Source organism: Gopherus flavomarginatus, chromosome 22, assembly GCF_025201925.1.
Source record: "Gopherus flavomarginatus isolate rGopFla2 chromosome 22, rGopFla2.mat.asm, whole genome shotgun sequence".
Taxonomy (NCBI): Eukaryota; Metazoa; Chordata; order Testudines; family Testudinidae; genus Gopherus; species Gopherus flavomarginatus.
The window spans coordinates 17,852,612-17,924,700 of NC_066638.1; positions in this window are offsets into that span (position 1 = coordinate 17,852,612).

The window sequence follows — 72,089 nt, forward strand, 5'->3', positions numbered from 1 at the left end:
CCAGATTGCATCAAGGGAACAAAAGGCTTTCGAGCATCTGCTGGAAATGGCCATGAATAGCTGCCAAAGAAAAGTAGCAGGTTTCAAAGGCAGTGCTAGTACTGAAGAGGAGCACTGGGAGAAGCTGGGCGGTGTGGAGGGAAACAAGGCAGGGATCAGAGCAGGCTGGAAAATAGAATTACATTCTGGGGGAAATGCCAATATTTTAAATTTTATTTTTATTATGAATCAGAGGAAAATGAGAATTCCCTGCAGAACTGAATTTCCAAAAAATTAAATTTGGAAACATTTCATTTTGAAAATGTTGAGATATAATATCGTGTCATATTTTGATGTACTTTCCTATACTAATCTATAGTAATATAATATAAAACAAATTGAATCAATAATATAAAAATTAAACTTTTTTTATCTTATCAAAACAAAATCTTTTGACACCAAAAGGGGGGAAGGCAGGGGCAGCTCGGTGGTTTGAGCATTGGCCCACTAAATCCAGGATTGTGAGTTCAATCCTTAAGGGGGCCATTTAGACATCTGGGGAAAAAAATCTGTTTGGAAATGGTTCTGCTTTGATCAGGGGATTGGACTAGATGACCTGAGGTCCCTTCTAACCCTGGTATTCTATGAAACAAGAAAGCCAAAATAATTTATTTTGACATTTTTCCATCCACTGTTTTATCAAAATCAACATCTTTCTGAAAAACTGCTTTTCCTGACTGGACAATGGTCAGATGATTTTTTTTTTTGGCCATTTCTAGAAGTTAGACTATGTGAGTTAGTAATGAGATGAGCCACAAACTTCATATCCAGAACCAAAGATCACAGTACAGAGGCATTTTGAGCTAGGATTTGTGGTCGAACTCATATTCTCTAGTATTGACTAAACGTAACATAGACGTTGGTGTTGTCTCACGGTCATGGAGACTTGAAGCTCTAGATAGCCAGTTCAAATGCAGCATAAGATTGGTAATGAATAGTTTTCTGGTTGTCTCTTCAATTGTCATCTCTTCAGGGCAAGGGCTGTTTTCACTCTTCTCTTATGTTCCTACAGCACATATCACAATGGGGCCTTGTTCTGAGAAAAGCAGACTTTGAGTCCCTCAGGGAACTGATGGGCAGGATCCCCTTGGGAGGCTAATATGAGGGCGAAAGGACTTAGGAGACATGTATTTTCAAGAATCTTTATTGAGGGCACAGGAACAATCCATCCCGATGTGCAGAAAGAATAGCAAATGTGGCAGGGGACCAGCTTAGCTTAACAGAGAAATCCTCAGTGAGCTTAAACAGAAAAAGGAATCTTACAAGAAGTGGAAACTTGGACAGATGACTACAGAGGAGTATAAAAATATTGCTCAGGGATGTAATTAGGAAAGCCAAAGCACAACTGGAGTTGCAGCTAGCAAGAGATGTTGAGAATAACAAGAAGGGTTTCTTCAGGTATGTTAGCAAGAAGAAGAAGGTCAGGGAAAGTTTGGGCCCCTTACTGAATGGCAACTTAGTGACAGATGATGTGGAAAAAGCTGAAATACTCTATGCTTTTTTCGCCTTCGTCTTCAAAGACAAGACAACTCCCAGACTGCTGCACTGTGCAAGACAATATGGGGAGGAGGTGAGCAGCCGTCAGTGGTGAAAGAACAGGTTAAGGACTATTTAGAAAAGCTAAACATGCAGATGTCAATGGAGGCTGTATGCACTGCATCTGAGAGTGCTGAGGGAGTTGGCTGATGTGATTGCCATTGGCCATTGAAACTTTGAAACTTTGAAAACTCATGGCGACTGGAAAAGGTGCCAGATTATTGGAAAAAGGTAAGAATAGTGCACGTATTTTATAAAGGGGGAAAGGAGAATCCGGGGAACTACAGCCTCACACTAGTCCCTGGAAAAATCATGGGGCCGGTCCTCAAGGAATCCATTTTGAAGCATTCGGAGGAGGAAAGTGATCAGGAACAGTCAACATGGAGTCACCAAGGGCAAGTTCTGCCTGACTAACGTGATTGCCTTGTATAATGAGATAACTGGCTCTGTGGATGAGGAGAAAGCTGTGGACATGATTTACCTTGACGTTAGCAAAGTTTTTGATACAGTCTCCCACAGTATTCTTGCCGGCAAGTTAATGAAGTATGGCCTGGATGAATGGACTATAAGGTGGATAGAAAGCTGGCTAGATTGTCAAATTCAATGGGTAGTGATCAATGGCTCAAAGTTTAGTTGGGCAGCAGGAATCAAGTGCCACAGGGTTCAGTACTAGAGTCAGTTATGTTCAATATCTTCTTTAATAATCTGGATGATGTGATGGATCACAGCCTCAGCATGTTCGCTGATGACACTAAAGTGGGAGAAGACATAGATATGCTGGAGGGTAGGGACTGGGTCCAGAGTGACCTAGTCAAATTGGAGGATTGGGCCAAAAGAAATCTGATGAAGTTCAACACGGACAAGTGCAGAGTCTTGCATTTAGGATGGAAGAATCCCAGGCACAGCTACAGACTGTTCTGCAGAAAAAGACCAGGGGATTACAGTGGATAAGAAGCTGGATATGAGTCAGCAGTGTCCCCTTGTTGCCAAGAAGGCCAATGGAATATTGGGCTGCATTAGTAGGAGCACTGCCAGCAGATTGAGGGGAGTGATTATTCCTCTCTATTCGGCACTGCTGAGGCCACATCTGGATTATTGCATCTAGTTTTGGGCCCTCCATGACAGAAAGGATATGGACAAATTGGAAAGAGTCCAACAGAGGGCAACAAAAAATGATCAAAGGACTGGGTCACATGACTTACGAGGAGAGGCTGAGGGAACGGGGCTTATTTAGTATGCAGAAGAGAAGAAGGGGGGGTCCAAAGCAGATGGAGGTCTGCTGTTCTCAGTGGCGGCAGATGACAAAACTAGGATCAGTGGTCTCACATTGCAGTGGGGAAGGTCTAGACTGGATATTAGAAAATCTGTTTCACTAGCAGGGTGGCGAAGCACTGGAATGGGTTCCCTAGGGAGGTGGTGGAATCTCCTTCCTTAGAGGTTTTTAGGGTCAGGCTTGACAAAGCCCTGGCTGGGATGATTTAATTGGGATTGGTCCTACTTTGCGCAGCGGGTTGGACTAGATGTTCTCCTGAGGTCTCTTCCTACTGTAATAGTCTATGATTCTATGATTCAGATGGAGAATCTGGATGCTAATCTAATGTAAATGTTGAATAAAAAAAATAGTTATATGTAATGGGTTAGAGGTTTATGTAATTAGCACAAAGTAACAGCCCATGATTGTAGTAGAAGACTTCCTTAGTGGTGACAATGTTACTTTTCTTGGTACATGATAAAATGCTTCATAACAATGGAAAGCCTGAATTAAAAGAACATGGTGCTCACAAGGAGAGCCTGGTGCCCCTTTGAAAGTGAACTTCACAGAAGATGTTGCTGTTGAATAATGGAAGGAGTTCAGAAAATGATCTCCAATTTATCTGGAGAATCCGAGGGAAAACCACACAAGCTTATCTTCACTGTTCCCGCATGTGTAGAGATGCAGCACATCAGACCACATTGAGCTTTGGAGGAAGCCTTCAAAAGGAATCATCTGGATGTGGATTTAAAGATATCCAGTGACTCCGAAATTCCAAGGCAGAACAGAACCAGTTCTTTGTTGTGTCCAATGGCCAGGTGAAAAAAACAGACCGCTATGTAACAGAGTTTGAAATAAAAAGTACAATTTGCTTGTGATTTTAGCAAGCCCAGAGTTCAAAGGAGACATTGCTAAGAGATTCAGGCCTGGCTTCCCCGGGGTCTATTTAAAGGGTCAGGGGCTCCAGTTGCTTCTGCAGCCCCGGTCCTTTAAATAGCCACTGAAGACCCGCCTCTTCCCTAGGGCTCCCTCGGTTATTTAAACGGACGGGGTGATAGAAGCAGGGGAGCCTTGGGCCCTTTAAATAGCCCCCGAGCCCCGGGCGGCTGCTGCTACATGAGTGTGGGAGGGAGGAGAGGGCAATCACCGTACAGAGAGGGCTGTATCCTCTGTACCCACACCCCCTACCTTGTCACCAGCCAGCCCATGTCACACCCCACTGCCCTGTCTGCACCAGCCCTGCACACCCTGCCCTGCCCGCCCTGCCCACACCCAGCTCCACAGCTCCTACCCTGTCTCCAGCCAGCCCCATGTCCACTGGTGGCCTGCTGTTCCCAGGGCTGTAACCCTGCACATCTGCTTTAATGAGGGGGGCAGGGAGCAGCAGGGACCCACACATGTGCACACCCTGGGGTGACCAGATAGCAAGTGTGAAAAATCAGGATAGGAGGTGGACGTAATAGAATCCTATATAAGAAAAAGACACCAAAATTGGGACTGTCCCTATAAAATCAGGACATCTGGTCACCCAAGCACATCCCCAAGGAGTGGCAGGAGACCCACAAGTGAAACGGAGCTCATTTCTAGTTTAGGCCCATCTTTTTAAAAAAGAACTTTAGGTAGGATTAACATATATCCGTATTTTCCCAGACATGTCAGACTTTTTGGTTCTTAAATTGCCATACGGGGGGAAATTTTAAAATTTAAAAATACCTCCTGGGAAAGTATGTACATATGGTAAACCTATTGATACAAAAAGTGCATGCTGTGGCACATCCCTTAAATCAGTACTTTTTATAGGGAACTGGTTGCTAAGAAATGAGAGTTTTCTTTTCACGTGTTTTTTTTTTAGTCATCCTCGCCAGGGCCTCACCGAAAATGTTCGAATTGAGCCCTGCACTTCCTAAAGCCGGCCCTGCTAACAAACCTGGTGATTGAGTTACAGAGAATGTCTGTTGTACCTGATGACTCAGTAAATGGCATGATGGTTCCAGAATTCCATGAAGCTTTTGAGAGCACATCTAGATCCAGAGAAATTTACTGAGGATATTAAAAGAGCTCCCTGTTTGGAAGCGGTCGCCGATAAGCACTTCATGTACCTTTCCTCTGGTAGGTGATTTCTCACCTTATCATGAGGTTTAACTGCCAGAAAAGTGTTTCCTGGTGTTCAGCCTATATTTGCGCTTTTTAAATTGCATCCACTCACTTTGAGTTATACCATATGTATCCCCATAATGGATTCCTCACCATTCTCGGTGCATCCTTCAAAAGCTTGCAGTGCTGCCTCTTAAGAACATACAAAAGGACATACTGGGTCAGACCAATGGGCAATCTAGCCCCAGTAGCCTGTCTTCCTACAGTGGCCAATGCCAGGTGCTTCAGAGGAAATGAATAGAACAGGGAATCATTGAATGATCCATCCTCTTGTCCTACACTCCCAGCTTCTGGCAAATAGAAGCTGGGGACACACACACTTGGGGTTGCATTCCTGTCCATTCTGGCTAATAGCCATGTATGTACCTATCCTCTGGGAACTTCTAGTTCTTCCCTGAACCCTGTTATAATTTGGGTTTCACAACATCCCCTAGCAAGGAGTTCCACAGCTTACCCTCTGTCCTGGTGTTATGTGAGGGGGTAAATAACATTTCCTTGTTCACTTTCTCCACACCAGTCATGATTTTATAGATGTATTTCATATCCCTCTTGCTCTCAGTTTTTGTCTTTTGCTAGTTACTCTTCAAATTATTTCTTCAGCTAGGCTTTCCACCTGCCTTTCCAGAGTTTATGCTCCTTCCTATTTTCCCCACTAGGATTTGGCTTCTAGTTTTAAAAGATGTCTTTTTGCCTCTGACCACCTTCTTTTCTCTCCTGTTCAGTCAGGATAGTTGAAATCCTCCCCCCTTATTATTACATTTTCTGCCTTTGCAGCCTCTCTATTCAAGATGAGCATTTCACAGTCACAGTCACTATCCTGGTCAGATGGTCGGTAATAGATCCCTATTGCTGGGTTCTTATTGTTCAAGAATGGAATTTCTATCCATAGAGATTCTATGGTACAGTTTGAATCATTTAAGATTTTTACTTTATTTAAATCGATGCTTTCTTTCACACATAGTGCCACACCGTCATCAGTGTAACCTACTTTGTCATTCCTATATAATTTGTACCCAGAGGTCACCATTTTCCATTGATTATCCTCAGTCCACCAAGTTTCTGTGGTGCCTAGTATGTCAATATCCTCATTTAATGCCAAACATTCTAGTTTTCCCATCTTTATAATTAGACTTCCAGCATTTGTGACATAGGCACCTGTATATTTTGTCACTATTCAGTTGCTTGGCTTATGCATTATGTTTAAATAATGTTTAATGCAAAAAGTGACTACCAGATCATTTAGTCTGACCTCCTGTATATTACAGTTTACCAGCTCCACCCAGCACCTGCACACTAAACCCAATTGACCTGAGGCCAAAGTATTGCAGCCCACAGGAGCATAGACAGGCAGCGAATAACAGGGACTGAGGTGCACCAATGCCCCAGGTCTGTGCAGTGAGGGGGAAATGATAAATGACCCATGTCAACACACTGCAGAGAAAGGTGAAAAACCCCAGAAGTCATTGCCAATATAGCCTAGGGGGAAATTCCTTCTTGACCCCCCAATATGGTGATCAGTTAGACCTTGAGTATATGAGCAAGAACCAGCCAGACAAGCACTTGAGAAAGAGCCCTGGCCCTCCTCACCCAATGTCAGACCTCCAGCCATGGCAATCTATGATGTTTCAGAGGAAAGCGATTAAAAACCAAACCAAAACTGAATACAGTGGAGGTTGGGGGGAGAAGCGGGAGAGGGGAGAGGGAGAATCTGTTCCTGACCCTTGTGGACAGGGGGCTGCAGACGGGAGTTTGAGAGGGAGAGCAAGAGATTCTTCTGCCGGAAAGGCTACCAGGTGAGAGTGAGAGCACTACTTGTTGGCATGAGTGAGTTTGCTCGACTGTTTGAATTTTAATTTTGATTCTGATTTCAGGTGACTTCAGCTTCAGTTACAGCTGCTGTGGCAGTTGAGACTGAGTGCCTGACCTTGTTCCCTTGATTGTACTCTGACTGATTTGAGCCTCTATTATCTTTGGAAAATCATGGGAGACGAGAGAGATTCCAGAAGACTGGAAAAGGGCAAATATAGTGCCCATCTATAAAAAGGGAAATAAAAACAACCCAGGAAACCACAGACCGGTTAGATTAATTTCTGTGCCAGGGAAGATAATGGAGCAAGTAATTAAGGAAATCATCTGCAAACACTTGGAAAGTGGTAAAGTGATAGGGAATAGCCAGCATGGATTTGTAAAGAATAAATCGTGTCAAACCAATCTGAAAGCTTTCTTTGATAGGATAATGAATCCTGTGGATAAGGGAGAAGTGGTGGATGTGCCTTTAGTAAGGCATTTGATATGGTCTCGCATTATATTCTGATCGATAAAATAGGCAAATGCAACTTAGATGGGGCTACTATAAGGTGTTGCGTAACTGGCTGGATAACAGTACTCAGAGAGTAATTATTAATGGTTCCCAATCCTGCTGAAAAGGTATAAGACGGGTTCTGCAGGGATCTGTTTTGGGACCGGCTCTGTTCAATATCTTCATCAACGACTTAAATATTGGCAAAGAAAGTACGCTTATTAAGTTTGCGGAACGTACCAAACTGGGAGGGATTGCAACTGCTTTGGAGGACAGGGTCATAATTCAAAATGATCTGGACAAATTGGAGAAATGATCTGAGGTAAACCGGATTAAGTTTAAATAAAGACAAATGCAAAGTGCTCCACTTGGGAAGGAACAATCAGTTTCACACATACAGAATGGGAAGAGACTGTCTAGGAAGGAGTACGGCAGAAAGAGATCTAGGGGTTATAGTGGACCACAAGCTAAATATGAGTCAACAGTGTGATACTGTTGCAAAAGAAGCAAAAGTGATTCTGGGATGCATTAACAGGTGTGTTGTGACCAAGACACGAGAAGTCATTCTTCCACTCTAGTCTGCGCTGGTTAGGCCTCAACTGGGGTATTGTGTTCAGTTCCGGGCACTGCATTTCAAGAAAGATGTGGAGAAATTGGAGCGAGTCCAGAGAAGAGCATCAAGAATGATTAAATGTCTTGAGAACATGACCTACGAAGGAAGGCTGAAAGAATTGGATTTGTTTAGTTTGGAAAAGAGAAGACTGAGAGGGGACATGATAGCAGTTTTCAGGTATCTAAAAGGGTGTCATCAGGAGGAAGGAGAAAACTTGTTCACTTTAGCCTCTAATGATAGAAGAAGAAGCAATGGGCTTAAATTGCAGCAAGGGAGATTTAGGTTGGACATTAGGAAAAAGTTCCTAACTGTCAGGGTGGTTAAACACAGGAATAAATTGCCTAGGGAGGTTGTGGAATCTCCATCTCTGGAGATATTTAAGAGTAGGTTAGATAAATGTCTATTAGGGATGGTCTAGACAGTATTTGGCCCTGCCATGAGGGCAGGGGACTGGACTCGATGACTTCTTGAGGTCCTTTCCAGTCCTAGAATCTATGAATGAATCTATGAATCTCTGCTGCCTCTGGCCATTTGCAGCTGCCATTGTCTGTTGCTGCCTGTCACTCACTGCTACCTCTGCCAGGCCACATTCTGAGGTTCCCCCACTTAGCCGAGCTCTTAGTGATTTCACTGAGTAGCCGGGAACCTTTATGCTGCTGCCTCTTCATTGTCTTTCACTGAAACACTGGCCCCTTGCTAAGCCTAAAATCCTCCACTGAGCCCAATTAGTTCAGTCTTTAAACACCAGAAAAGCAAGGGCCAAAGAATGCCTAGGACTCCCCATGCCATCAGGTAAAAACACCTGATCCCTGCCTCCTCTCATCTTCAGTCCGAGAAGGCATCCCTGCTCCTTGTTTAGCAAAAGAGGTTCAGTTTAGGGATTTCAGTACTGGGAAAATTGGTTGAAACTATAGTAAAGAACAGAATTATCACACACATAGATGAATATAATTTGTTGGGGGAAGAGTCAACATGGTTTCTGTAAAGGGAAATCACGTCTCATCAATCTACTAGCATTCTTTGAGTTCGTCAACAAGCATGGGGACAAGGGGAATCCAGTGGGTATAGTGTATTTAGATTTTTCAGAAAGCCTTTGACAAGGCCCTTCACTAAAGGCTCTTAGGCAAAGTGAGCTGTCATGGATAAGACAGAAGGTGCACTCATGGATTGGTAACTGGTCAAATGATAGGAAATAAATTGTCAGTTTTCAGACTAGAGAGAGGAAAAAATTGTCAGTTTTCAGACTGGAGAGAGGTAAAAAGTGGTGTTCCCAGAGGTCTGTACTGGAACCAATCCTGTTCAACATATTCATAAATGATCTGGAAAAAAGGGGTAAATAGTGAGGTGGCAAAATTTGCAGATCACACAAAACCACTCAAGATAGTTAAGTTCAAAGCAGACTGTGAAGATTTACAAGAGATCTCTCAAAACTGGGTGACTGGGCAACAAAACATCAGATAAAATTCAAAGTAATGCACATTGGAAAACATAATCCCAACAGAAGTGGTTTCACTCCACCGCCAGTGGAATTGGTATGGCAGCTTGCCAAATGAGGATCTGCTGAGTGTGTAAATCTAAATCGACTGGAATGTGCCAGGCTCATTACTGAAATTAAATTCACCTCCACTTAAAGAGAAAGCCAAGAGCTTTCACCATGCAAAGGTGCCCGAGGCTGTTTCTCCCACTGGCTTTCCAAAAACAACTCCAGACCTGCTGCACACCAGAGTTTGCTAAGTGCTGTAGGATCTCAAGAGAGTGAATTGAATCCTCTCTCTCTCCTCAAGGGCTGCTTGAGAAGTGTGCTGATTTTACTTATACCCCCAATAAGACACCTTGCAATGAATGAAAACCTTTAACAACAGCATTTTCAAGGAGCACAAGTCCTTAAAAGCCGATGGGAGAGACAGTCACCTAAGTGGTATTTGTGGTTTGTGCAGCAGCAATCAAAAAACCAAACAGGATGTTGGTACTCATTAAGCAAAGGATAGCTAATAACAAAGAAAATATTATATTGCCTCTATGTAAGTCCATGGTATGGCCACATCTTGAAGACTGTGTGAAGATGTGGTCTCCTCATTTCAAAAAAGATATATTGGAATTGGAAAAGGTTCAGGAAATGGCAACAAAAATGATTAGGGGTATGGAACAGCTTCCGTATGAGGAGAGATTAATAAGATTGGCACTTTTCACTTGGAAAAGAGAAGACTAAGGGCGGGTATGATAGAGGTCTATAAAGTCATCGCTGGTGTGGAGAAAGTGAATGAGGAAATGTTATTTACTCCTTTTCATAACACAAGAACTAGGATCCACCTAATGAAATTGATAGGCAGCACGTTTAAAACAAACAAAAGGAAGTATTTCTTCACATGATGCATAGTCAATCTGTGGAACTCTTTGTCAGAGGATATTGTAAAGGCCAAGACTATAACAGAGTTCAAAGAAGAACTAGTTCATGGAGAATAGGTGTATCAATGGCTATTAGCCAGTATGGGCAGGGATGGTGTCTATAGCCTCTGTTTGCTAGAAACTGGGACTGGGCAACAAGGAATGGATCATTTGATGATGTTCATTCCCTCTGGGGCACCTGGCATTGGCCACTGTCATAAGACAGGATACTGGATTAGATGGCCATTTAGTCTGCCCAAGTATGGCCATTTTTATGTTCTTATGAACCCCTCTACCAGAGCAGGCTAAGTACCATTCTGCTGCCCTCTACTCGTACATTAAGGAGACCAACACGTCATTACCCCTGCACTCAATACTAGAAATGTTATTAAATTAATATAAAAAATTATACAATACGCAAGTTGAGAAAAGAGTTTTTTGTACATCTGGGTATAGTGATTAGTGAATTAGTGAATATAGTGTATTAAAACAAATACAAAGTTTGTTTTAAAAGTCATAAGATACTTATAGTGCACAATCAACAGTAAACCAAATTTAGATGAATAAATTTAATAATACAATTTTAGCCATTAGCATCCAAGTATTTGGTTACATCACTCATGAAAGGTTGTACAGTGAGTTGGTTGTAGAAAGCAAATATAGGAATGAGTTTAGATTGTCCCTCAGTAATTGGGCATTTAGGGTAGGTTGTCCATTTACAAAATACAATCCATCAGTGAAGTATTTCAGTTACTTTCCCGACTGCGCTTCTCATCGGCACTCCAGCTCATCCCTCCTAGTATTGTGGCTGTCCGAGTGTTTTTTGTAGATGTCCCTTGACCACCCGATGGCGTCCGACACCATGCGTTGCCACATCAGCTGAGCATAGTGCTGACTGATTCCGCATTCTCCTAAAACCCATTCATTACTGGAGTCTCATGAATCCAGGACTCCTACAATCAGCCCCTGTGTCTGAAACAGGTAACCCTTAGATCTCAGGGCTTTGTCCATAGGGAGATATTTCTTTACTTTTCGAGCTCAGGCGTTATGCAAGGCCAGAATCTTGTTCTCAAAGGGCACTGTGACATCCACTATCATGACCTTCTGGTCCTCATTGGTGATTACAACACCCAGTTGCAGATGATGAATCTCCAGTCAGAAAATCGGTTGAAGCTGCCCCGGGAGGAAGTGGTTGCTGGCGTCCCAGTTGCACATCACCTTAAATGCCTTCCTCTGATCCGGCTTCTGTTTCAGGTTTTCCACATATTGGCAGCGGATGGCATTGTTCAGATTCCGCTCCACCATGGTTCTGTTCTCAGAGTGACGATTTCTGCTCTATATTCATCACCTGTGACACCAGGACTCCCAGCACCTGCTGTTCCTCACACCATGTCCAGCAGCAGCTGATATGCTTCTTCAGTCACCAGGTAGCATTGCGGCCACAAGTCCAGAGTGAAGCAAAGTCTCTCCTATTTCTTCCAAATTCACCTTCCAGTGAGCCGCTCAGGTAGGTGGCTACATCTTGGTTGGAGGGGGTCCTGCTGCTTCTTGAGGACAACCCTCATGACACTGTCTGCAATGTTCCTCACCGTGGTGTCCAGGCACATCAGCAGGTGGAAGTGTGATCACTGCAACGTTGCACAGCTCACCCATACGAGACACGCTGGGGCCGCTCTGCCCATGTAAGATGTAAACAAGTTCACTGCTGGCTCTTTGGGGAAGAAACATCCACTTCTTTGCTAGCTGCACGATGGTGTTGTCTGCCTTGTTCAGCAGTACCTTAGCCAGGGCAGATCCCTTCAGGACTGAAATATGGGGGATCCGGAGGGTGAGCAGGTGTTGATCTTCTGCCAGGGTGCCCGTAGGAAGGAGTCAATCCTGGCCACATCTGGTAGGATCTCCACGATGGTATTCTCATGAATAGATGCAGAAACCTGTGGGCGTGCCGAGATGTTAGTATGCTTGCCCATCCTCAGGGACTCTCATACGTTCACTTTGGATCTGAAAAGACATCCCCTGGACTGAGTCTCTTCTACTGCCATCAATATGCAGGGATGCACATTTCCTAGCATTGAAGCGTAGTCCTGTCCAGTCGGAAGCCTGGCTGGTGATGTCTAGCATTTGTTGCAGACTCTTGGGGTTGTCTGTGATTAGGACCAGCTCGTCTGCGTAGGCTAGGATATTCAGGCTGTTGCCCTACAGTTTAACTGCCTACACTACTGGAGATAGCTCAAATGAGTGGTTCCATGGCTAAGTTGAAAACGATGGGGCTGAGGGAACAACTTTGCTTCACACTGCTACAGATAGGCATTTCAGGCTTCTCTCCTTCCATGGAGCTGATGGTGGTGGTACAGCCATCATAATGTTCCCAGATCAGTTGGAGAAAGTTATCAAGCATCCCAAAGTCTCACAGCGTGGCAAAAATGTGCTGATGGGGCATCGATCCAAAAGCATTAGCTAGGTTAAACCACGCTTTGGCACACTGCCTACATGCCCTCCTGGCCCTGTGAATGGCAGACTGAAGGACAAAGTTGTGTTCATAGCAGCCTTTGCATGACACAAAGCCTTTCTGGATAGAGTTGATGGCTCGTCTGTTCACCAATCACTCTCTGATCCTAGCTGTGAGGCAGCTGGCATACAGTTTGTACATGCTGGAACAGAGAGAGATGGATCTCAAGTTGCTTGGGTCATCTCACTGGCCTTCCTTGTAGACCACCACCATCATAGACTTCTTCCAGGAGCTGGGGGTATGGCAGAATTGTTTACATTTGTTGAAAATGGCAGTTAATACAAGGCAGCTGGGGGTCCTCATTTTTTCAGGAAGTTATAGCAAACGCATCTGTTCCTGGGGCTGTGGTTTTGGTCCTGGCTGTAAACCAACATCAGCCAATATTGATCATTTTGGAAAAGCAGTTCTGTCATCTGAATACCTATGCAGAGCAGGTGTATTTATGTCAATACGATCTGCTCCTGAAGTCTTTTCCCTCAGTTCATCACCACTTGTCAGCGGAGAGCTTGTTCAGACTCTGCTTACACTTCAGTTCCTGTTTTTCATGCACAAGTGTTATTCCACCATGTTTCTGTAGCCTCAGCAATATCTGGTTTGACCTGCACTAGTACTTCTAGTTCCTCCATTTTATTGCCCAGGCTCCTTGCATTTGTGTACAAGCATTTCAGTTGTTTCCCTCAGTTTTCATCCAGTTTTCTAGCTGGATTAGATATAGTTCTTTCACTAACTGTATCACCTACTTGACTACTAGTTCAGTCAATATTTGTACTTTCTTCTTGCTGTCCATACTTTTACCATGTGGAGGTCCAATATCTCTTACTAGGTCTTTAGTAAGCTATTTTCCTGCTCTTCTATATTGAAGCCCGGTGTGGAGATTTCTCAAGTCTCTCCCACCTTTCTCCCCTCATTTCCTAGTTTAAAACCTGTTCTTACCAATGGTGTTAGCCATTCATCAAGCCTTACCTTAAAAATCTCTAAGGAAGGAGATTCCACCATGTCTCTAGGGAACCCATGTCAGCGCTTCACCACCATCCTAGTGAAACAGTATTTCCTAATATTCAACCTAAACCTCCCCCACCGCAACTTGAGACCATTGCTTCTTGTTCTGTCATCTGCCACCACTGAGAACAGCCTAGCTCCATCCTCTTTGGACCCCCCCCCCCCTTCAGGCAGTTGAAGGCTGCTATCAAATCCCCCCTCACTCTTCCCTTCTGCAGAGTACATAACCCCAATTCCCTCAGCCTCTCCTGGTAAGTAATGTGCCCCAGCCCCCTCATAATTTTTGTTGCCCTCTGATGGACTCTCTCAAATTTTTCCACATACCTTCTGTAGTGGGGGGACCAAAACTGGACACAATACTCTGGGTGTGGCCTCACCAGTGCCATATAGAGGGGAATAATCACTTCCCTCAATCTGTTGGCAATGCTTCTACTAATGCAGGCCAATATACTGTTGACCTCCTTGGCAACCGGGGCACACTGCTGACTCATATCCAGCTTCTCATTCACTGTAATCCACAGATCCTTTTCTGCAGAACTGCTGCCTAGCCATTCGATCTCTAGTCTGTAGCAATGGATGGCATTATTCTGTCCTAAGTGCATATCCATAGAGACAGTTATCTCATCATAGAAGGCAATAAGGTTAGTCACGCATAACTTGTCCTTAGTGAATCCATGTTGACTGTTCCTGATCACTTTCCTCTCCTTCAAGTGCTTCAAAATGGATTCCTTAAGGATCTACTCCATGGTTTTGATAGGGACTGACCTAAGGTCTGTAGTTCCCTGGGTTTGCTTTCTTCCCTTTTCAAAATATGGGCACTATATTTACCTTTTTCCAATTGTCCGGGACCTCCCACAATCACCACGAATGGGTAATACCTAAGGTACTCAAGTGGAGTCCATCAATAAAGAAGAGTTGTCTTTCTGTGATGCCTCCCAATGATATCCCTAAACCTTCCTCATACCATCTGTTTTCGAGCTCTCTGTTGATCTTTGGTACCTTGTCATGCCTTCAACCTCATTCTCTAGGGACCAGAAATATTCCACTGAAAATTACCTGACCTTCCACTTCCTTAAGTGTATTATCCAGCCACGTGTAGTCTCCTGTGATCCATTTCAATGGGAATCTAGCAGTGTCATTTGTCCCAGTGGATTTTACCAGCTCCCATCAGGATCCTTTTCAGCCTCACATTCACATCTCTTATCCTTGTTCCCGGCAGATGGCACATTCCACTCTTCCCTGAATCTTGGCTGGTGACAGGCATGTTGATTCTTCTGAGAATAGAGACCCAGATCACACAGAACTGTCTCTTAATGTTGGTACGAAGCTGTTTTATGCTCTCTCTAGATATTCCCTGTACACCACCCTCATCTTTCCTTAGGCTTTGGTCCCTGGCTCTCTCAATTTTCTCATCCCCTCTTCTGCTGGCACAGGCTTCCCTTCTTTTCTTTCTTGCCACCCCATCTTCTGCCTGTTTCTTTTCCTCATTCTCCAGTGCAGAAAGCCCATTACTCCACCCAATTTCACCACCACTAGCTGGTCTCTTCCTTTCCCTTAGTTCTATGCCTCTGCCAGCATGGTTTTTTGGATCAGTCTACTGCTAGTTTATAATTAAATGGGACTTAAAATACCTCTCTCTGCCCACCAAGGAAATGTCAGTCCATAGTTTATGAGAGGATTTGCAATAGCAGTGCAGTCCTGCATCTGACAACTGCTGTTCTCCACAATCAGCTCCTGCTCATGGGACAGGGGGACATCTCATGTTTTGCAGGTGATCTAGTAGAAATTAAATCACTGCCCAGTGAGTAGGTGGTAGCTGATCAGTGTAAAGGCCTGATCTAGCTCCCGGGGAGTCTTTCCACTGACTGGATGCTTTGGTGAGCGGCAGTAGTATAAAAGTCGTGAGATAGATTGACTTTAATGGGATTGGCTCAGGTCCTACACCAGGAAGTGCACAGTCTGGTTTTCATTCATATGTGATGCTCTCCCATCAGATTGATTTCTGACTGCAAGCAAACCCATGGATTCCTCCGTCTTCAGCTGAGAACAGGAAATGGCCTTGTGTAAATCACAGAGTTAAGGCTCGTCAGCCGAGATTCTCCAAACCAGGAGCCAAAAGCAAAATCCATATACAGGCGCCTAAACAGCGACCGAGGAACCTAACTGTAGATCTTCCTTTTAAAAACCTTGGTCACAGCCCATGAGACAGTGCTAGGGAGAAGTCTGCATGACCCTGGAGTATCTCCACTGCAAGGGGTTTCTGGTGCTATATACTAGACTAGAGTGCTTTGCATTCCTGGCTTTGTCACAGTAGGAAGGAACATTATCATTTCTGGCAACAGAGCAGGTTAGCACATGATGCTGTGCATTGCCTATGCACCCAAAATTAATAGTTTAATTGTTTTCTCTGGCTTGAGATACACAAGTTCTTGATGCAAAGCCTGCATGCCACACCTTCTATATGACGCTTTTCCAGATGGGCATGCTCTGATTGGAACAGATCAAAGATCAGAACGAGAGTTAATCTGCCACAGTCAGCCCATGCTGACTTGAACGGACAAACCCGGAGAGCGGATAGTACCAGGAGCAGGCTAAAGCTAAGACTCGCTATCTGAGTGAAAAAAGCGAGGCAAAGCCTCCTCCCTTATGCCCCACACAAGAGGTGAACACAAGCCCAATCCCCAGGACTGCCCAAGGCTAGCATGCAAAGGAGATTAGCCACTCCAAATAGGTCTGGAGAAGGCAGTGTTGTGTCCCTTCCTTCACACTGGCCATGGAGGGGCGTATATGCTGCAGCTTACTCAGGGGACGGTCATCCATGGACCTGTGGGAGGCATCATGGAGCCTCTGCTGGAGTGATGCAGTTCCACCTCCATGCCCCGGACACTCCCTATGGTTACCTGTACATTGCCCACAGCAGCGAGTCTCAGAGCGCGGCTAGACACACTCGAGTTCATGGGGCTTGTGCTACCACACTGACTAGCTGCGTAGGCACTGCGGTTTAGGCTGGAGCACAGGCTCCAGGGATCCTAGGGAGGGAGATGAGCCTCGTTGCCCAAGCAGCAATGCCTACAGGACTGCTTTAGCGTGATGTGTGAGCCCTGCCAACCCAAGTCCCATGCTCAGATCCTCACTGCATGGGCTGCTGATGACACAATACAGCCCTGAAAGAGTTATTGGCACCAGATAAATGGCAAGACCCCTGAGTGTTGGTGGAGAATATCCCTTGCCAGGGGGATGGAAAAGGAAGATCCTCCCAAGGAGATTGGTTGTTGTCTGTTTGCTCCCCCTCCCACAGTTACCCAGGGGCCATCTCTGTTTGCTGTCTGGCCCCTGCATGGATGTGGTCAACAGCCTCTCAGAGTTTCCTATTTCCATTCCGGTATATGCAATGCTAACATGCGGCATTCTCAGGATCCCAGTCCTGACGCACCAGGAAGAGGGTCCCAAGGGCAGATCCATGGGAATCCTGGCGCCCTCCATGCCCTTTCCTGAGTTAGGCCTGGTCTACACAACACGTTTAAATCGATTTTAGCAGCATTAAACCGATTTAACTCTGTACCTATCCACACAAAGAAGCCCTTTATATCAATATAAAGAGCTCTTTAAATCGGTTCCTGTACTCCTCCCCAATGAGAGGAGTAGGGCTAAAATCGGTATTACCATATCGGATTAGGGTTAGTGTGGCCGCAAATTGACGGTATTGGCCTCCGGGAGGTATCCCACAGTGCTCTACAGTGATCGCTCTGCACAGCAATCTGAACTCGGATGCAGTGGCCAGGTAGACAGGAAAAGCCCCGTGAACTTTTGAATTTCATTTCCTGTTTGTCCAGTGTGGAGCTCTGATCAGCACGAGTGGTGATGCAGTCCCAAATCCAAAAAGCGCTCCACCATTGTCTGTACAGGAGATACTGGATCTGATTGCTGTATGGGGAGACAAATCTGTTCTATCAGAGCTCCGTTACAGAAGACGAAATGCCAAAGCATTTGAAAAAAATCTCCAGGCTATGATAGACAGAGTCCACAGCACAGTGCTGTGTGACAAGCGTAATGGAAAGCCAAAGAATCAAATGGATGCTCATGGAGGGAGGGAGGGGGGACTGAGGACTCCAGCTATCCCACAGTCCCTGCAGTCTCCTAAAAGTATTTGCATTCTTGGCTGAGCTCCCAATGCCTGTAGGGTCAAACACATTGTCCGGGATGGTTCAGGGGCTATCTCATCAATTTATCACCCCTCCCCCTCCGTGACAGAAAAGAGGGGAAAAAATCCTTTCTTGGCTTTTTTCTATGTCACCCTATGTATACTGCATGCTGCTGGTAGACACGGTGGTGCAGCAGTAAACAGTAGCATCCTCTCTTCTCCCCTCCCCGGTGGCAGACGGTACAGTGCAGTAGGACTGATAACCATCCTGGTCATGAGCCCATAAGTGCTCCTGGTTGGCCTCAGTGAGGTTGTCCGGGGGCACCTGGATAAAAACAGGAATGGTTCCCAGTCATTCCCAGTAGATGGTATAGAATGACTGGTAACCGTCCTCATCATAGCAACTGGGGGCTGAGCTCCATCAGCCCCCTCCCTTTCACGTGTAAAGAAAAGATTCTGTACTGCTTGGACTATCATAGCAGCAGGATGCTGGGCTCCTCTCTCCCACACCACTTAATGTCCTGCATGGGCTATCATACCAGGAGGAGGCTGCCTCTCCCTCATTTTATCTCACTAAAAAGTCAGTGTTTCTTATTCCTGTATTCTTTATTACTTCATCACACAAATGGGCGGGGGGACACTGCCACAGTAGCCCAGGAAGGTTTGGGGAGAAGGGAAGCAACGAGTGGGGTTGTTGCAGGAGCACCCCTTAGTATGGCATGCAGTTCATCATTTCTGCGGGATCTGACATGGAGCAGCTGTGCTCTCTGATACACTGGTTCTCTGGTACACTTGCCCCATATTCTAGGCAGGACTGACTCTATTTTTAGATACCATAAAGGAGAGATTGACTTGGGGAGTCATTCCCATTTTTGTCTTTGCACCCCCGGCCGACCTCAGCCAGGAACACCCACGACAGCAACAGACAGTACAGAATTACAGATAACCATCATCTCATTGCCAATTTACAATGGCGCAGTAGATGGTATAGAACAACTGGTAACCATCTCTGCTGTCATGCAAAGGCAAATGAATGCTGCTGTGTAGCACTGCAGTACCGCCTCTGTCAGTGGCATCCAGTAGACATACGGTGACAGTAGAAAAAAAGTTGAATGGGCTCCATGGTTGCCACGCTATGGCGTCTACCAGGGCAATCCAGGGAAAAAGGGCGAGAAATGATTGTCTGCCATTGCTTTCCTGGAGGAAGGAATGACTGACGACATTTACCCAGAACCACCCGTGACAACGATTTTTGCCCCATCAGGCACTGGGATCTCAATCCAGAATTCCAAGGGGCAGGGGAGACTGCGGGAACTATGGGATAGCTACGGAATAGCTCCAGAAATTGACGCTAGCCTCGGATCACGGACGCACACCACTGAATTAATGTGCTTAGTGTGGCCGCGTGCACTCGACTTTATACAATCTGTTTTACAAAACCGGTTTATGTAATATCAGAATAATCCCATAGTTTAGACATATCCTTAGACTGAGTGCTAGCAATAACACTCGGATTCCTTTGTTCTCTTTTCCATCCCTCCCCCACTTCCGAAGCTTTCTTGCAATCTCCCCATATAATTGTAAGCAGACCTGAGACAGCTGGAGCATTCCTTAGACAGAGAAGGGGCCTGATTCTGTTCTCGCAACTGTTTTAAATCAGGAATGACCCTCTTTAAGACATGACAGAGATCAGACTGACACTCAGGAGATGTCTTCAAAACTAGGCTAGCAAGCATAATGTAACCTCCCTATATTATATACAACAGGCCCCATTCCCTTGTCAAACTGGTGCAAATCAGGAGAAAGTCCATTGGCAGCAATGAGAGAAGACTTACGACAAATATTTCTTAGTAATGACTAAGAATGACTAAGTTCTGGGCCAAATTCATTCCTGGATGTTGGACAGTGAAGATGAATGATGTCCCTTATGCACTATGTTCATCTTGCTAGTATTTCTTTGGACATTCCATGGACTCTAGGTTTGTGATGACCGGCCGTGCATGAAAGACCAGGGCTATAGAACCAGCTGCTCTTAGGAGCGGAGCCCCAGCATGCAGCAATATGATAAAGAAAAATAAAATAAGAGAGAAATGCAATTGGCTTCCCAACTGCACAAGCTATGGGACAGAACAAGGCAAAGCAGCCTTGAGGCATGCAAGCCTCACTCTCTCTGGGCTTGGGCTGCAAGGTTCCCTTCTGTGAAACTGTAAATAATCTCTGCAGTCCAGATCCCCACAGGTGTTTAGGTACCTAGTTCCCATTGGAATCCTCCACAGGTGGTGAGTTATGATTGGTGTATCTGTGATGCCCACCCCCTGAGGCTTTTCCAGAGTTTTTCTGAGCAGACTCTGAAGCCACTTTACCTACAACTGCTCCCTCCCCTTGGTTAAATACAATGGGTTCCCCTGATCCCTCAGATGCAGAAAGTTTCAGCCAATCAATAGCCCAGACGTATGGCTTCAGCCATTCCTTGTCAATCCAGTTTGAACCTCAAATAGTGAACTGCAGTCAGTTGCAGCGAAATTTCCCCCACTCTCAGGTAAAAGGCGACGGTCTGTGCCCACCCACCATGAAACAGTCATTTGATCCCACCCAAACCTCAGAAGATTTGCAGATGTTCTGCTGAACTGAGAGGGGACAATTCAGAGTAGTCCCAAAACAGCTGTTCAAATCCAATCTCTCCCCACCCCACCCCACCCCACCCCACTCCATTTTCCTTTTCGTTCCCCCCTGATTTTTTAAAAAATAATACAAATATTTCACTTCTCTTCAGTGTGCGTGTACTTTTGGTTTTTGAATTTTTTCTCTATTTTTAGGGGTAAATACACTATTTTAAAAATCTGAATTTTAAAAATGTTCCCAACAGAATAAAAGTGGAGAGGTAAAGAAGTGACACAAGTTTTGGAAAAAAAACCTACATTTTCTCTCACTAATTATTTTCTACTAGGAAAAAAATTCAAAGTGTTACTTTGTGTTACTTTCTCTCACTTAAAGAGACAAAGTTAAAAAGTGAGAGAAAGTGTTATTTTCAAAAGTGAAAGTTACTTTTTTTAGTGTATGTTACTTTTTCTGAAAGTGTTATTTTTTACATGTTGCTTTCTCTCACTATCTCCTTGTTTTAGACTACTTTCTCTCTACACCTTTCTTGTGAAAAAGGAGGGAAAAAAAGAAAAGCAGGGGAGGGGGAAAGCGGGATGTAAAAGACAAAAAGGTGGAACTTCCCTGTAATTCCAATATTTTTTGAAAATACTGAAAACTGGTGAGTGGAGGGAGTTGACAGAATTTTCATTTGGAATTTTTTTCAAAATATTTTTTACAAAAAAGTTCATTTTTGAAGAAACCCCATTTTTGGGAGAAGAAGAATCTAGTTAAAGCTGTTGACCATCTTGTCTCAGTTTGCAGTTCCAGAACTGACTGGAGTCACTAGAGTCTCCTAGCTCTTGGGACACGTGCACAGTTGTGAAAATTCTACCAAGCTCTCTCCACAAAAACAGCTCTGCCCACGTGAGCTCCCAGAATGGAACAGATATTGGTATTCAGATATTAACAGATATTCACAATATATTCGTGTTGGCACTTGCCATTACCAGGCTGCCTGCACTTGGTTTCCCCTTGGTGGAGCTTGGATATGGCCATGGGCTCTGCCAGGTTGGCCTCCTTCCTTGGGCATCTCCTAAGCATCACCAACTTGTGGCCTTATCTTGAGCCATCAATCACAGTGAACTGTGGAGGTCTGTGACCAGCCCTCTCTGCTTTCTCACATGAGGGTTGAAATAGCAACAATGCTGATATTTATACAATTGTCACTGGGACTCCTAGCTAACACTTCACTGACATGGATGGGCAATTCCCATTTCTCAGAGCTGTTGTTCCAGGCCCTCTGCAGACTCAGCTCTGTGTTAACTATGCTCAGTTCACATTTCTGAGGGTCTCTTTGCAACCAGACCAACTATAGACCGACCTTGTTTTAAAATGAAAGTTAAGATTCTGGAGAACAGCACAGTCATTTGTGAAGGAAGCTGGTATGGCATATGAGTGGGGCCAGTTGTTTCTGAGCCCTGCATGGATGAAATAAGCTGAGATCACAGTGCACGTCCTAGCTGACCCACTGGCCAGTATTCTCAGTGAAGAAGCCAAGGTATGAATAGGGGATGCAGATGAACTCCCTCTCCCCAATGGATACCACTCCAATCAGAGTTGAGACACATTTCCAGGGAGTGATCTGTGATAAGTCTACAGGTGTTCTTGGGTACCTGTGTTGGGGAGGGGCCATCAATTTCGAGGGCTGCCAAAAATCTGGTTCCTTCTACATACGTGGATTGTCTTCAGAAGCTGCGACCAGGGGCACTGATCCCACACAAAGAATGAGCATCAGGTATTTTGTCTCTCTCCTTGCTGGGTTCACTTCAAACTCCAGCAAGGCAGAACAGCCCATTGCCCAGTAGACGGTCCGCAGGCCAGGAATTGTTCGCTGAGCACAGGGAGGCAACGAGGTCACAAAAAACAAGTAAAAACCTGTTCATAGAATAGAACAGATCCCACAATGTGCTGGCTGCAGGTGCCATGTCTAAGCGATCTTCGCCTGCCATGTTCTTTCAGTAAAAACAATGGAGAGTCTGGTGGCACCTTAAAGGCTAACAGATTTATTTGGGCATAAGCTTTCATGGGTAAAAATATTCACTTCTTCAGATGCATCAGTAAGTTACTATTGGGGCAGATCAGGCTGCCTTTTCTCCTTATTTATCATGGCAAAGAGCCTCTCTTGCAAGGTGCTGCCATTAATTATGAACATTCTGGATCGTCTTAAAATCCATACAGATAGAATCATGATACGTTTTTTAGCCTCAATGGCTTAACAGGATTGAGAAAGATTGACCAGTTATTCAGAATATCCAGTTATTATAATTAATGACAATAAACATTTTGGAAGGGACCTTAAACCTTGTGCTTCAGGACTTAAGCTGCTCTCTTAACTATTTGAGATCTAATGTGGGAGAGGGGCAGAGTATCCCATATCTGCTTCTGCAGGATCCTTACATCTGTCTCTGAAGTATCTAGTGCTGGCGGCTTTCAGAGAAGGTACCTTGGGTCTGATCCAATCTGGCATGTCCTGCATTCCTCAAGGGAGGGGCTCAGCAATCGGCACCCTTGCTGGGCACTTTGCAGAGTCACTCCTGAGTGTGGAGGATCCTGCCCTCCAGGATGTAGTCTAGCCTTTGGAGGTGAGTCAAGCTACCTGGGCTCTGTTGCTAACTGCCACTGATCTTAGATATGTCTCTGACCTTCTCTGTATCTCAGTTTGCCAATCTGCAAAGAATGACTAATAATATGGAAAACATCATACACTTGTGCAGCTAAGTGATAGGATTTACCTGCAAGTAGCCCATTCAGGTAACAGAGAGGATGATTTTATAGGGATAGTCCTGATATTCATGGCTTTTACTTATACTGGGCCTGTGACCCCACACCCCTGTCCCGATTTTTCTCACTTGCTCCCGGTCACCCTTGTGACAGTGCACAGTACTTCTGCCTGCCCCAGGGGAGGTCACCTGCTGAAATCCAGGCCCATTGGGTGCCTTTACTGAGGATTTTCAATAATGCAGGCACAGGTGTATGCAAATGAGAGGCAAACACCGTGTTCCTGGAAAGCTGCCAGTGCACTCCTCCGTCTGTGAAATGTCCTTCCCGTGCCAACCTTCAACTCACTCTGCTCTTTCTCTCTTCTGGTAGCACAACTTCCCCCCAGCCAACACAGCATCCTGGATGGCAAGGTGAGCAGCACTGAGATTTGTAAGCACAATAATACAGGGAGCTTTGAGGTTCCAGGCCATCTGGCTATCCCTGAATGCTAAGCAAAGCAGGTACCCATCTGTCCGATCAGCCCTTTTCACAGCTCTGCTGCTGGCAGTACTCCAAGTTCCTTCAGCTTGAAACCAACCATCTTGCCCTTCATTTCTTCTGTCCATCACCATTTGATGCACTTTGGAGTACAAATTTCAGAATCTCATCCATATAAAAGCATCTGCTCCTGTCTTTGTTCCTTTGTCAGTTGGAGAAGAGACCACAGGCAGGTTTTCACAGGGGCCTTGGGAATGGCCATTTACCACCATTTCAGGCCTGTCAGACAAAAAAGCAGAAATTTTTCACTAAGCCGAAGTATGTCAGTAAGAGGGTACCTCCTCTTCTTTGTTCTGCTTCTGGGGCTAAAAATCCTATCCTGTGCCTGGATTTCCCAGTGACCCAACAACAGAGTTGGGCTCAGAACCTGTCCTCTGCTACACTTGTTCCAAATATTAAACTGCTGTTCTTCACGCGCGCTCAGGTTCTTTCCACAAGCATCCTACACATGACTTACCTGGCAGGAACTTTGTGCAGAAGATATCCAAAGCAAATATTTTGGGAATATCCACAGAGTAAATTTGTGAGTCCTTGCACCAGAATACAGCATGTTGAAAAAGCTGTAGTTTTACTTCAAAATATTTCACACAAAAAAAGACTCCCACATTTTTAATTTGAAATGTTTTCATTATTTGCACATGTATTCATTACTTTTGCTTCAATTCAAATTAAAGTTTTTTTTTGTTTTGAAAATCAAATTTCCAAATTTTTGTTTTTGCCTTTACTTCCTCTCCCTACTATCCCCGCATTCCCATCCCCCCAACGTCCACTGAAGGAATAAGGGCCAGGGTTGTTGTTTGTTTTGTCTCCCCAAACCCTTGCCCAATTTTTCATGTATTTATTCATTTAGTAACTTTCCAAGACTTCTTCAACTTTGGAAAAATTACAGAGCAGCAAAGAGGAAAATGAACCAAAGTTACTGAGCAACAGAGTGACAGTTATAACGAACACGGTTCCTGGGTCCCACCTTGAGCCCTGCCGCTGCCCCTCCCCTGGGGCAGCAGGGCATTTTGGCTACAATGAACCAATGGCTTGGGGTCCAATTGGCTTGTTATAGCAACAGAGTACTGTATGACTGCTGGTTTATTATTAGTATTATTTGGTGTACACATTTAATCTAAGCCTCTGTTATGGTGTTTATAAATAATTTTCATGCAGCTTTCAGGCATTTTACTCTTGTGACTGTTCCTTTTCATTTCCATGGTCTCCATAGTTTTTGTGCAGTTCCTCTTTTTGAAGTTAAATGCTACTGTGGTGGATTTCTTTGGCATTCTCCCTCTACAAGGATGCTAAATTTAATTGCTTTATTGTTACTTATAAGGGAGTGGACTCACCCCTGTGGCACCTCCTGCTGGTCGTCTCAGGGAATTAGCTCTTCCAGCATCCTGGAGTGCCCCCTGCAGGCTGGTGATCCACCTTACCGCTGGCCCTCACATCCCTCCCGGACCCAGTGCCCTGTCATCTGGGGCACTTCCCCCTAGCAATAACCCCTCAGTCTTAGAGTCTCCCCTCCCCAGGGAACCCCTACCCACTATCCCCACCTCACCTCAGTATACAGCTACTGCCAGTCATTGTCTAGCCCCCATGCCCTGGGGCAGACTGCAGTATCAGCCTACTCATCATTGGCAAGGAAGGTTTGGACCTGCTGCCTTTGCCTACTCCTGGGCTGCCCACTGCAACCTCCAGTACCTATTTGCCTTCTGCTAGGCCACAGCCTGGGGCTTTCCCAGCTGGAGCTCCCCAGCTCCTCCGCCTTTCCCCAGCCCTGCTCCACTCAAGTATCCTGTCTCTAGTTCCCTGCAGCCAGGCCCGTCTCCCTCTACAGCCAGACAGAGCGTCCCAAGCTTCTGGCAGCCCTGGCTTTCTTATAAGGCCCGGTGAGTGTGTTTGGGGCATGGCCCTAGTGCAGCCACTTCCCCCAATCAGCCGAGGCTTTGCTCCCTTCCCCAGCCCTGGGCTGCTTCAAGCCCCGCAGGGCAGGAGCGGGTAACCACCCCGCTGCATTTCTATTACTGAGCGGTTCGGTTATATTCACCTCTTAGCCCAGATCCTGTGCGCCACTTAAAACTAAGGCCTTGGCTACACTTGCTAGTTACAGCGCAATAAAGCAGCCCCGGGCACCCTCGCTCACTCCTCGGCCACACTGGCAAGGCATAGAGAGCTCTGACTCCAGAACTACAGCACTGCTAGTATTCCACCTCGGTGAGTGGAATAGCATTTGCTGCACCCTGGCATCGGAGTGAACGAGGTGCTGCAGTACTGCACTGTGATCAGCCTCTGGAAACATCCCATAATCCCCTTAAATCAAGTGGTCACTCTTGCCATTGTTGTGAAATCGGCTGCAGGAATGAGGAAATGCCCTTTCAAAGGTCCTCTTCGGCGGCTAATCAGCTCCAGGAAAAGCAAACATTTACTGTTTGCTTTGAGTGAGTGAGAGAGAGGCAGGGGTGGGGGAAGAGGAGTCTGAACTTACAAGACAGCATGCTCAGCACCCCAAAAGCCCACTCGATCTCCCCCCACATACACACAACACACTCCCTGTCACACTCCACCCCACCCTCCCCATGTTGCATGCTGGGATAGCTGTCCCTAATGCACCACTCCCAATGCCACTGCAAGTGCCGCGAATGTGGCCACGCCAGTGCACTGGCAGCTGTCAGTGTGGGCAGATTACAGCTCTTTCCCTACTGCACTCTACGAAGGTGGGTTTAACTCACAGAGCTCAACATCTGCAAGTATAGCCATGCCCTTAGTCAAGAATTGCGGGTTTAGGACGAGCTGCTCCAAGAAGCAGTCATTACTGGTGTCTAGAAACGCTATCTCTGCATCCCATCCTGAGGTGACATGGACCCAGGCACTATGGGGATTGGCAGTCTGGGAGCTATTCTTAGCTCTGGGTGTCACCTTCTCTGTGCCAGTCTCCCCCTCTGCAAAATAACATTTAGCTTCCCATTGTGAAACACTGCGAGAGCCCTGGATGGCAGGGGCTATAGAAATGTAAAGTATTCTTTGCTCCCCCATAGTCCCTGGGGTGTTCAGAGGGAGACCCAGGGAAAACATCTGGCTCCACCATCTGCTGCAGGCTCAGGATTATATTCAGTATCTTCAATACTCAACGTCAGCCACTGAGCAGATTCAGGGCTGGCTCTATAAAATCGGGTGTTTGGCTGTCAGTGAAGGAAACGACGGTGAAATCTTTCCTAGGGTGATGCGGGGATGGCAGTCATCCCTGTCAATATAAACATCTTCATCTCTGAGAACAAGGACCAGGGAGGCTTCTCAGGTAGGGGAAACAGCTGTTCTAAGAAGCCATCTAAACCCATCCCTAAACCTCCCAGCTCTCTGTGTGTGAGGGATGCACCGGCCGCTGGGAGGAGAAGGGTGGCAGGAGACTCAGTGATGTATTCTCCTTTCTCAGGTACAGCTCAGGCAGATGGAGTTACCCAGTTGTGACCTGATTTTGAGTTAATTCTAACCTGACTGCGTGGACTCCTGCAGCCCAGCTGCTCTCCATTCTCACTCGTTGCCTTTTGCTTATTGATGGGAACAGCTCCTGAGCCAGCATTAACAGGCCCATGGCTGGGAGGGACAGATTGAGGGAGCATGGATTTTTAACTATCCATGGACTACATTCCCAGTGGGGTCACTCTCTGGTTGGTGCCTCAGAATTTCACTGAAGGAGCTGTGATTTCCAGGTGAGGGCCATTACCACATTTTGCAGTAGTCACAGCTGTTTCATACCCTCAGCATGGAGGGCTGGGACATGAATAGCTCTTGCTTTTCATTAGGCTTTATCAAATCAGTACCAGTCTCCCCCCAACCTCTTCCCCTAGTCAAATTCAGTTAACACAGCAAAAAGCGAAATCAGGCATGGTTCCAAAACCCATCTCCAAGGGCATTGTCTGTTTAAAAGTCGAGAGACCTCTGTTTTAACTTGCAGAAACCCAGATCAGGACACCTATCCCCTCAGAATGACAGATCTACCAAAACTGAGCTGGCAACACCCACATCAGGCACAGCTGCCCTTTAAATCCTGACTCAAATCAGCAACGCTTGCTGGGTAGGATCTGGCTCACTCACTTGCTTCGCTGTCAGAAAGGATGATCGTTCAAGGGTGGCAGAACAGCGATTCATTGATCAAGGAAAGGCCTTTGGAAGTGAGGGAGCAGGAGTCATTTCCAGCCTGGAATTGCCCTCCCATTATTATCCTTTTGAAATATTTAAGATATTAATAGGTTACTATAGTTGAAAGTGAGATAATGGGACATTTTAGGGATCAAGAACTATAATTGTTTGCCTAGCAAAAGTGGGCTCAGGAGAGGAAATTGAAAGGGATTCATTATAAATTTAGCCTCACTTACACATTTTCCCCCAGGTTAGGACCTTCTGGTGTTAATAATTAACCAGAATGTTGCGAAGGCTCAAATAGCTGCACTGCACAGGAATACGATCCTTTCAGTATAGAGCATGTGGACAAGCCTCGCTTGCCAGTCGCCGTGGTTACTGTGGCAACAGTACATCTGCTTTCCACAATATCCTTCATTAATCATTTACATTCAGTTAAAAAAAACCATTAGAGAAGCGACACCACACGTGCTATTTTTACTGGCCTACCACCAGTGCACAGGATGATAGAATCATAGAATATCAGGGTTGGAAGGGACATCAGGAGGTTATCTAGTCCAACTACCTACACAAAGCAGGACCAACCCCAGCTAGATAATCTGAGTTAGGGCTTTGTCAAGCCTAACCTTAAAAACCTCTAAGGCAGGAGAATCCACTACCTCCCTACAGGGCCGGCTTTAGGAAATGTGGGCTCAATTTGAACATTTTTGGTGAGGCCCTGGCGAGGATGACTAAAAAAAAACATGTGAAAAGAAACCTCTCAGTTCTTAGCAACCAGTTCCCTATAAAAAGTTCTGATTTAAGGGATGTGCCACAGTATACATTTTTTGTACCAATAGCGTTACCATATGTACATACTTTCCCGGAATGAATTTTAAAATTTTAAAATTTCCTCCCAGATGGCAATTTAAGAACGAAAAAGACTGACATGTCTGGGAAAATACGGATGTATGTTAACCCTACCTAAAGTTCTTTTTTAAAAAGATGGGCCTGAACTAGAAATGAGCTCTGTTTCACATGTGTGGGTCCCCGCCACTCCTTGGAGGTGTGCTCGGATAACCAGATGTCCTGATTTTATAGGGTCAGTCCCAATTTTGGTGTCTTTTTTCTTATATAGGATCCTATTACGCCCACTCCCGTCCTGATTTTTCACACTTGCTGTCTGGTCACCCCAGGGTGTGCACATGCGTGGGTCCCTGCTGCTCCCTGCCCCCCTCATTAAAGCAGATGTGCAGGGTTACTGCCCTGGGAACAGCAGGCCACCAGTGGACATGGGGCTGGCTGGAGACAGGGTAGGGGCTGACTGGAGGTAGGATCTGGCTGCAGGCAGGGCAGGGGGCGCGGAACTGGGTGTGGGCAGGGTGGGCAGGGCAGGGTGTGCAGGCCTGGTGCAGGCAGGGCAGGGGGGTGAGACAGGGGCTGGCTGGAGACAGGGTAGGGGGTGTGGGTACAGAGAGTACAGCCCACCCTGTACGGTGAATGTCCCTTCCTCCTCCCTCCCACACTGGGGTAGCAGCAGCCCAGGGCTTGGGGGCTATTTAAAGGGCCCAAGGCTCCCCTGCTTCTATTGCCCCATCCCTTTAAACAGCTGAGGGAGTCCTAGGGAAGTGGCGGGACTTCAGTGGCTATTTAAAGGACCAGGGGGGCAGAAGCAGCTGAAGCCACGGCCCTTTAAATAGCCCCCGGAGCCCACTGCTACCTCAGGGCTCTGGGGGCTATTTAAAAGGCCCGGAGTTCCCCTGCTTCTATCACTCCATCCCTCTAAATAGCCGTGGGAACCCTGGGGAAGCAGTGGGGCTCCCGCCACTATTTAAGGAACCGGGGTGGTAGAAGCAACGGGAGCCCTGGACTTTTTAAATAGCTCCCAGAGCCCTGCAGCCATACCCCAGCACTCCAGCAGTGGGGCTCTGGTGGCAATTTAAAGGGCATGGGGCTCCACTCCCCTGCTGGGAGACCCAGACCCTTTACATTGCCCCCGGGGAAGCCAGGCCACCCTGGTACAGCGCACTGGCTCTTGTCGGAACGCCATACTGGGGCTTGGGTGCAGGGCCCTCTTAGGGGCAGGGCCCGATTCAGGGAAATTAATTGAATTGTCCTAAAGCCGGCCCTGCCTCCCTAGGTAACCCATTCCAGTGCTTCACCCTCTCCTGCACACATGCGAGTGAGGGAACCCTTTGCCGCTGAGCCACTCAATATCCCTTATTTTATTAAAGGCTTCACAGATTTTTTTTTCAGTTATTTATTTACTTAGGCAAAAGTTGGCCTGTGCCTCCAATGTCAGCCTGGGAGCAGGGTCGTGAAGGAGAGGCTGGGGTCTTTGGAAGAGTGGCCTACTTCCCTAATTGCATTGGAATAGAATGCTGTCTCCAAAAAGTACATGGTTCGGGTGGTGGGGGGAGGGTTAGTGCTGGGGGAATGTGGGAATGGGGCATTTAGTGGGGCTGGTAAGATAGAGCTGAGTGGCCTAGACATTTGGATCCAGCATGAATGAGCTCTCCTAACAGAACAGGATGAGACACATACCTGTCATGGGTTCCCCAAGATGGGCACCTTCCCAAAACAACAAAGCATGTGACCTTGTCCTCCCTCACTCTCCCTTCGTCACCATGAACTGTTGCTGTCAGCTGCTACCTCATGTCCCATCTAGAAGCTTGAGGATCTGTCCTTGGGGTTCTGGTCACTGACAGGGACTAAGTCCGGTCTTTTCACCTGCTGTCTGCAGTGACTCACCCATTCAGAGCACTGTATAAATGACCAGTAATGGAGATGGCCTCTGGCTCTAGAGTTTGCTCTGGATTTGGGACCTCCCAACGTTTGGGTTTGGGTCTCAGCCCATCTCTGCCTGAGAAGGCATCAGCCTCCCATGTGCATTGATTGTTCATGGAGCCCTGATCCTGTTCTGCAGACAGGAGACCAAAGCTCCTTCCTGCCTTGTGCAAAATTTTCAGGCCAGGGTCCTTGTAGACTTAACTAGAACAATGAGCATATCTGAGCCATGTCAGATTGAAGTCTGTTCCAGCTGCCATTCATGCCATCTGGAGAGGGATGCATACACCGCAGTGCTGAGACAGGGAACGGGGCCTGCACTCCCTCCCCATTGCTCACCTGGCCAGAACATTCATCTCAAAGCATTTTCTCTGTGTCCTGACCTTGGGAAAACTGCTTCTCTGCAGGCTGAAGCAGTTATTTGAACAGTGCAAACAGACTCAGCTTTAAAGTAATCATTGTTAAAATATTTCCTCAGCGGCCCAGGCCAAGAGGAAATGTGTATTTAAAATGTAGCTGTGATATCTGACCCTTCTGTGGTGCTCTCTCTCCTAGGATCTCACAGCACTTTACTAGCGTTGGCTGATAAACTTTCCCAGTAAGCGGGGGGCTAGGAGATGGGGACTCTAAGCCACAGAGATATGAAGTAGTTATTCCAGGACAATTGATTCATAGACTTGTGTCAATTTTAAAACCAAAAGGGGCCATTAGATCATCTAGTCTTACCTCCTGTGCAGCACAGACAAAAATGGCACTTATATTGAGCCCAATAACTTGTGTTTGGCTAAAGCATCTCTTGCAGAAAGGCATCGAGTTAGGGCAATAGATTCTTCCTAAAATTGGTGGGGCCTCTCTCCATGGCCCTGCCCCGTCCCTCCTCTTCTCTCCAAGACACTGTCCTCTAGCCAAGCTGGAAGCTGGAGCCAGGAGCGCAGCCAGCTTTTTTGGAGCCCTAGGCGGCAGAAGGTCCCGCCCCCGAAATGGTGCCCCGACAGAGGCAGCGGACTGTCCTGCCACTGAAATACCACTGACGACTGGGGCAGCCACCGCCCCCCCCAAATGTTAGCGCCTAGGTGACCGCCTAGGTTGCCTAATGGGTTGCGCCAGCCCTGGCTGGATCCAGACCGGGGAGCCTGGACACCTGCACCTGCCTGGTGTAGTGGGGCGTGAGATCTGACCCCCCCCACCCAGGGCAGGTGGAGGGTCCACAGCTCCCCACAGCTGCCCACGCGGATCTTACCCCGACCCAGCTCTGGCTTCTGTGCTGTGGATAATGCCAAGCACATTCCTGGTGCTGAATAACAAATACTAACAGACTCTCCTCATGCTGCTCTCCTTGCTGCCCCAGCCCTGGTGTTCCTCCAAGCCACTGAATGCATCTGAGCTAGATTGCAAGGCCAGCATCTTCAAAGTTTAAAATCATCTGCACCTCATGCTGGTGTGCAGGAATGCATCTGAGCTAGATTGCAAGGCCAGCATCTTCAAAGTTTAAAATCATCTGCATCTCACGCTGGTGTGCAGATATAAATTTAGGGTCTAGTTTTAGACACCCATGTTTGCAAACTCTGCTGCAAGCTCATTGGGGCGGGGCCATTGATTCTGATACTTTCAAAGCTCCGTGTACATTTCTGACATTATAAACAAGGAATAGTTGAAATAACAGGAACCATTTCAGGAAGTTGTCTGGCCTGTGCTATACAGGAGATCAGTCTGTCACATCTGGCCTTAGAATCTGTGAAAATATCAGCATGACACAGGCATTAACAATGCAGATCAATTAAACATGGAGTCCCCTGGACTTACACTGAAAATTACCAGGATTAGAATGGCTCTAACTGAGAGCTTCACTCTGCTTTGAAGTCACCTGTTTCCCTGCCCCTGGGCCCACTGAGCTATCATTCTGAGGAATTCTAGGAGGGGGCTTCTTCTGATGTAGAACCCCCAACCCCATCACAGCAAACATCGCTGAGCCCAATCCAAACAAGAGCCTTTTTCACACTACAATCAGGTATCAGCAGTGTTTGTGCATCCACACCTACTACGCTACCTAACGGTTCTAGTATCAGTGCCTACTGGGGAAATCTGGGCAGGTCTCCCGTATGGCCTCAGCTGGGGGTAGTTCTCAGACACATGCACACAATGGTTCCAGGAGCATGCAGGGCAATGCATTCTGGAACGTCTACCGGCCAGAAAGCTGGAAGGGAGCAGGACTGGTCAACCCAATTATACAGACACAGCTAAGGGGTCATACTGACCCTATCAAAATAAGGGATTGTACATCATAGCGTCTGTCAGCTGAGCTCATTGTACACACCAGAGGTTTCTTGTACTCCTCCTTTCTCCCTCCACCTCACATTCCCTGTGCGCCATCCTCCCCCTGTGTTTCAGAGACTCTCCAAATCTCTCCCACCCCTGGCATTGGCTCTCTATGCTCCCCATGGACCTCCTTTTCTCCCCATACCGGAGTCCCCCATTCTCCCAGTATGCTAAGAGTTTTGAGTGGCTCCCCACACCTGACCCCCAAGTACCTATCTTCTCCCCAGCCTGGAAGGGAATGGTGGGCAGCTGGTGCCCTTCCTCGACCCCCCCCCTCGACCCTCTGAGCAGGCTTTGGAGAGGCAGGATGTTAGGAAGGCAGAGGAAGGAAGGAATAAAGCCTTCTTGCTTCAGTCCCTGTGGCCACCCTGGTGGCCAAACTCCTGCCCCACAGTTCCTAGTAGGGAGAGCAATTAGTTTTCCTCTGTCATTCAGCACGAGGCATTATTCACGGGTGCCACCAGCAGCGACAGCAGCTCCATGTGTCCCCATTTCCCCACTTTTGATGTTCTGATTCTCTCCAGCGTCAGTAGGGTTCTGGCCCTTGATGCCTAGACCATTCCCTGGCATTTTGGAATTGATTGGATGTGGCATTCAGAAGCTCCCAAAGACAGAGTAATGCCATCGAGTTAAGTGCAAGGCCTCGCAAGCTCAGCCAATTACAGTATTGTGACCTGACTATAGAAAAACAACCCCAGGCCACTGGCAGAGGCAGGCAGTGTCAGCTGCTGTTGTTAGCTACCAAGTTTTAACCATGCTGAGCATAGACACTGACCATGGCTACAGCCAACCTTGCTAGTCACTCGCTACAAACTAGATTAAAAGATGCAGCATGAAGGACGCAGTGCAGAATCCCTCCGCCCCCTTCCCCAGACCTTACCAATCAAGCCTCTTTGGAACTGTTTTCAAGTCTGATTTGCTTACTGAAGCTCTAGTCAAGAAAGCTGGTGGGAATTTTATTTTAAAGTGTGTGAATTTTTAAAAAAAGAAAATAATTTTTGTTTTAAATTCACAAAAAATGATTTTGACAAAAATGTAGTACAAAATTCTTTTTTTAATTTTCAAAAATTTTCAATTAAAAATGTCATTTTGTTTTGGTAGGGAAAATCTTATTTTCTCTTTTTAATCCCCTCCTCCTTTTAACACTGGGAAAAAGTCAAAGTGTTTCCCCACACCCTACCCTCAAGTACCTTTCTTCTCCACAGCCTTCCTCTCACTTAAAGATCCAGAAAGTTAAAAAGAGAGAAAAATGTTGCTTTTAAAAGGGAAAGTCTTATTTTGTCTTGCTTTTTCCCTTTTTAACCCCCCCACCCACCCGTCTACTAGAAAAGGAGTTAGGAGAGAGAAAAATTGAGAAAAATGGTAATTTTCCAAAAAAGTTAAGATGACAAATTTTGAAAATACAAAAGAACTATTTCTTCCAAAAAACCTTTTTGTTTCACTTTTATTTTTGAAAAAATAAACATTTCACTCAAAATTATTTGTATGAAGAATTTCATTTTTCACTAAAACCCATTTATTGATGAAAAAACTTTTAATTAAAAAGAAAAAGTATGACCAGTGCTAATTAGAAACATAGATTATTAGGTTTGGAAGGAACCTTGGGAGATCATCTAGCCCAACTCCTTGCTCAAAGGAGGATCAGTCCCCGAATGACCCTCTCAGGGATTGAACTTACAACCCTGAGTTTAGCAGGTTGATGCTCAAACCACTGAACTATCCCTCCCCTCTCTAATAAAGAGCCATTCAAGATAGAGTGGACACCAAAAATCATGGACCAAACAGCGACTAGATTTAAGGCTATTACAACAATATGTAACTCACTAATCCCTTCTTTGCATCCTGTGACTGCAGAGCTGTTAATGGGTCATTGTTGAATGGTCCTGTGATGGGTTGGATCACAGAACCCCCCCTGGGAGCTGCCACCTGATGTGCCAAGACTACCCCTGCTCCTGTTTTCCCTGCCAGCTCAGGACCCCAGCACCCTATCTCGCTGAGCCAGACACTCTTGTCTGCTTCAACAAAGACCCCGGGTCTGAATTACTTGCCCCAAAGCTGCAGGTTTACCTGAAAACAGCTCACAGAAGTGTGCTTGTCTTTAGCACCCAGATGACCAACTCCCAGTGGGGTCTAAACCCAAATAAATCCGTTTTACCCTGTATAAAGCTTATGCAGGGTAAACTCGTGAATTGTTCGCCCTCTATAACACTGATAGAGAGATATGCACAGGTCTTTGCTCCCCCAGGTATTAATACATACTCTGGGTTAATTAAAAAGTAAAAAGTGGTTTTATTAAATATAGAAAGTAGGATTTAAGTGGGTCCAAGTAGAAACAGACAGAATAAAGTAAGTCACCAAGCAAAATAAAATAAAATGCACAAATCTATGTCTAATCAAACTGAATACAGATAATCTCACCCTCAGAGATGCTTCAGTAAGTTTTTTCTTAGACTGGACACATTCCAAGCCTGGGCACAATTCTTTCCCTTGGTACAGCTCTTGTTCCAGCTCAAGTGGTAGCCAGGGGATTCTTCATTATGGCTCCTCTCCTTCCTTTGTTCTGTTTCACCCCTTCGTATATCTTTTGCATAAAATGGGAATCCTTTGTCCCTCTGGGTTCCCCCCCTGCACCTGGGGGAAAGCACCAGGTTAGAGATGGATTCCAGTTCAGGTGACATGATCACATGTCACTGCAAGACTTCATTACCCACTTGCCAGCACACACATCCACAGGAAGACTCACAGGTAAAACACACTCATCTGCAGACAATTGTCCTGGCTGATGGGAGTCACCAAGACTCCAAACCACCATTAATGGCCCACTCTTTGCATAATTACAATAGTCCATCAGAGTTATGTTTCATATTTTTAGTTTCAGGTACAAGAGTGGTACATTTATACAAATAGGATGATCATACTCAGTAGATTATAAGCTTTGTAATGATACCTTACAAGAGGCCTTTTGCATGAAGCATATTCCAGTTACATTGTATTCACACTCATTAGCATATTTTTATAAAACCGTATAAACAACACAATGTCACCAGTCTCTTCCAATATTTGTTAACTCCTTACACTAAACACTCTGCACCTGGCATTTTGCTGGGAGCCTGGGAGTTCCTTTCCCAGACCTGAGAAGAGCTCTGTGTGGCTCCAGAGCTTATCTCCTCTGGCGATGGCACTACAATTGACTGTAGAAATTGTCTCAGATAGCAAAGCTGGGCAACATTTTTCAGACAAATAATTTATTTGCTAAAAATGCTGTTTTGGTTGATCTGAAACTATTTGCAAATTTGGCCCAAATTTTCTGAATAGTTTCAACAAAAAAAAATAAATACCAGATTCATGTGAGGACTGCACTGCTATTCAAGCCATGCTCTCTCCACTTAACCCATTAACCGAGTGCTTAAAGACAGAGGTGGGAAACCTTTTCAGGAAGTGGGCCTTAGAACCTAGGTCTCACACTTCTTAGGGGAGGGCCCTGGCCACAAGCTATTGAGGAATGGAGAGTGCTAGCTGCTGAAGCTGGCCATGTTAGTGGTGGGCCTCTCACTTTCTCATGGTCTTTCTCTAGCCCAGTCACTATGCAGGCCTTTTATGCTCAGCAGAACAGAGTGGACAGAACAGATCCCCACCCCTCTCCCCCCAGTGCCCTATAGCCTGGAGGTTAGGGAACTGACCTGGGTTTAAGTCCCTACTTCAGCATGGGAATCTGAATCTGGGTCTCCTACTCTGAGGTCACTGGGGCTGAGGGTCTGTCTAGCACAGGGCTAAATGGCATAAGGCATTAATCTAGTTCCAAGTTCACACCCCTCTGCAGCACTCTGAGCTTCCTAGATGGGTGCAGAGTTGTCGGAACCTGAGCAGCCCAGTCTGCATCGTTCACAATTTGACACCAGTTCAATTTCTGACACAGGCCAAAAAATCTCATAAGAGCATCTATGCTCAAATCCCTGAACTCTCCCAGAAGAGCACTGGCTGTGGTAAATCCATCTCAAAGACCCTTTTAGCTGGGACAGCTCTTTGGATTTATCCCTGCCTGTGCAGAGTGAATCACTCAGCTGCTGCCCAAGAAAGTTTGCCCAGAGTCAGTTTGACAGGATTTGCATTGAGCTATTTATTTGCCTGAAGTCCTTGCTCATGGGAGGTGAGAAGAGACACTATTTGTACTCAGGGGGACCCAAGGATGGCAGGACCATTACACATTCAGGGGATATTGCCTGGTGAATTTCCTTTTCATAGGAGCAATTTACATGCACAGTTTATGCTCATAATGTAGCACCTAGTGTGAAATAGTTGTTTGCATTCTGAAGGGTCCAGATCCCCTTGTTCTCTCTGAACTCTCCCCTCCCCACACTTTCCACTCTCTTGTAGCCCCTCCCAGGCACCTCCATGGACCAGAGCAGCAAAGTGAAGCTTGGAATTTGGTCAGACTGCATCCCCGACAAAATCCGTCCAAAGCACTAGAAGTCCTGGACTCACCCCCACTTCCCCTCAGCCTAGTGATGTTCTACAAGAGGATCCCAGACAGTTGTCCTGACAGGGGCCTTGTATGATTTCCGCCAGCCTTAACCTGGGCTTTGTGACGGGGCAAGGCCAGATGGCCGTAGAAAAGTAGTGGGAGATGGATATATTAGCCCCAGGTTAAACAATCCCTGGCAGCTGCTCCAGGTCAGTTAACTAACCTGGGGCCAATTAAGAGCTTTCCAGAAGCCAAGGAGGATGCTAGGTTGATTGGGACACCTGAAGTCAATCAGGGGCTGGCTGGAACTAGTGAAAAGCCTCCCAGTTAGTCAGCTGGGTGTGCATGCCAGGAGCTGGGCGAAGTTGTGCTGTTGGAGAGACTGAGCTGTACACACCACACCAGGCAGGAGGCTCTGAGGTAAGGGTGAAGTGGAGCTTGAGGATGTGGGAGCTGCTGTGGGGAAGTAGCCCAGGGAATTGTATGTGTCCTGTTCCTAAAAGATCAGCTACCATAGATGATACTATTAGGGTCCCTGGGCTGGAGCCTGGAGTAGAGGGTGAGCCTGGGCTCCCCCCTACCCCTTTGCCCCTGATTAATCACTGAGACTGGGAGACAACAGAGACTGTGTGAGGGAGGATAGCTTCTCCTCACCTCCCTCCCTGGTTTATGATGAAAATGGCTCAGTAGACTGTAACTCTTGTCTCTAGAGGGAGAAGGGTTAAGTGGAGGGTCACAGTGAGCCTCTGAGGCTAGTGAAATCCATCAGGAAACGCAGGACCCACACAGACAAGGACAGAGCTTTGTCACAGTTTGTCTCCTGCCAGTGTGTTTGTGCCACAGCAGTCAGGGCAGGTGCAACCACTCAGATGACCTAGGCGGTCACCTAGGGCACTAGGATTTGAGGGGTGGCATTTTCTTCTGCAGCGACTGTGGTGGCTGGATCTTCGGCCGCCCCAGTCGCTACCAGCATTTTGGCGTAGTGAGTTGGAACAGGGGAGCATGGGGAGGGCTGCCTGCAGCAAATAAGGGGGAGGGCACACAGGAGAACTCCCTGCCCCACCTCCTCCCCGAGCACACCATGGCTACTTCACTTCTCCCGCCTCCCAGGCTTGTGGGGGTCAATCAGCTTAGGCGCCGCAACCCTGGGAGGTGGGAGAAGTGAAGCAGCGACAGTGTGCTTGGGGTGGAGGCGGGGCGGGGGGAGCTGCCATGGGCAGAGCGCCTCAGGGTGGTGGCTCAGGGATGGGGAGGGTGCAAGGTGGAAGTTTCACCTAGGAAGTGAAACATCCTTGCACCGGCGCTGATAGCAGTGTTTGCTAGGGAATGCCAGATGGAAAAAGAATGGCTGGCGTGTGGCTCACTGCTGGCCCCAGAGGTGTGTCACTGAATGGCCAAGCCCCAGTATGTGTCACAGGAGTGCAACTGCAGTCCGCTGAGTGCAACACATGCTCTGCACTGTGCCAGCTACGCCTTGGGGAAGGAGGATGTTTCGTTAGGCTTCCTTAAATAAACACGATCTTCTCAGCAGCAAAGAATCCTGTGGCACCTTATAGACTAACAGACATTTTGGAGCATGAGCTTTTGTGGGTGAATATCCACTTCTTCAGATGCATGTCACCCACGAAAGCTCATGCTCCAAAATATCTGTTAGTCTATAAGGTGCCACAGGATTCTTTGCTGCTTTTACAGATCCAGAGTAACACGGCTACCCCTCTGATACGATCTTCTCAGTAAAGAGTGTGAAATTTCAGACTGCCAATCCCTGCATAATCACTGCAAACAACCCCTCTGATTAGGGAGACTGGTCTCTTCTGCAGAGGTGTAGGGGAAGCTGGATTTGCCTGGCAGCAGTACAATGCTGACGCTGACGCTGGTGCTGTGTCTGCCCAAAGGTAGTGAGCCTCTGACTTCCGTTCCAAATTCAATTGCCAGGCCTCTCACGTCTCCTGTTCTCCCCTCCCTTACCATCTCCACCCCTGCTTATCAGCATCTGATTCAGGAATCCCAGGGTTAACATTCCTGGAAATCCTGCCCAGCCTCAGCCCCAGTGAACTCCAAGGTAACACAGCAACACAAGGGCTGGATAGTGGGAGGCAGGAGGGGACAAACCTGGTGCAGACACCCCTACGGAATGGCTGCAAAGGCTCATTTGGCTCCACGAGATGTGCGTGTGCTGTGCAAAGTCAGTGCATTACTGACACTGATTAAGGAAGCCAAGTAATTGACAGCGAGGTCCTGGTTAATGAGCAGGGACACTAATGAAGCCGTGTGTCCTCTCGAAGTTCCCTCTGCCTCTGGGACAGCCCCAGGACCTTTCAGCAAACAGATGAGGAAACATGTCCGTTTAGCCCAGATGCGTCGCAGGGACCGATCTAGCAAGCACAGAGTCCACAATAATTATTCCCACCTCCCCCCATGAAAAATGGAGACAAGAACAAACTCATCATTTTACTGACAGTTTTCTTTGCGGTGTTTAGGCTTTTGTCAAACATGGACAATCTGATTTGAGGATTTCATAGTCTTGATGACGACCTGAACATTTTGGCCAAAAGCCGACACTCCATTTGGACAAAAAAGCCAATTCTGGTCAAAATAAGGTTTGGGTGGAAAGTTTCAAGCCAGCCCTGTCATAAACAGATAGTTAAGGGTTAATGTCTCTTTTACCTGTAAAGGGTTAACAAACAGGGAACCAAACACATGACCAGGGGACCAATCAGGAGACAAGATACTTTCAAATCTCGGTGGAGGGAAGCCTTTGTTTGTGTTTTTTGGGTTTGGCTTTGTTCTCTCTGGGCTCTGAGAGTGACCACACGTACCTACAGGCTCTCTAATCTTCTATTCCAATTTTGTAAGTACAAAGGTAGAAAGGCAGTATAGTCTTTTTATTTGTTTTTTCTTTATTTGCAAATGTGTATTTGGCTGAAAGTAATTTAAATTGTATTTCTGCTGGAGGAGGCTGTTTCTCCAATTTCTATAAGCTGACAGACCCTGTAACTTTTACCATCTAAATTACAGAGATAACTTTTACCTTTTTTTCTTTCTTTTATTAAAAGTTTTGCTTTAAGACCTGTCTGATTTTTTTTCCCCTTGTTGAGGCTCAAGGGAACTGAGTCTGTACTCACTAGGGAATTGGTGGGGAGAAGGGAAAGGTGAATTTCCTCTTTGTTTTAGATTCACGGAGTTTGAATCTGTATTGCCTCTGGGTGAAGGGAAAAGAGGAGGGGGGGTGGGGAAGGTATCATTCCTCTCCGTGTGGTGATTCAAGGAGTTTGAATCATGGTGATCTCCTAGTGTACCCAGGGTGGAAAGGAGCTGGGAGGAAGGGAAGAGGGGGAAGGAAAATGGTTTATTCCCCTTTGTTGTGAGACTCAAGGAATTTGGGTCTTGGGGGTCCCCAGGGAAGGTTTTGGGGGAGACTAGAGTTTATCAGGCACTCTACTCTAAGTCCTGATTGGTGGCAGCACTACATGATCTAAGCTGGTAATTGAGCTTAGGGGAATTCATGCTAGTACCCATGTTTTGGACGCTAAGGTTCAGAATTGGGAATTATACTATGACAAGCCCTTTAGCAGTGTGCGGCCCTGCTGGGGGCTCGGACCTCCAGAGGTGCTGGCCTCTGTCTTGTCCTCAAGGGTGGCACCAGGGAATGGCATCAATGGCCTCCTGCTCGGTGGCCTCTGGAAGTCTGGGATGGGAGTCTTCAGAGCAGCATCCCACCCAAAGCTTTTACAGGCACAGCCTGATTTGAAAGGAATCTCAACCCAGAGCCCCATTTTGCTCCCATAATATCGTGTAAGCAAATAGCTGGAGGCCCCGTTCATGGCATTTGGCTCCATGCTTTGCCAGTGCAGTCGGACAGTTGTACATTGAAATGAGTCCAGTTGCGCCTGAAATATCAGTCCCTGCACCATGGGGGGCGGGTTCCTAAACAAATGAAGGCTTCTATGGTTCCCTAACCACTAGATAAAGGGAGAGGGGGCGGGGCAGAGGGTGGGAAATGATGCAGTTGTGTTACTGGTTTCACACAGAGCCTGGCTTTGGAGTGTCTCAAGGGAACAGTGGTGGTTGGTCAATAAACCGGTGCTGGGCTTTCTCCACAGCGTAACTTGAAGTGCAGGGAGCTGGCAGGACAGCCCCACTCATGTTCCCCACTGAGCCATTCTATGAGTCACTACGGATGTGTTGGCGCCTCTTGACTGGGTGTTCCCAGTTAAATCCTGGGATGTCAAAGTCTGTCCCAGTCCCACAGCTATGCAGATTAGATAATGCACCTCCCTGAGCAAACATGGCTCAGTCACATCCCTTTGCTCCACAGTCCCTGGATCTATCAAGAACCCCTGCACAAGCCATAATCTCAGGCAGATGCATTAAATGCAACATGTACTCCACTTCCCTCTGCCTTGAACCAAAGCCCAAAGGGAAGGTGACAAAATATTTGCACTGAGCAAGTGTGGATGTATCCTTACCCAATAACATTCACTCATCACTAGCACCATAAAACTAAAAGCATCCCTTTTGGGGCTGCCAAGGTTGGTGCCAGTTTGCAGAGGTAGCTTTGCAGCCAGAAGGAACAAGAGGAAACCCAGAGAATCACACCAACACCTGGAAGAGACTGGTCTACATATTAGTGACTCCCTACTAGCAAGAGTGGACAGGCCTGTCAACAAAGCTGATCCGGAGAACAGAAGGGTGAGCCGCCTGCCGGGAGCAAAGATATGGGACGTGGACTTAAGGCTGAAGAGGATTCTAATGGGAGCAGGAAAGAATCCACTGATTGTCCTTCACATGATCCAGCTAGATTCTTGCTGGAACAAGTGAAACAGCTAGATTCTCTCTGGAACGCATCAAGGGAGACTCTGCCAGGCTGGGGAAGACACCTAAAGAAATGGAGGCTCAGGTGATCTTGGGTGGGATTCTGCCTGTTCCTAGAGGAGGAGACTGAAGGAAGACAAGATTCTGATGATCAGCAGATGGCTCAGGCAGTGATGCTATGAGGGTGGCTTGAAAGTCCCCCGGGATTTATTCATGGACCGAGGACTGTTATGATGGGATGGACTCCAGCTGAATATGGAAGGAAATAGAGTCTGAGATGCACAACTAATTAAAAGAGCTTTAAACTAGGAATTCAGGGGAGACAGGCAGTAGATTGACTGTACCCAGTTGGGCGAGGAGTCTGGGCGAGGAGTCTGGGCGAAGCCAAGCAAAAACAACTAAAATGATAGCACTGCAAGAAGCCTAGATATTAAAATGGAGGAACTAGAGCTACTGGTGCAGGAAGTGAAACCAGATATTAGAGGGATAACAGAAAATGGTGGAATAGTAATTGTGATTGGAGTACAGGGATTGAAGGGTATGTGCTAGTCAGGAAAGACAGAAATCAAGGTAAAGGCGGTGAAGTAGCAATGTGTATTTATGATGAGGCAGACTGTAAGGAAATTAGACGTGATGGAATGGAGAAAACAGTTTGTTTGGGTCAAAATCACTTTGGGGAAGAATGTTACCAGAGGCTCCTCTGAGATAATTCTTGGGGTCTGCTACAGGCCCCTGGATCTGATTTGGATCTGGATAGAGACCCATTTAACTTTTAATTGAATAAATACTACTGGGAATTGTGTGGTTATGGGAGACGTTAACTTCCTAGATATAGCTTGGCGGATAAGCACTACTAATAATGGTAGTCCTGGATTTTCCTGGATGTGATAGCAGACAGATTTCTTCACTCAATGGTTGTCAAACCAACAAGAGGGGATGCCATTTTAGATTTGGTATTGGTACATAATGGGGAGCTCCATAGAAGACCTGGTTGTAGGGGACAACCTTGATTCGAGTGATTATGAGCTAATTCAGTTTAAATTAAATGGAAGGCTAAACAAAAATAGATCTGTGAATAGGGTCCCTGATTTCAAAAGGGCAAACTAAAAAATTAAGGGAATTAGTTAGGGAAGTGGACTGGGTCTGAATGTGGAGATGGCTTTGAATGACTTTAAGTCAAAGTGCAGAAGCTATCTGAAGCCTGCATCCCAAGCTAGGGGAAACAATTCTTAGGGAACAGTTGCAGACCAAGATGGATGAGCAAACATCTCAAACAGGTTGTTGAGAGAAAGCAGAAAGCCTACAAGGAATGGAAGAAGGGATGGAACAGCAAGGAACACTACCTCTTAGAGGTCAGAAAGTGTAGGGAAAAAGTGAGAGCTGCCAAAAGCCAAGCAGAGTTGGATCTTGCAAAGGAAATTAAAACCAATAGTAAAAGGCTGTATAGCCATATAAATAAACAAGGAAATAAAAAACTAAGCACTGACAATGGGGTGGAGATTAAAGAAAATCTAGGCGTGGCCCAGCACCTGAAGAAATACTTAGCCTCAATTTTTAATAAGAGGAATGAGAAGTTTAGGGGTAGTGGCTAAGTGGCTAATGAAAATGAGGATATGGAAGTAAAAATTATCACATCTGAGGTGAAAGTCAAATGAAAAAAGTTTAATGGGAATAAACCGGGAGACCAGGATAATCTCCATCCAAGAATATTAAGGGAACTGGCACTTGTAAGCCCAATAGCAAAGATTTTTAATGACTGTAAACTGAGGGTCATACCCTATGCCTGGAGAATTATTAATAGAGTACCTATTTTACATACAAGAAGATCTGGATGATGTTGAAAACTGGAGTAATAGAAATGGGACAAAATTTAATAGTGCAAAGTCATGCACTTAGGGACTAACAACAAGAATCTTTGCTATAAACTGAGATGTCATCAGTTGGAAGTGACAGAGGGGAAGAAAGAGCTGGGTGTATTGGTTGATCACAGGATGATTATGAGCCAACGATGTGATGTGGCGGTAAAAAAGGTTATAGCAGTCCTAGGATGCATCAAGTGAGGTATTTCCATTAGAGACGGGGAAATGTTTTCATTATTATACCAGGCATTGGTGAGACTTCATCTGAAATAGTGTGTGCAATTCTGCTCCTCCATGTTTAAGAAAGATGAATTCAGAGTGCAACAGGTGCAGAGAAGGGCTATGAGAATGATCAGAGGAATGGAAAACTTACCTTACTAGAGGAGATTCAACAAGCTTGGCTTGTTTAGCCTAACCAACCAAAGGCTGAGGGGAGCTATGATTGCTCTCTGTAAATACATTAGAGGGATAAAAACCAGGGAGGGACAGGAGTTAATTTAAATTAAGGGCCAATGTTGGCACAAGATCAAATGGTTATAAACTGACCACCACAAAGTTTAGGCTTGAAATTAGATGAAGGTTTCTAACCATTGGAGGAGTGAAGTTCTGGAACAGCCTTCCAAGGGGAGCAGAGGGAGCAAAAAATCTAACTGGCTTCAAGAGTGTGCTTGATAAATTTTTGGAGGGGATGGTATGATGAGACTGCCTACAATGGCATGGAGCTGATCTGCTGCTGCCAACAGCAGATATCTTCTACAGCCAGGGATGGGACACTAGCTGGGGAGGGCTCTGAGGGCTGGTCTACACTACAGGGGAAAATCGATCTCAGATAAGCAACTTCAACTACGTGAATAACGTAGCTGAAGTCGAAGTATCTAAGATCGAATTACTCACCGTCCTCACAGTGTGGGATCGATGTCCACGGCTCCCCATGTCGACTCTGCAACTCTGTTGGGGTTGGTGGAGTTCCGGAATCGATATAAGCGCGTTCGGGGATCGATATATCGTGTCTCGATGAGACACGATATATCGATCCCCGAGCAATCGACTGCTACCCGCCGATACGGCGGTTAGTGAAGACGTAGCCTGAGTTACTGCAGAGAATTCTTTCCCAGGTGCCTAGCTGGTGGGCCTTGCCCATATGCTCAGGGTCTAACTGATCACTACATTTGGGGTGGGGAAGGAATTTTTCCCTGGATCAGATTGTCAGAGACCCTGGATATAGGCATCTGCTTTCTAATTTCCCATAGATTCTCAACTCCTACCCTGCCCTAGGCCTCACGCCCGCTCCACTCATTCCCCTAAAGCCCCACTCTGCCTCTTCCCACCCCTGCCATGCCCAGCCTCTTCCCTCCCCACCCCTGATCCACTCTGCCTCACCTCTTCCTGCCCCTTTCCACCCCCTTCCCACAGCATGCCCCACCCTTGCTCTGCCCCCTCTTCCCTAGAGCCTCCTGCATGCCACTGAACAGCTAATCTGTGGTGGGCGGGAGGTGCTGGGGAGGGGAGAGGGAGGAGCTGATCGGGGGGATGCTGATGGGTGTTGAACATCCACTATTATTTTTTCCGTGGGTGCCCCAGCTCCGGAGCATCCTCAGAGTTGTTGCCTATGACCCTGGGGTGGGAGGTTTCATCTTCCTCTGCAGCATGGGGCATGGGTCACCAGCAGGTTTACATTAGTGTAAATGGTAGATTTTCTGTAACTTGAAGTCTGAAAACAATATTTGGAGGACTTCAGTAAATCAGCCAGAGGTTAGGGGTATCTTACAGGTGGGCGAGGTTCTGTGGCCTGCGATGTGCAGGAGTTCAGACTAGATGACTACGATGGTCCCTTCTGGCCTAAAAGTCTGAGTCTAAATATAACCATCCAGGTCTCCCCAAGAGGTCTGGGTCTGGCCGGGAGCTGCAGTTCCTCTGGGGAAGGTGTCAGTCACTGACCTACCTGCAGATACTGTTGAGCAGTGTTACTGGAGCAGAGTGGCTATTGTGTTCCAGCTCAGTAGCTGTTTTTCAAGGCTGGCTAATGTGCTCCCAGTACACAAAGTGTTTTAGGATCCGTGGTGATGAAAGGAGTGAGGGAAATCTCAGGGATTGTCCTGTGATTCTTCCTGTTTCGTCTGCAGAATGTTTATCAGAGATCCAGAGAAGCATGAACGCTGCTAGTCTCTCCCCACTGCCCATTAAACATAGGTCTATTCTGACACCATCAGAATAGAAAAAAGGCATCTGCTCTGTCCACCCCTATCTCGAATGCTACAGGTAACACAAGTAATGGATTTTGGAGACTAGGAATCCCAAGATGTGGCATATTTTATTTTACATTACCCAGCTATTTTGCTTCAGGACAACTCTGTGCACACAAGAGAGTATAATGTAAGTGAGCCAGTTCAGTCAGAGCTACCGTTCTCATAGAGTGTGGAGAGGTATCATGGTGGCACAACCATTCATCTCCTTGCTCGGTCAACACAACAAGAGATATTATAAAGACAATTATATGTATCACCTTGAGCTTAGCCTCAAACTGCTCCAGATTCGAGCTGCCGAAAATTATTTTTTTCCATTGGAAAATGCCACTTCATCAAAATGGAAATGTTTCTGAATGCACACCACTTTTGACAAATCATCACTGGGCAGCTTCCTCAGGGGAGAGAGAGAGACAGACACATGCCTCACCCCAAGCTACCCAATAGCCCGGCAGGCAGGGCAGCCATGAGGAAAATGACGTTTTAGAGACCTCTTTTGGAGCGGTGATTTGAACGTGGGTCTCTCTCGTCTCTGAAGCTGATGCCCTAAGCGCTGGGAAAATAGCTACCCTGGGGTGAGAACCCTCTGGCTTGCTGGGCCAATGAGTATTTAAGGATTTATACAAAGCAGTGGGACTGTAGCACCAGAGTTTGACTTTGCAGCCTTGTGGTCACGCTACTCCCCTGGGTGACCCAGTGTCAGGTCCTTGTTCTGTAGCAGGCAGAGCTGGACTTGACTTTGCTGTTTACCCTGGGCTATTAGCTGCATGGGGGTCTCAATCACCCTGCCTTCTGTGCAAAATTTCAAAAGGTCTCAGGTTCATTCTTCATCAGAACAAAAACAAATTCCAAAACCTCAAAGTTTTTTGTGAAATGGCATTTTTTTTCAAGCCAGCCCTTCTCCAGCCCCAAGCCAGCCATGGAAAGCACAGGAGAAGAGCTGGTCTTGTTTAGATATGTTAAAATGTAAATCAAGGTGTTTGGGAGTAGTAAAGCAGGGATGGGACACGAGAGAGGGTGCTTTCCCTCAGTATGGCTGGACTCTTATCAACACAACACCCCTCCGCTCACAACCCATTGCTACTCACCCACTCGACTCCAGCTGTTGTAACAAGACCCCAGTGGAAAGTTTCATTAGCCAGATCAAGACTGAAAATGTACCCAAAGGCCGGGTCTCTGGGTTTGATTAAGGACCAGCTCTGATGGCTTGGCTGAGTGAGTGGGAAATGGTGACCTCTAGTGACCTGGCTCACAGAGACTCAAAAGGAGCTGTTTGGGGGCTTCTCCTTTAGCACAAGTGGTTGAAGACTGCTTCATTGGTTGCTAAAGGTCAAGGGTTCTAGTCCTGCTCCCCATCTGTGTGTATAATTAATTTGGTAAATGGAGTTTTTATTTGCAGCTTATGAATTCTCTGCAGAATGATGGAAAGGGCCTATTAGTTAACTATCTAACCCCCTGGAGAGCACAGGGTTCCCAGATATGAGACTTGTTTAGTTTTAAATATGGGGGTGAAATGCTGGTCCAATGGCAAAACTCCCATTGACTGCAGTGGCTCCAGGATATGACCAAAAGCTCAAAGCGAGTGCTCCAGAGTGAGCTGGGATGAGTGATCTGCTTGTGGACACTGCCTTCTGGTTTAGTCAAAAACATGAGGTGAAAATGAAAATCCTTTTTCCTTTCCCTCAGTGCAGTCAAACCCAGGCTTTATCCCTGAGTGAGCATTTGGAATCTGGGTTTTGCCTAACCTGACCCAACCTCCTGCTGACTTGCTCTGCACAGAGGATTTGCCTTCTGTTGGCATTGCAGCCATTTCCACAGCAAGGTGCCCTCAGACCAGGAGAAATGGGAGGATCCAAAGGTCAAGGCACAGGGGAAACTGCAGTTTTTACACCATAACATTTTGGGATGGAAAATAGCTTTGAGCACCAAAGAAGGGAATTTTAATGATGCTTTTCTTATGTCTGAACGAGCATCTCAAAGCAAAAGATCATTTAAGACCATGTGATTAAGTCCAGCCAGTTAGAAAGCCCATATTATCTCATTCTACATTAATACACATATTTACATTTTGGAGCTTGAATATCACTGTTAGGCTCTTGGAACAAGAAATTAACCTTCTATTCTCTCTACCCTCCAACCACCCATGAATATTAAAGGTAGTGGTCAGAAGCAGATCCCATTTGTGGAGAAATTACGAATTAATTAAATGTAGTTTCCCTTCCCTGCAGCTTCATTCAACCTTTATATCAAAAATGATATGAAATGCATTTGTATTAATTCATTTTTTTAAAATCCTTTGAATGTATTTCCCTCTTCTTTTAACTTAAAAAATGACTTGCAAAGACGATGATGATAAAAAACCTTCTGTACATGAATACAATGAATAATGAACTTCTAATCAGATCTGCATGAAGATTGTCAGGTTAGATATTGGTTTTCCATATGACCTGTTTTTTCTAATTATTGTATTTTTCCTGGCTCTGATTTTATAAATAGTGGCACCTCTCCCCTTCGCTTGCTCAAAAAGAGGTTTGTTTAATCTTTGACGTTTCTGATTTCACAGGCTTTCTTGCAAGTATCACACAATAGAGCTTTGTTGGTTTCACTTTAATTAAACACAATCACTGTGCTTCAAGTATTTGAGGAGCTAGCATTTTAAAAAGTTCTGACTCAAACAGTTCCTGTTCTACTTGAGAAATAATACAGTGTCAGGAAATAATTAAATATAAGTAACCAGAATTAATTAACATCTTGCTGCTTTTAATTTTCTCAAGTTTCTTTACTTCTGAACTTTTCTTTTTGGCGACTGCTTTGTCTATGACATCATACATAGTCATGGATAGAGACCCTCTCATACCTTTCCAAGCAATGGTGTTATGTTTTTAAAGCTATAAAATAATGTTTCAAAGCCACATGAACTATCAAAGGCTGTGTTCCCTATTCCCTGTGCATGTGGAGAACTTGGGTTCTTAGCACCTTCAACTCCCATTAAAGTCAGAGTGAGCAGAGGCAGAGCTATTCTAAGGCCCCGTCTACACTAGCAAGTTTCTGAGTAGTAAAGCAGCTCTGAGCACTGTAACTCCCAGGGTGTACACACTGCCAAGCCACTTAGTGCACATGTAACCCTTCTGCCCCTCTGAGTTGGCAGCAACAAGGGCTGGGTTCAGTATCCAGGGGTTCCGTTTCAACAACATAATGCATAACCGGCTCGAGCCCCCACCCAGTGACCTGGGAACACTTACATACCACCCCCTTGGGCGCCTCCAGGAGGCAATACTTCCCCACTCACAAGCACGGAGTCTGTGTAGCAAAATCCTTTTAATAAAGGAGGGAAACAATGTGGCATCACATTGGAGAAATACCACAACCAGGATTATAACACAGACCATAAGCAAAAAAAAACCCACCTCCAAATACGTCTGGCAATGTCCTTTCCCCTTTAGGGTCTTAAGTCCAATCACCCCAAAATCCAACAACTCAAAAGTCGCTGGTCAGTACCACCCCAGAATTCAAAAATTTGTCTGCAGAGTTTTACACACACACCCCAGCCTGGGTAGGGGAGGGGAAGCCCACACAGGGTGTTAAGGGGCACCTTACGTGGGCCAGGGCCAACTGCTCCGCCTCTCTGTGGAGTTCTACTGCAGCCTTCACCACGACCAGCTCCAGCTGTGCAGCTCCTCCAGCCGACCCGTGAGTCACTCCAGCCGCTCCTGCAAACTGCTCCACTCCACTCACTGTTCCATGGGCTGCTCCAACATGCTGCAAACTGCTCCGCTCTGCCAGCCACTAAGCGCTATGTCTTCAGGCTCCCCCACTAGCTAGCACAGCACTCAGTGATTTCAGCTCTCAGTAGGGGAGCCCTGGTGCTGGTGCACCATTGGCCCAACATGAATTCAGCTCAGCAGTCTCCCGATGGACTCCTAATGGAATCAAAATTAGCTCTACTCTTTAACAGTGGAGAAAAGAGGATGTGCAATTGGTGTTCCAGGCCCTCAAAAGGGGGGCCCATACCATCAGGTACACACACTAGTCCCCAACCTCTCTCAATTCACTGGGTTTTGGAACCCATGTCCCTTGTCTAGCAAGTGTCACTTAATTTATATTGAGACATCTCTGTCATAAAGCAGTCTCGTAGTTCCTCGTTCACATAATCGAGGGCAACACTTTATTTATCCTGCCCCAATAACAAAGAAATTGGGGATCCCGGAGCTGTCAAAATAACCATCCCAGGCTGCCTTGGGCTATACGGGGTGTGCCCATGCAAATACCTGAGATTCCACACTTCCTGAAATTCTTTCAACACTTCCCATAATTCACCACCAGATGTCAGGGTAGAGCTCATCCTGATTCTCCTTACACATAGAAACTGCGCAGATGCAGCACTCTAAAAAACCCACCTTGACGAGAGGTGTACAGCTTTCTGCGCCACGGCTACAGCATTGTGTAGCCAGTATAGACACCGTGGTGATTACAGTGCTGCGACTGGCCCCTGGGAGGTGTTCCACAATGCTTGCTCTCGCCTAGTGTTTTCCCCAGGAATTGAAATTAGGGAGGGTATTTGAATTTACAGCGGGGTGTCTGGGCTGATGAGGGGTGAGACTGTGATGGTGAAGGTGGGCTGAATGGCACCATAGTAAAAACTGAAAAATGTTTCATGACCCATTTTCTTAGATTTAACTCATGTTTTAAAATCATCACACAGATTAACGTTGGCTACTCAAGCCTTCTATGAAGCACAACGTCTACATCCTTCTTGGTTTCTTGTTATAATTTTGCACAACTCTGTTAATGAACTTCTTGAATGCAATGTGTTCATCTTTGGGTGCTTCTCATGTCTCCGGTACTTCCATTCCTTCAGTTGATATGCTCATTAGTTCATTCATGTGATCAGGCAGAAGACGACTTCTTTCAGAAAACAAAAGTCTATTCAATGATAAAAAAGAACGCTCAGCTGTAGCTGTTGTGACTGGAGTAGCAAGAGCTGAATTCCTACTTCTTTCATCCCAGGAAACAGAATACAAAGATCGGGTCAAGCCACTAGTGATGATAAAAAAGAAGTTGAAGACAAATCTTCATTCATTCGTTGTATGATATTCCACTCTGTGTTCAAATTCTCTATTCTGTCCTGATCACATGGTGGCCCCATTGCTGGTAGTGCCTCACTCCACTCAGCTGTTGGTATTTTATAGGACAGGGATTTGAAAAAGCTACAAGAGGTTGAGTAGAATCTAGAAGTCGCTGTTGTAGATTTTTAAGAATCAAGTCTGTGTACTTTATCACATGTCCTAACAAACACTTCTTGGCCTAGTCTATACTACGAGTTTAAACCAAATTTAGCAGCGTTAAACCAATTTAACCCTGTACCCATCCACACAACGAGGCCCTTTACATCACTATAAAGGGCTCTTTAAATTGGTTTCTGTACTCCTCCTCGACGAGGGGAGTAGTGCTGAAATCAGTATTGCCATGTCGGATTAGGATTAGTGTGGCCGCAAATAGAAGGTATTGGCCTCCGGGCGGTATCCCACAGTGCAGCATTGTGACTGCTCTGGAAAGCAATCTGAATTCAGATGCACTGGCCAGGAAAAGCTCCGCAAACTTTTGAATTTAATTTCCTGTTTGCCCAGAGTGGAGATCTGATCAGCACGGGTGGCGATGCAGTCCCAAATCCAAAAAGAGCTCCAGCATGGACCGTACAGGAGATTCTGGATCTGATCGCTGTATGAGGAGACAAGTCTGTTCTATCAGAGTTCCGTTACAGAAAACGAAATGCCAAAGCATTTGAAAAAAATCTCCAGACTATGATAGACAGAGGCCACAGCACAGTGCTGTGTGACAAGCATAACAGAAAGCCAAAGAATCAAATGGATGCTCATAGAGGGAGGGAGGGGGTACTGAGGACTCCAGCTATCCCACAGTCCCCGCAGTCTCTGAAAAGCATTTGCATTCTTGGCTGAGCTCCCAATGCCTGAAGGGTCAAAAACATTTTCCTGGGTGTTTCAGGGTATATGGCGTCAATTTACACCCTCCCCGAAAGAAAAGGGAAAAAAAGGTTTCTCGCCTTTTTTCAATGTCACCCTATGTCTACTGCATGCTGCTGGTAGATGGGGTGCTGCAGTGCTGAACACCAGCATCCTCTTCCTGGTGGCAGATGGTACAATATGATTGCTATTCATTGTCATCATCAGCTGGTGAGTGCTCCTGGCTAGTCTTGGTGAGGTCAGCTGGGGACACCTGGGTAAAAATGGGAATGACTACTGGTCATTCCCAGCAGATGGTACAGAATGGCTGGTAATGGTCTTCATCATAGCATCTGGAGGCTGAGCTCCATCAGTGCCCCCCCTTCATGTCTAAAGAAAAGATTCTGTACTCCCTGGACTATCATAGCAGCAGGAGGCTTCCTTCCCCCTCATTTTATCTCATTAAAAAGTCAGCATTTTTGTTATTCCTGCATTCTTTATTACTTCATCACACAAATGGGGGGATACTGCCACGGTAGCCCGGGAGGAGGGAAGCAATGGGTGGGGTTGTTGCAGGGGCATCCCCTAGAATGGCATGCAGCTCATCATTTCTGCAGGATCTCTGAGGCTATGACACGGAGCGGCTGTGCTCTCTGGTTCTCTAGTACACTTGCCCCATATTCTAGGCACCACTGACTCTATATTTAGACAAAGCATAAAGAAGGGAATGACCCAGGGAGTCATTCTCATTTTTGTCCATGTGCCTGCAGCCAACCTCAGCAGAGCCAGCCAGGAGCAGCTATGACAGCAGCAGACAGTACAGAACGACTTATAACCATCATCTCAGTGCCAATTTACAATGGCATAGCAGACAGTGCAATAGGGATGGTAACCATCTCTGCTAGCTTGCAAAGGCAATTGAATTCTGCTGTGTAGCACTGCAGTACTGCGTCTGTCAGCAGCATCCAATACACATACAGTGACAAAAGGCAAAACGGGCTCCATGGTTGCCATGCTATGGCGTCTGCCAGGGCAATCCAGGGAAAAAGGGCGCGAAATGATTGTCTGTCTGCCGTTGCTTTCACGGAGGAAGGATTGAGTGATGACATTTACCCAGAATCACCCACGACATTGTTTTTGCATTGGGATCTCAACCCAGAATTCCAATGGGCGGAGGAGATTGTGGGAACTATGGGATAGCTATGGAATAGCTACCCACAGTGCAATACTCCGGAAATCGACGCTAGCCTCGGTACATGGACGCACACTGCCGAATTAATGTGCTTAGTGTGGCCGCGTGCACTCAACTTTATACAATCTGTTTTACGAAACCGGTTTGTGTAAAATCGGAATAATCCCATAGTGTAGACATACCCCTTGTCTTCTTTACTTAAGGATTAAATATAAATGCTGTCATAACTATAAAGGGAAGGGAACTGCCCTCCTGTGTACAATACTATAAAATCCTTCATGGCCAGATACACCAAAATCCTTTTACCTGTAAAGAGTTAAGAAGCTCAGGAAACCTGGCTGAAACCTGACCCAAAGGACCAATAAGGGGAAAAGATACTTTCAAATCTTGGTGGGGGGAAGTCTTTTGTTTGTGCTCTTTGTTTTGGGGGTTGTTCGCTCTTGGGATTAAGAGGGACCAGACATCAATCCAGACTCTCCAAATCTTTCTGAACCAGTCTCTCATATTTCAAACTTGCAAGTAACTGTCAGGCAAGGCGTGTTAGTTTTATTTTTGTTTTCTCAACTTGTAAATGTTCCTTTTTGCTGAGAGGATTTTACCTCTGGTTGCTGTAACTTTGAACCTAAGGCCAGAGGGGGTTTGTCTGGGCTCTTTGAATCTGATTACCCTGTAAAGTTATTTTCCATCCTGATTTTACAGAGATGATTTTTACCTTTCTTTCTTTAATTAAAAGCCTTCTTTTTAAGAACTTGATTGATTTTTCCTATTTTTAAGATCCAAGGGGATTGGATCTGGACTCACCAGGAATTGGTGGGGGAAAGGAAGGGGGATGGTTAAATTCTCCTTGTGTTAAGATCCAAGGGGTTGGATCAGTGTTCACCAGGGACTCGGTGAAAAAGTCTCTCAAGGCTATCCAGAAAAGGGAGCTAGTACTTGAGAGTGGTGGCAGCAAGACCAGATCTAAGCTGGTAGTTAAGTTTAGAGGTTTTTATGCAGGTCCCCACATCTGTACCCTAAAGTTCAGAGTTGGGGAGGAACCTTGACAAATGCCTTCATTAGTCAACTTCTTGACTGAAGTCTTTGCTTCTTCCAGTACCTTTTCAATGGATAGCTCTCTGACTGATCCAAGTATAGCTTCTATTGCTTGTAGCAGATGCCTGGATGGCATTGTGTAATGACCCAAGTGGTTTCAACAATAGACTTACGAGAGAGAGAATAGAAATAGTCTTCTCTGAATGTAGTAGCAAAAGTAATTCACCAGCCTCACTACTTAGATCCATCCCATCTTGGTAGATACTTTCCAAAGCCAATAATAACAGCTGGAATAATTTTAAGACAACAGTCAAGGATCACCCATGAGAAAGCCAATGGGTTTTTCCAAGTTGGACTAATTTGAACTTCAGTCCCAATGTATCTTCTATATTTTCCAAGATATTCAGTCTTTTTAGACTCTTGCTTAAAAAAGAATATAATGAAGACATTAAATTTTTAGCTTTTTTAATGTCTTTTGAAGAGTCTGCAGCTCATACTAGTACTAGTTGGAGTAGATGGCCTCTGCAGTGTGTACAGGAGAGATTAGGGTTATACTTTTCTCTGAGCAAAGCTTGTCAACTCTTTTAAGATGTGGGTTGTCACAGATGCAGCCGATGTGTCTTCTATAACTTGATCATCTAGAAATGCATCTACTGGACTACCACTGACATCAAGATAATGTACACAGTGACTTAATACTTGTTGCCTATTTGCAGTGGTGCATTCATCAGCCATGTATGGAAATTTTCTGAAAGCAGTGAGAGAGTTCTTCACTTTTTCAGCTGCTGAGTCTTTCACTGTTGCACCACATACTTCTAGCCAGTCAGTTGAGATTCTTGCAGAAAGACACTGAGCATTTGCTGATCTTGTTCGGAACCAGTGTTCAGCTTCAGGACGAACAGGTGACTATGCACTTAACATTGGCCTCCAGTTTGTAGTGTGTGGTATCTCTTGCTTAAATAGAGAGTATGATGCCATAGCCATGTTTGTTCACATGAACTGTGTTGTGTCTCCAGCATTCTTAACAGTCTCATTAACACTCACTGGTGTTGTCCTTGGTCAGTGGAGACAGAGTTCAGAGGTGCTTTCACGTGAGTTCATCTCCCAGGTGGGGGGCAAGAAGGCACCTTGCTCGTTCATCCAGCTGCTCACTGTTCAATCTGGTCACGGCTATTCATTGTGCCACCATTCACTCCACCACTCTGTTGCCAATGGCCCTGCACAGTCACCTTCTGCTGCCACCTGCCACTGTGACCTCTGCGAGTTGGCCTCTTGAGGTTGCACCCAGCTCTCAGTGAGTTCAGCTCAGCTCTCAGTGGGGGAACCTCTCTGTTAGTGCAGACTGGGCCATCTCTTCCACAGAAGCACTGTATCACAGGAGGTCTAAGCACTTAGACCCGATTATTAGTGATTTCAGCTGCAGTGGTCACTTAACAGAACAAAAGACTCTCTATGGAGCTTAATCAGTGCTATTTTTAAACAGTGGAGAGGGACAGGTCCCCACACTCTCTCTTGATGCCCTCAATCATCACAGGCTAAGTACAGTTCTACTGCTCTTTACTCATACAATAAGAACAACATTTCATTCCCGCCCCACCGCCCGCATTCAAGTGATTTGTAACTCAACCTCATCCAAAATCTATCACTTTGGCAACACAGCTGTTTGTTGGATACCTAGGTAGATTAGGTGTGAATGTAAATAAAATCTGGTCCTGAAGCCTTTCCCCCCAGCTCATCACTAGTTGTCAGGGAGAGCTCATTTAGAACTTGCTTACAGATCATCATTTGAAATTATTAGGTTGGCCAACATCACCAAAATAAATGCACTGACATTGCCATAAAAAACAACAGCTGTATAAGGAAGCTAGTCTATGTTCATACTTTTCAAATCTATTATACTTTCAGATACACATATTTTATCATACACTTTATATGCTTTTAAAGTGTGTATTAATGTTTCAATTTCAATTCAAATTTCCAAACCATCACTAAATTGACAACACTACATGTAACTAGTTTACAAAACTGCGAAGTCCCCTGTGGATACTCCGTTGCCTTTGTGGCCAGTCGAGAGTGGACTGAGCCAGGAGGAGGCAATCTTGGATGAAGAAGGGCATGGGGAACCAGAGGCAGAGGATGACTTGGAGGCCAGAGATGCAGGCAGTCAGGAACTCTTTTCTACCCGTGAGGAAACTAGCCAGTCACAGCTGTTAGATATTGGCAAAGTGCAAACAGGAGAGGAGGCCCCTGGTAAGTGGATTTGATTTTGGGAATTGCTGAAGCGAATTGTTGCAGGCAGGAGGGTTGCAGAAAGCAGGCTTGTCTCTCACCTCGTGCCTACCTTGAGTAGCGGAACAGGCTGTTGATACGCTCCCTCACTTCACATGAATCTCCCTCAGAGATCTCTGGGAAACTCGTGGAGGTACTGGGCAATCTGTTCCCACAGGTTCCTTGGCAAAAGCTTCTTTGCTTCTTGCCCCATTAACGGTAACTTTCCTGCACCACTGTGCTGTCATGGGGGTGGGGATGGGGGAGTGAAGGAGGGAGACAGATCATAGTTGCACACAGGCTAGCCGCATAGGGGCCAGGGTGGAAGCTGCATGCTTGGAGAAGACCTTCCCTTGATTCCCTGCTCACCCTCAGCAGCAAGACATCTTCCATAATGATCACCTCCTGTGGAAAGTGTGGAGACAGGAATGATTATCACACACACCCCCGCCGCCCAGTGCTGGCTCTCCCCAATCGCCGAAGAGCCACATGCCCAGTGTACAGCAGAGTCTGGGGACAGTGATTTATCCTGCCCCTGTGGCTACTCACCATTTTGGGGGTCTTGTGGCTCATGTGTGCTTGCCTGGGGTCAGCCAGTTAGTGTCAGGTGTCTGAGTACTGGCTGTGTTTTAAAGCACTGAAACAGTGCTGTCCGCGTTGCAAACAATCCTGCTTCTGTAAAATGTTGCATTTAAAGCTCACAGAAATGACCTTGGGAGGCCAGCCTCCCTTATCAGCAGCAGAACAGTTGCGAAGAATTTGAAAAGGGACAAGAAGAACTAAGGAGGACTTTGTCTGTGAGGTTATGATGCACTCAGCCACCGAGAAAAAGGAGTTGAAGGAGTGGCGGGGCAGCGAGAAGAGGGAATGAAAGGAGAACGCGGCACACCAGAGAGAAGCCAGGGAGCGGCTCTTAACAGTTACGGAGCAGTAAGCGGACACGCTCCAGGCGATACTAGCTCTTCAAACCAAGCAGCTCCGTGCCTGCCCTCCCCTGCAGTCACTATTGCAAAACTTTTTCCCATGCCCCCTCCCACACACACTGCCAACACACTGTCATCAACCTCTTGGCTCCACTCTCTACCTGCAGCATTCCACTCCTCCCTCCTCACAGTCTAACAGTGTGGACTCCCAACACCCAGTACACTCAACACCTGTCCCTCTGCAGTTTGGCCCTACTGAAGTACAGCACCCACTGCATCATATCCAATTTTCTCCTTTGGAGTATGAGAACTGGACATACACAAATTTGTAGCCATCCCGGGACTCCCTCCTCCTCTTGAGATCTTCCATTCCTCCATTCCTTCCATTCCCCCATCCCTGCTGATGAATTTTTTCATTTGACTCTCTCCTCTGGTTGTTGTTTTTCAATAAAAGAATGGTGTTTGTTTGAAAGCAATCTTCAGTCTATTAAGTGAAAGCAAAAAAAACCACTGCAAAGCAACATACATACAGTTATGTTAAGGCCCCTTCTTGCGTCATGTGCACCAATCACCTCCTAGCATTATAAGCATGCAATCCTGAGAATAGCAACAAATATTAGTGGCTTTCAGCTTCAAATTGCTGCCTCGAGCCATCCCTGATCCTTATGGTCCTGCACTGTGCCCCTCTAATAGCCCTGGTCTCCGGCTCGTCAAACTCAGCCTCCAGGTGCTGAGCCTCTGCGGTCCAGCCCTGAGTGAAGTTTTCACCCTTCCCTTCACAAATATTATGGAGCGCACAGCATGAGGCTATAAGCGTAGGAATATTATCATCAGCCACGTCCAGCTTCCCATACAGGCATCACCAGCGGGCTTTTAAACGGGCCAAATGCACACTCCACAGTCATTCTGCACTTACTCAGCCTGTTGTTGAACCGCTCCTTGCTGTTGTCATGGTGCCCCATGTATGGCTGCATGAGCCACAGCATTAAGGGGTAGGCGGGGTCTCCCAGGATCACAATGGACATTTCGACTTCCCCTGCGGTGATCTTCTGGCCTTGGAAGAAAGTCCCTGCTTGCAGCTTCTTGAACAGGCCTGCGTTAACGTCTGTGAAATACCCACGGTGATCCACAAGTGCCTAAGAACCATTGAGAAATACCCCTTGTGATTAATGTACTCAGTGGCTAAGTGGTCTGGTGCCAGAATTGGAATGTGCATCCCATCTATCACCCCTCTGGAGTTAGGGAAGCCCATTTGTGCAAAGACATCCACAATCTCACACACATTGCCCAGAGTCATGGTCTTTTGGAGAAGGATGGGATTAATGGCCCTGCACACTTGCATCAACATGAGTCCAACAGTCGACTTTTCCACTCCCAACTGGTTAGTGGCCAATCAGTAGCAGCCTGAAGTAGCCAGCTTCCACCATGCAATCACCATGCACTTCTCCAATGGCAGGGCAGCTCTCATTCTCGTGTCCTTGTGCCGCAAGGTGAATGTGGCTTTCCTCATGCAAAAGTTCTGCAGCCAGTGCTCATCATCCCAGACATGCATCACGATGTGATGCCACCACTCAGTGCTTGTTTCCCGAGCCCAGAAGTGGTGTTCTATAGTGGTCAGCACCTCCAGGAATGCCACAAGCGATCTTGTGTCATAGTTACTATGCATGGCGAGATCAATGTCACACTCCTTTTGCCTTTGTAGTTTAAGGAATAACTCCACTGCCACTTGTGACATGTTGGTCAGTGTGAACAGCATTCTTGTCAACAGCTCGGGATCCATTCTGCAGCCAGAAAGAGGAATGGCTGGGCGTTCAGTACACAAACCATTGAAAGATGGTGTCATATGTGGATGGAAGCACAGGGATTGCTGGGATGTGAAGCAATGCATCATGGGGAATTGGGACAGGACCCAAGATGCCCCGTGACCCCTTCCATCTTCCCACAAATCTTAGTGGCAAAAGAGAAAAAGATGCTCTGTGGGATAGCTGCCCAGAGTGCACCACTCCGAATAGCATCGCAAGTGCCACAAGTGCGAACACACTATTGCTCAGGCAGCTGTCAATGTGAACACACAACAGCGGTTTTCCTTCCGCACTCCCTGGGCAGCACTGTAACTGCTGGTGCTGTAACTTTGCCAGTATAGACGTGCCTTTAGTCCATCTAAGATACCAAGCAGGTCTCCTACTATTTCACTAAGGCCTTGTCTACACTGCTACTTTACAAAGCTGAAACTTTCTCACTCAGGGATGTGAAAAAACACCCCCCTGAGCAATACAAGTTTCAGCACTGTAAAGTGCCAGTGTAGACAGTGCCCCAGCACTGGTAGCTACGCCCCTCGTGGGGGTGGTTTTTTTTACAGCGCTAGGAGAGCTCTGTCCCATCACTGGTGCTGCACCATGTTAAAGTGCTGCTGCAAAGACATACCATAATAAGAAAGCAAGGCATCACTTTCCGTGCACTGATCTATCTATCTATCTATCTATCTATCTATCTATCTCCATAGATTCATAGCTGACAAGGCCAGAAGGGACCATTATGATCATCTACCCTGACTTTCCGCATAACACAGCCCAAAGAACGTCACCCAGTAAATTAGCTCCAATATCAGATCCATTCCTCTCTGTATATCAAGATTCTTATCTATTCTTTTTATGCAACCCACAGATTCTTATACACTGATCTATCAAAATTCTGTCCATTTATTTGCAGTGTTATTGAAGCCGTGTTGGTACCAGGATATGAGAGAGGCAAGGACCAGATGGAGGAGGTAATATCTTTTATTGGACCAATATCTGTTGTGGAAGAGACAAGCTTTTGAACTTCACGGAACTATTCTTCTGGTCTGGGGAAGGTAACCAGAGAACACAGTATTCTCAGGGTTAGCCTGATGGCTCAAATGTTGGGGAGTGGAATTGCATCAGGAATGTCGGAATGCAAGAGAACAAGATTCAGCCCTAAAAAGGACTTGGAATGCGGTGTGCTGGTTGGATGATCAGTTTTCCCAGTCTGAACTGAGTAATCACAGAGTGCATGACAAGAAAGCTGATCCTAGTGTGTAGAAAAGACAAACCAACAGTCTATTCCGAGGCTCTGTGCTGGCACCAACACTTTTCAACCTGTACACAAACAACCTTCTGCTTACCGAATCCCACAAGCTCACATGCTCAGATGACATTTGCTCAGGCATCCAAACACAGTCATTCCCAGAACTTGAAGACACCCTCAATTTGATTAAGATGGCCAAATAACTGTAGTCAGTGACATTTACAACCAAGTGTGATCAAAATTTTGAGCGTGGTCCATCTTTACAATGCCTGAACAGCCAAAGGACTGAATATTTTTCTCAATGGACATCACCTGAAACATTAATCCCACTCTGTCTACTTTGAAGTAACCCTAGACAGATCTCTCCCATATTTTTCCCACCTGAGGAAACTGTACTTATGTGAGGACATGTAACAACCTTGTAAACAGATTGGCTGGCACTTCATGTGGAGCAAACATTCAAACTCTCTGACTATCTGGTTTAGCCCTCAGTTATGCTGCAGCAGCATACTGTGCTCCAATCTGGCTCATTCATTGCGTGTCAAGTTAATTGATACACCACTACACTCAACCATGTACATTGTACCTGGGACAATGAGACGAACGCCAGCAGCATGTCTCCCCATGCTATGCAACATCACTCCTCCACCTGTCCATTGCAAGGACACGACAGCCAGACTGATTGAGAAGATCAGGACAAACCCAAGCCCAGACTAACGCAGAGCTCAGAGCAGTTGCCTGAAAGGTCAAGACCCCGTACAAATCCGTTCTCCCCCACAGGCATAGAGGAAACTGAACCTGTTGTGACACTGTATGATTAAAATATGACCACATTATATAATTGCAACAAATCTTGTACAAAGTGTGTCCTGTAAGGTGTCAATGGGAAAGTTATGGTTAGCTGAATATGATTATCCTATTTGTATGTATGTATCATTTTAGTATCAGAAGTTATGACTATTGACCATGAACCAGTATTTCAAATGTGTTTGCTCTTGGTTAGTACCCACAAAGTAGTTTCGTCTAGTCAGTATGTTGTGAATGGACTATTCAAGTTAATGGCCCAACATCGAATACAACGGGCCATGCGAGAAGCTAATCCCCACCTGATGGACTTTCCTGTGGATAGTCCAGCCAGAATATGGGTAATGGCTACGACTCATCAAAGGATGTAAGGGCATATGACTAGCTCATGTGACACTGGACTCCATCTTGTGCCTGTACTTTCCCACAAACTGTGCTGGGGGCTTTACTTGGAACAATGAGATTCCTTCCACATGTCAGAAGCTATAAAAGGCCCTGGAAGCATCTCTATTTTGCCTCTTTCCTGCTCTGATCTTTGGACTATGGACTTATACTAATAGGAGCATTCTAACCAAGGGACTGAGGACTTTCCAATCATTTGAAGCATCCAGAGATTTGACTTAATCCAGCAGTTTATGCCATCACTACTTCAAACTTGATCCAAGAACTCTGCAATTGTTGTATGTATTCGATTCCTTAACCAATTTTAACTCTCACCTCTTTCTTTTTTCGTATAAATAAATCGTCAGATATTAGATATTAAAGTATTGGCAACAGCATGATTACTGAGTAAAATCTGAGGTATATATTGACCTGGGTATGTGGCTGGTTCTTTGGGATCAGAAGAAGCTTTGGTTGATGAAGTAATGGTCTACTACAGACCATCAAACCAAGAAGAAGTGGATGAGGCCTTTTTTAAACAACTAACAAAATCATCCAAAGCACAGAATTGGTGGTGATGAGCAAACTTCAACTACCTAGACATCTGTCGGGAAAATAACACAGCAAGGCACAGATTATCCAACAGGTTCTTGGAATGTATAGGAGACAATTTTTTATTTCAGAAGGTGGAGAAAGCTACTGCGGGGAGACTCTTCTAGATTTGATTTTGACAAATAGGGAGGAACTGGTTGAGAATATGAAAGTGGAAGGCAACTTGGAGTAAAGTGATCATGAAACGGAGTTCATGATTTTAAGGAATGGTAGGAGGGAGAACAGCACACTAAAGACAATGGATTTCAAGAAGGTGACTTTAGCAAACTCAGGAAGTTGGTAGGTAAAATCCCATGGGAAGCAAGTCTAAGGGAAAAAACAATTGAAGACAGTTGGCAGTCGTTCAAAGAGACATTATTAACGGCACAAGAGCAAACTATCCCACAGTGTAGGAAAGACAGGAACAGGGCTGTCCTTACCCATGCACAAAGCACACAGCTGCATAGGGCACCAGGAAATTTGAGGCACCAAATTTCTTTGTGCCCTGTGCAGCTACATGCTATTCCAGCCCCTGCTCCAGTTCTTTCCCATGGCCCTCACCTCTTCTCTGTACCATCCCGCTCCTGCCGTGCCTCTTCCTGCTCCTGCCCAACCCTGCCCTCACTCCTCTGAGCTCTGCAGCAGCCAGCATGTCCAGGTCTGCACTCCTAGCGGCTGTCTCTGTCTCCCAAGCCCCCGCCTCCCCCCCGCGGAGGCCTGGGGCCCACTCCTCTCCTCCCCCCACGGAGGCCTGAGGCCCACTCCTCCCACTCCCCTCCCCCTGCAGAGGCTTGGAACCTACCCCCTCATGGAAGCCTGGGGCCCTCTCCTAACCTGCCCCTGCCCCCCACGGAGGCCTGGGACCTCACCCACACATGGGGGGGGGGGCTGCATACGGCTCCAGAATAGCTAGGGATGGCCCTGGATAGGAAGTATGGCAAGAGACCACCCTGGCTTAACCAGGAGACCTTTAGTGATCTAAAACTGAAAAAAAGAGTCCTACAAAAAATGGAAACTCTGTCAAATTACAAAGAATGAATATAAACAAATAACACAAGTATGTAGGGACATAATTAGAAAGGCCAAGGCACAAAACAAGCTCAAACTAGCTAGGGACATAAAGGGTAACAAGAAAACATTCTACAAATACATTAGGAGCAAGAAGAAGACCAAGGACAGAGTAGGCCCATTATTCAATGAGGGGGAAAGACAATAATGGAAAATGTGGAAATGGCAGAGGTGCTTAATGACTCGTTTGTTTCAGTTTTCACCAAAAAGGTTGGTGGCGATTGGACATCTAAAATAGTGAATGCCAATGAAAATGAGGTAGAATCAGAGTTTAAAATAGGGAAAGATCAAGTCAAAAATTACTTAGACAAGTTAGATATCTTCAAATCACCAGGGCCTGATAGAATACATCATAGAATACTAAAGGAGCTGACTGACAAGATATCTGAGCCATTAACAATTATCTTTGAAAAGTCATGGAAGACGGGAGACATTCCAGAAGACTGGAAAAGGGCAAATATGGTGTCCATCTATAAAAAGGGAAATAAGGACAACCCGGGGAATTACAGACCAGTCAACTTAACTTCTGTACCCAGAAAGATAATGGAGCAAATAATTACGCAATCAATTTGCAAACACCTAGAAGATAATAAGGTGATAAATAACAGTCAGCATGGATTTGTCAAGAACAAATTGTGTCAAACCAACATGATAGCTTTCTTCGACAGGGTAACAAGCCTTGTAGATAGGGGGAAGTGGTAGATGTGATATATCTTGACTTTAATGAAGCTTTTGATACTGTCTCTCATGACCTTCTCATAAACAAACTCGGAAATACAACCTAGATGGAGCTACTATAAGGTGGGTACATAAATGCTTGGAAAATAGTTCCCAGAGAGTAGTTATCAGTGGTTCACAGTCATGCTGGAAGGGCATAACAAGTAGGGTCCCGCAGGGATCACTTCTGGGTCCAGTTCTGTTCAATATCTTCATCAATAATTTAGATAATGGCATTGAGAGTACACTTATAAAGTTTGAGGATGATACCAAGCTGGGAGCGGTTGCAAGTGCTTTGGAGGACAGGATTAAAATTCAAAAAGATCTGGACAAACTGGAGAAATGGTCTGAAGTAAATAGGATGAAGTTCAATACGGACAAATGCAAAGGTCTCCACTTAGGAAGGAACAATCAGTTGCACACATACAAAATGGGAAATGACTGTGTAGGAAGAAGCACTGCAGAAAAGGATCTGGGGGTCATAGTGGATCACAAGCTCAATATGAGTCAACAGTGTAACACTGTTGCAAAAGAAGTGAACATCATTCTAGGGTGTATTAGCAGGAGTGTTGTGAGCAAGACACAAGAAGTAATTCTTCCGCTCTACTCCATGCTGATTAGGCCTCAATTACACTATTGTGTCCAGTTCTGGGTGCTACATTTCAGGAAGGATGTGGACAAATTGGAGAAAGTCCAGAGAAGAGCAACAAAAATGATTAAAGGTCTAGAAAACGTGACCCGTGAGGAAAGATTATAAAAATTGGGGTTTTTTAGTATGGAGAAGAGAAGACTGAAAGGGGACACAGAATCATAGAATTATAGAACTGGAAGGGACCTTAAGAGGTCATCTAGTCCAGTCCCCTGCACTCAAGACAGGACTAAGTATTATCTAGACCATCCATGATGGGTGTTTGTCCATCCAGGTCTCATAAAAATCCCCGATGATGGAGATTCCACAGCCTCCCTAGGCAAATTATTTCAGTGCTCAACCACTCTGACAGGAAGCTTTTCCTAATGTGCAACCTAAACCACTTTTGCTGCAATTTAAGCCCATTGCTTCTTGTCCTATCCTCAGAAGTTAAGAAGAACAATTTTTCTCCCTCCTCCTTGCAACAACCTTTTATATACTTGAAAACTGTTATCATGTCCCCTCTCAGTCATAACTCCATTGTCACTGGTGTGCAGTGATGGGGACTTGACAGGACCTCTGCTGCAGACATGCTGTAATTTCACATGCTACCTCAGCCTTGCAAGACGTGGAAGGGCTAAGCCATCTGAGAGGATGGATGGTCTTATGGCAGAAAGCCCAGACCAGGGGTGACGGGTTGTCACCCCTGAGCTGCAGTCTGGGAACCGTGGGAACCGCTGCGCCCCTCTAACCACCCAACTGGGCTGACCCTGCTCACAGTGCTTTGTTGGAGGTACAGCCCATCTCTCTTATCATCCAACGCGACAGCAAGTGGCACCACACACCCAAATTGAGCTACCTGAGTGCTTTATCTAAGTCACTGAAAGACAGGCAAGAGACAACAGCCAATTTCCCAACTCCTCCGCCTCGCACCCTTGCTGGAGTATAAATCCAAAATTATACTGTCTTGCACTGCACAGGGATCTGTATAATGTAAGCATAATAATAAAGTTTGCCTTCCCCCCGATGTGGGAAGGAGATGCAAAAGCCTTTGCTCACAGAGCTGAGATTTTACCCAGACACTTCATTCGAAACACGCTGGTTAGGATAAAGCACAAAACAAGTGTATTAACTACAGAAAGCTAGATTTTAAGAGATTATAAGTGATAGCAAACAGATCAAAGCAGATTACATAGAAAATAAACAAAACCACAAACTAAGCTTAACATACTAGATAGATTGGATATGAATTAGCAACTTCTCACCCTGACTGATGATACAAGCAGTTCACCAAGTTTCCATATACGGGCTAGAAATCCCTTCAGCCTGGGACCAGCACCTCCCCCAGTTCAGTCTTTGTTCCTCAGGTGTTTCCAGGACTTCTCTTGTGTGGAGAGTTGAGGCCCTGAGGTGATGTCACATCCCATCTTATATAGCTTCCCCATACCGTGGGAACCCTTTGTTTCAAACTCAGTTCCCAGTCCAGCTTGTAGAAAAATACAGGTACCAAAATGGAGTTCAGTGTCATGTGGTCTGGTCACATGCCCTTGCATGCCCTGCTGAGTCATGGCAGCCATTACTTACAGGCTGGCTGGAGTGTTCTCAGGAAGGCTAAGCTCTTCCATGGTCCATCGTCTTTGCTGATGGGCCTAGCTTCTTCATTGTTGTACCTGTCTAGCTTCTCCATTGTTGGACCTGAAAGGTCAGCTGTGAGTGTTTTCCGGAGTAAGCCTATTTGAAATACAGATACATAGTCAATATTCATAACTTCACATACAAAATTATACATGCATACAAATAGGATAATCATATTCAGCAAATCATAACTTTTTCAGGGACACCTCACAAGACATATCTTGTACAAGATGCATTGTAATTATGTCATAGTCATATCATAATGATACTACTATAATGAATATGGGGTGTAATGTCACAATGGGGATTCCGGAGACCTTGTTTCTGTTTCCCGCTGTATCAGATTCATTGTGGCTGTGGTCAAGTCACTTCTCCTCCCTCGACTTTGTGTTCCTCACCTCCCTGGTCACAAGGTATTGGAAGGCTTTATTCATTGCCGGCTCTGGGCCAAGCCCCTGCATTTTATAGATTCATAGATTCATAGACTCTAGGACTGGAAGGGACCTTGAGAGGTCATCGAGTCCAACCCCTGCCCTCATGTCAGGACCAAATACTGTCTAGACCATCCCTGATAGACATTCATCTAACCTACTCTTAAATAGCTCCAGAGATGGAGATTCCACAGCCTCCCTAAGCAATTTATTCCAGTGTTTAACCACACTGACAGTTAGGAACTTTTTCCTAATGTCCAACCTAAATCTCCCTTGCTGCAGTTTAAGCCCATTGCTTCTTCTTCTATCATTAGAGGCTAAGGTGAACAAGTTTTCTCCTTCCTTGTGATGACACCCTTTTAGATACCTGAAAACTGCTATCATGTCCCCTCTCAGCCTTCTCTTTTCCAAACTAAACAAACTCAATTCTTTCAGCCTTCCTTCGTAGGTCATGTTCTCAAGATCTTTAATCATTCTTGTTGCTCTTCTCTGGACCCGCTCCAATTTCTCCACATCTTTCCTGAAATGCGGTGCCCAGAACTGGACACAATACCCCAGTTGAGGCCTAACCAGCGCAGAGTAGAGCGGAAGAATGACTTCTCGTGTCTTGCTCACAACACACCTGTTAATGCATCCCAGAATCACTTTTGCTTCTTTTGCAACAGCATCACACTGTTGACTCATATTTAGCTTGTGATCCACTATAACCCCTAGATCCCTTTCTGCCATACTCCTTCCTAGACAGTCTCTTCCCATTCTGTATGTGTGAAACTGATTGTTCCTTCCTAAGTGGAGCACTTAGCATTTGTCTTTATTTAAACTTAATCCGGTTTACCTCAGACCATTTCTTCAATTTGTCCAGATCATTTTGAATTATGACCCTGTCCTCCAAAGCAGTTGCAATCCCTCCCAGTTTGTTATCATCTGCAAACTTAATAAGCGTACTTTCTATGCCAATATTTAAGTCGTTGATGAAGATATTGAACAGAGCCGGTCCCAAAACAGATCCCTGCAGTACCCGTCTTATACCTTTTCAGCAGGATTGGGAACCATTAATAATTACTCTCTGAGTACTGTTATCCAGCCAGTTATGCACCCACCTTATAGTAGCCCTATCTAAGTTGTATTTGCCTATTTTATCGATCAGAATATCATGCGAGACCATATCAAATGCCTTACTAAAGTCTAGGTATACCACATCCACCACTTCTCCCTTATCCACAAGACTCGTTATCCTATCAAAGAAAGCTATCAGATTGGTTTGACATGATTTATTCTTTACAAATCCATGCTGGCTATTCCCTATCACTTTACCACCTTCCAAGTGTTTGTAGATGATTTCCTTAATTACTTGCTCCATTATCTTCCCTGGCACAGAAGTTAATCTAACTGGTCTGTAGTTTCCTGGGTTGTTTTTATTTCCCTTTTTATAGATGGGCACTATATTTGCTCTTTTCGAGTCTTCTGGAATCTCTCCCGTCTCCCATGATTTTCCAAAGTTAATAGCTAGAGGCTCAGATACCTCCTCTATTAGCTCCTTGAGTATTCTAGGATGCATTTCATCAGGCCCTGGTGACTTGCAGGCATCTAACTTTTCTAAGTGAACTTTTACTTGTTCTTTTTTTATTTTATCTTCTAAACCTACCCCCCCCTTCCCATAAGCATTCACTGTGTTAGGCATTCCTTCAGACTTCTCAGTGAAAATCAAAACAAAGAAGTCATTAAGCATCTCTGCTCACATGAAGCTTAGTTTGGGCTGACTTTAAATGTTACAGAGATTTCTGTGCAATAGCTTTGACCAAAGCGGCAGAATTCTGCAAACTGAGTTATCCAGGCCTGAATCTATTCTGGGGCAGTGCTCTGATGGTCCAGTGCCTTTGGGCCAGCCTAGCCCTTGTGCAGATTCTATTAGCTCTTGTCACCTGTACTGGGGAAGACTGACTCCTTCCCTTATTGTCCCTTGTGATGGTCACAGGTAAATTACAGTCTGCTCCTCAAGTGTATTCCACGCAGCACCCCACAGTTACTCAGTAACCAGCAACTAGACTAGTTAACATGCATTGCAGATGTACAACACGCTGTGACTGCAACACCAATTTCAGGACATTGCATTAGATGGAAACCTTGAAATTATCTTAACTGAAGCCTTCCACCTCCATGCCACACTGTTAAATATCTGTATAAACTGCAACACAAACCCTGAACCAGCGCTGCCTAGATGCGTCCATTGTAGTCATCCCTTGAAGCAAAGCGCTACATTTCTGGCTAGTAAATGGAGCAACTCCTGGCCCAGGTAGTGTGATCAGTGAGCACCTCTTGTGCCTTTTCTGGGGCACTCTCTGGTACTTTAGTCCCTTCTGAGAAGATCCCTGCTCACCTGCATGGCGGAGAAGGACATTGGCATGTTAGTTTCTCTCCAATCCCCTTGGCATTTAACTGTGATTCACGCTCTCTCACCTTATGTCACAGCACATTGGTACCTGGGACACCATGTAGCACAATGTGGGTACAGTTCAACGAGACCAATTTCCATTTGGGAAAGTCACTGTCCCCGGTAAGTGAAGCTCTGTGCATTTTAGGACTTCTCTGAACCCTTCCTTGGCTGATTGTGAGATCATTGCTTAGATTGGGGGGCACCAATGTGTCAGCAGTCACACAGCACTCACATACATACACTTCCTTGCACATGCTGCACATGTACACACAAACACACCCACACAAACTTAAACACACACATGCTGCACATGCATACACACACAATGATCTTGAATTGCCCTAAAGAAGCAGAAAATGTGAGCAGTCAGAATCTCACCTCATTTTACATCAATTAGGCTTCCTTAGATGAGAGGCCAAACAATATCTTAGAGCCAAACAATGTAGGTGATTGGGTCACTGAACAGGTAGCTTATCCCAGCTGGTTGGGCTGCATTCCCAAAAACCTGACTCCCAGAGTCACTTTGTCTCCAAGCGCTAAAATGAGCAGCCAGGCTGTCCTTGGCTGAGGACTGCAGATGCTGTCATGTTTGGGTGGTCCCACTCTCAGAGGTAATCTTACCACAGTGAGGCTTCCAGCTCTTTGGATTTTATCATATCTGTGGGGCAATCTCAGCCTTGCAGATATAAGAAGTAGTTGTTAAAGTTTCAGTCATCGTTCTAGGGTAAAGTTAGTGATATAGAACCAACAATAAACTTCTTGACTGCTGTGGACTCTGACAAACAGCTCTGAAAAGAAGGCAAGGTTTTCCTTAGATAACTGATAATAGTCCTGGCATAATGTGCAGACAATTTAATACTTAGCAGCTTTACCCCTCTAGCAGGTGTTTGTTTAAGAGAGACTTCACAGTGCAGAGTGGGAAATAGCAGATTTCCTCAGGCTCATTAGGCTACGTTTCACTTTCTAATGCACAAGGTTTTATTTGTTAAATGGCTTGACTTGAGTTCCAAGTTCTTTTCTCTCTTATCAAGGATTCACTTAATACACTGGAAGTTTCACATCTGCAGGGAAGAACAGTGGGTACATTTCTCCTCCTGAGAGGCATATCTTCTAAATCCAGAAACGACCCCTTTCACACACTTCATCAGAAGCTTCATGTTCTCTGGGCAACTTGATTTTTATCTGAAAGAAAACTGGAATGTCTGAAATGTTGCACCTTTTAGCTTGAAAGTAGGAATATTGATAGAGCTAAGAAAGGAAACATCATGGAGTTTGCCTTTTTTTTCCCCTAAGCTAGCACAGTTTAGGAAGTTCAGAAGAGAATGCAAAGTGCTTGGGGTTGCGATTAGAACCTTTCTCAGATTTATTTAAACGTAATGTATAAATGTGTCCTATCAAAGCCTTGATCGTACAAATGCTTGTGCACAGAATTTTATGCCTGTGACGCTTCAATGAAATCTGTAGGACAACTCATGTGCAAACTGCATGTACACAAGCGGTTGCAGGATGGGTCTGACTGCTCAGAGCCAGCACAACACCTGATTAAAAAGCAGATACAAACACAAAGCAAAGAGGAAGAGCTAAGCAAACCCATTGGGCTTCAGATACATCAGCTGTGAAGTTTTGATGTTAAAATGACAAATTGTTTCTTGGGGATCATTCTTGCCAGGATTTGGCCCATTCTGTGTATTGGGCTCAGTTAGGCCCTGAGCCTGCATGCACTCCTCCAGGTGTTTAGCTTTACATGCATGAGCAGGGCATCGGAGCCAACAGGATACTGTTGCATGTAAGGCTGTGCAGCTGCATCAGGGCCTTAGTGTGCAAGGTGCTCCCCGCAGGTCCTGATCTGTATGTTCCATAAGGAGTCCCATGCATTTACAGGTTCTATACAGGATCATAATCAGATTCTAGCTGTTATCACCTCTCACCCTCTACAGGTTGAAGACCTACAAAAATACATGGCTAGATACTCAGCCCCCATTCAGGATCCTTTGACCAACTGAGTGTCACAGAGGGGCTGAAATTGCCACTGCCACAGCCAACAGCTGGAGGGTTCCCCCAGCAGAGAGGAATTCTTCGGTCTTGTGCCAATGGCTACCCACCCTCCCTCCTTCCTTAGCCATATTAGGAGGTGGAGAGGGCAGAAATCTCTGCTCTGCCAGTTCAAAGCTACTGAGCTTCCCTTAGGGATCACAGCCAGCTGTCATAAATTAGAGCAGCCCCCAGGCTGTTCTAACCTATATTGGAATCAGGACAATCTGAGAACCCAGGAGCTGTAATCAGCTCCCAGAACCCCCCTTACTTCTCTCCTGCACCAAGTGGATCTGAGTGCAGGAGGAAACGTGACTCTTCTGTATTAATGCCACTGAATGGAGATTCATCTTTAAAGGGGAGGCCTGTGGAATCCACATTGTATTTCCCATCCTGAGGCAGAGTGCAACATCTATTGCCATGTCAACAGGCCATGGGGACTTGGGGCACTGCCCTCCTGTTCTCTTCGGGCTCTCGGGTCCTGCTGGGATTTGCTGAACTGAAAGACAGTTGTAAGACAAGAATGAAAAGAAACTGG